Below are 56,253 nucleotides of genomic sequence, written 5' to 3' on the forward strand. Positions count from 1 at the left end.
TCATCGGAGAAATGTTGGCGGGCATGTCATTGGCTGGAGCCAGATCCTGATCTAAGTCAAGTTCGAGCCTAGCCTAGCCTAATCGGCTGAATACTCTGTACTTTGCAGCGCAGAAGTTTCTGAGTAACCTGACCTGCCACTTGTGCTCACAGGGAGGAACATGCACATAATCAGCATAATTGCATTGTTCACGGTTGAACTGCAGACAACTTGTTTACAAGGCATTGGAATTGACATTCCCGCCTGCCAATGTACTTGGCACTCTTCCATACCTGCACTACACCCGCCCCACCACCCAGAAATCCCAGTTGACCCACTTGACCTGTGCAAGCCATGTACGGTACGTGCTATGAAGCTTCAGCCATCCGTCTAGGAAGCACTTTGCGAGCGCTGAGAGCAATGAATTAACTCGACCTAGCAGCTTACAGTGCAAAACAGAGGTCTCGGAGATCAGCCCTTACCCAAATCAGGTGCTCAGCTCTAAGTGAGAATTTGTGTCCTCTACCATGGAAGGCTCTTCATTCGTCTCCCGCCAAGAGTTTGTTTTCTTTCCTTATGTACGATGCCTCTCGCTGGGCTGTGCAAGGGCAGATCAGCATGGCCAGGTTTATAGGCTGGAATTGCTTTTAGTATGGAATTATGTTCCCCTGTTAAACTAATAAAGTGCAGTGTTTGAGAGGCCCCGCTTCACAACAAAGAGCCAGATTGAAAACAGCTGGGGAGTTCAAGCTGGAGTTCACAAACTTTACAAACCAATTTCCCTTGGAGATTTTTAAGGCTCAAGGCAGCTATTGCATTCCAATGAGCTTCAATCATTCCTAGCTGCCTGGAAAACAGGTACAAGAGCTGAACTGGACTCAAACCTGAAACCCTACACAAATCCCTAGTGGAGTCCCTAAGGTGGTTGGATGGTATCTTGTATGCCCCCTTCCAGCAACTCCTGCAGCCAAGCTGGTGCCAAATGTATTGCTGTCCTTTCCTTTGGACCACATCAGAAAGGCCAAGATGGGGGTTCTGTGATCTGGGCAGCCCAGGACCTCCATACACTCTGCCCAGGCTTGCACCCCGGAGAGCTCTGCAAACATGCACAGAAAGTGCCAACAGAGAGTTTCAAAACTGTTAGGTTAAACCAAAGACCTCGCTTTGCCCTCTCAGTTATGTTCCATAACAAATATAAAGCATGACACCAAAAGTAGGAACTTCTTGGTTTCATCTGCTCCTATAAATGACTCCCTTAGAGATCTTAAGCCTTTTAAACAGTTCTGTTTTGATTGCTGTATCGCTCCGACAAGGACATGGCTGGGCTTGTTCAACAGAGCCCACTAACCTACCCAAAAGCAACTGGCCCTTTGCCTTGTGTCTAATAACAACACACCAACATGTATGATTACTGGAAAGGAACATGCACGAGTCATGTTAGTGAAATTATTGTTAATGGCTACTGCTGTGAGGGAGCTTTTTATATGCATCTCTTTATCCTATTGCCATAGCTACTGAACAAATAAGTCACCAGAATGATGGGTGCCCATTTCACAGATGAAAAACTGGTGGTGCTCAGAGCTCCTCCTCCTTAAAAAAAAAAGCCCATGCAAAACTTTTACATGCATTGCAGAACAAATAAAACACAGATGAAAACCAAACAACCCTCCCCACAAAAAGTCCTCACTTTAAAAATAATAATTTTAAAATGGTAGAGGCAGGGAGTCAAGGCTGGTGCACAGGTGATGTCTGAGGGTGCCTGCTCACATTGGGGAGCATAGACCTAAGGCTGGGAGGGTATCAGACTAGGGTAGTGCAGTGAGCTAAGGGTAGAGATGCTTCAGTATTTGGGAGAGGAGAGAGGGGTGGAGGTGGGAATGAGTTATACTTTTCCTTCCTTACTCTGTCTTAGGGAGGTGGGTTCTTGGTGTCAGTGCGAACCCATAAAGGAGAGGCAGAAAAAGGAGTTCTTGTTGCCCGTGGCAATGCTTTATTGGCACAGGGTCCGTAGGAAAGCACAAGAGATGGCCACCCAAAGCCATTCTGAGTTACATTCTGTTCAAATGATATTTGAAAGTGTTGTACGATGTCGCATCAGCAAATGTCTGCATCATCTCCTTTGACTCTCGCTAGCATTCATCAGCTCCATTCACCCACCCGCTTTACAGGTGCCACAAACCCCAGCTGGAAAGTGTACCAGTCAACTGGTACCCATTCAACGACTGGCATTCAAATTGGTGCCTGAAGGTTTGAGCAACCCTCTGGAGCAGAGTGGCGGGGTGGGAGCTGCAGGACAAGTGATGAGCTGCCAAAGATGATCACTTTCCATCAGCAAAGTGGCACCAATTGGATGCAATCTGCTGCACAAAAGTTACTGGGCAGGGGGAACTGTCCTGTCAAAGCACACCCAGCAATCCCATTCAGTGGTTTGTGTGAACCACTGGACAGCACCATCTTTTTGCATTTTGATACATTTTTTATGAATGCAAAATTGCAACTTATTGATACTATTAAATGCTATTTATTTATTTGCTGTTGTTTATTGTTTATTTGTTGAATACCCACCTTTTCAAGGAAGCCCGGGGGAGCGAACTGATCCACAATTTAAAAACAAAAACAAATGTTCAGAAACATCTAAAACAGTTAAAACATTCCAAGAGCAATTACAGTTTAAAATATCTAAAAGCAGTTATAGCAGGCACCCCCAACCTTCGGCCCTCCAGATGTTTTGGACTACAGTTCCCATCATCCCTGACCATTGGTCCTGTTAGCTAGGGATCATGGGAGTTGTAGGCCAAAACATCTGGAGGGCCGCGAGTTATAGTTTTAAAAACATTCTTCCATCCTTGCAACTGATCTTGCAACTGCCGGGAACAGTGTTATTCAGCCACCAAATGCCCGGATAAACAAGGTTGTCAAATTCCCTCTGAAAGTGAATAATGGCAGAGACAGGGGTGTACCTCACTAGGGAGGACTTTCCAAAACCAGGGAACCACCACTGAAGAGGCCCTGTCACAGATCAATGCCAATGGGGCAGCCCATAAATGACTGTTTTCTCTAAGCCAATTCTCTAATGCTGATTCAAGAGGCAACAGAAAGTGAGTATAGGATGGAACACACAGAGATAACACAACCTTTGACAGCCATCCATTTGAGAAATAGTGTGAATGAATTGATTTTTAAAATGTATGTCCTCCTTATCCTTAGCAAGAAGCTCAATCACTGCACTACCTCCGCCCTTAAATACAATTGCAGAATCTTTTGTATAGAATGAGGTTATTTCCTGAACGTTTCTTTGCTGACGTCCAATTTTTAACATTCAGAAAAAGTATATTATTAACAAATATTTTTTTTAAAAAAATGTTACCTTAAGAAGTATATTTCTGGGTTATAACCTTTTCATCACAGCTGTAACTTATACGGAGTGATTTGTACATAAAAAGACACCTTGTCCTTTTGCTAAAAAGAAAGGAAGCTTTAAGATCAGAATCATTTGCTAAACCCTCAGCCGTTTTGTACACAGTCGCAAGCGGTTGGCTTGCTGACTCCCTTTGCAGAAACAATGTCAGCGCAACCTTTCTGAGTTACGGTATAATATAATCCCAGTGGCACAGCTTCACTTTTACCCTGACTCATATTATTGCAAGCTCAGCGATTCTGTCTATAATTGCAAGGCTCTCAGGCAACTGTACAACTGTTCACTGAGCAAAAAAAAACTGACCTGGGGCCACAATTTGCATCGTTGCCATGTTTATTCTCTTAACCACATCCAAAACGGCTTTCATGAGGTCAGCTGTATCATTCAAGGCCAGCCTGCGGCCACTATTATGAAGGCGGCAGATGCACAGCAGTGAGACGGAATTTTCACCTGCATTTGGCACCAGCTGGAATCTTGTTGACAAACTACGCTTGGTGGAAGACTCCAGTCTCTCCTGATACCCAAACATCTGAAAAGCAACAGAAAGATGGTGTGATTTGTAGAAGAGTGGTAGGTGGGGAAGAAGTATTTACAACACTTCTCCCACTCTGTGGGCCCCTCCAGACTCATGGGTTGTTGTTGTTTTTCTGCATGGGTATTCTGCAGCATGCAATAATAGTGTATTAGTGGTGAATTCATATTGCACACAAAAGGGACGCGGGTGGCGCTGTGGGTTAAACCACAGAGCCTAGGACTTGCCGATCAGAAGGTCAGCAGCTCGAATCCCCGCAACGGGGTGAGCTCCCGTTGCTCAGTCCCTGCTCCTGCCAACCTAGTAGTTCGAAAGCACGTCAAAGTGCAGGTAGATAAATAGGTACCGCTCTGGCGGGAAGGTAAACGGCATTTCCGTGCACTGCTCTGGGTTGCCAGAAGCGGCTTAGGCATGCTGGCCACATGACCTGGAAGCTGTACGCTGGCTCCCTTGGCCGATAAAGCGAGATGAGCACCGCAACCCCAGAGTTGGCCATGACTGGACCTAATGGTCAGGGGTCCCTGTACCTTTACATACTGCACACAGCATTCTGCTTTATTTGCTGGTCTGCAATGCTTCCCCAATATTATTGAGTTATTAATATGCATCCGGAAGGGCAATCTTATACTACAGTGCAATGAAAAACTGGGAAAAAGTAAACTGGAAGGTTTATGGTACAAGAAGGATTTCAGCAGGAGTTATACGGCATGCACTGATTGGAAATGCAGCAGGGTGTCTGCCCCAAAACTTTTGCAGTTGCCAACAGTATTGAGAGCATAGAAGCGCCCTGATATTGTTCTCATCCTTTTGTGCTGCATTCCTAGGCACAGCCTGGAAAGCCTTGGGTGAGAGTTGTCTGCTTGAAGCAGGGTTGCAACCCAGCTGAAATTTAGCTCCTGCTTGACAGATGGTGATGAAGAGCTGGGGACAGTGCATTACAAAGAATTACTGGAGGAGAAAATTACTTCCAGTTCAAGAAGATTGGTCTAATAGCCGGTTTGTTTCTAAAGATATAATTATAATAGTGGGAGCTTTCTGAGTGAGTGGTTACCAAGGCACTAACCAACAGAAAAAGTGGTTGTATCCAGGAAACAGCACTGGCTGGCGAAGAATCACCCAGATAACTGTTCAGGTTTTCCTCTGGAAATGCTTGTTTAATCTATAAAACTGTTTCTATTTTGGGATGGGGTTCAGACACATGTTGGCAAATTCAGGTTGCACAGTTAAAGATGATTTTGAGGAACAGACCACCCACCAACAGAGGAAGGAATCCTGGAAAGTTATTCTAACTGAGCTGGCATAACAAAGGAATGTTCTCCACCTGTGTGAGAATCTTGGGAAGGGAAATGTTGGGAAAGTTTCATTTTCAACTTTCTGCATGGGATTCGATTGTGCGGTGGTACAAAGGCAGCAGTTTCTGCTGAACGCTGCATTTCTCAGGATTATTTTGTGAAGGGCTGCATGCCAGTGGTGGGTGGGGACAGAGTCGATGATGGGGCAGAGCCAGAGACGGAAATGTTCTACATGAGAGATGAAAGAATGGGGCAACTTCAGAAGACACTAGGACCAACCTTAAATGAGGCCCCCATGTAGCACATTGCCTACCTCTACTCGAAGCAGTGCCGGATTTATGTATAGGCTAAATAGGCTGAAGCCTAGGGCCTCTAAATCTAGGGGGCCTCGCCAACCTGCCCGCTCCCCAGCAGGCAGTCTCCCCTCTCTCAAAATTCCCAGTGCCCAAAATTCCCAAGACTCCCCAGTGCCGCAGTCTCCCCTCTCCCAAAATTGTAAACGCAAGATTTCATGCAAGGGCAGGGCAACTCAGGCCCAGCAACTATGAGACTCAGGGCTAGCCAGTGGGGCGCAACTTGAATTTTTTTTGTAGGGCACCAGTTCACAGCCAAAGTCTGCAAAATCTTATAGATATAAATAAAATCCATCTAGATTGCCCTGGTGTGGGGAGCCCCTTAGGAGCAGCAAGCAGGGCCCAATTTAGCTAAATTGCTCCAACTGCCTTAAGGTCAGCCCTGATGAGACTGTGCAGGGGTTGGACTGACAAGCCCTGCACCTTCTAGGTCCCTGGTGTCACTATTCAGAGTACAGACTCAAGGACTTGTTATGGAAATAAAGGAGAGGGGCACTTATTGGAAATCAATTTTGTCACCTCTTCTCCCCCCCCCCCACAAACCCTGAGAAAAATGAGCCCAGACATCTTTTATTCACAGTCACATAAGCACTACACTGCAGCATGGCCATAAACCTGTACATTCAACCACTGAAATATACACCCAATATGTAGCAATGGAGATTTATGTTACTGCTTTATGAATGAACACTGTGTTTTATGAATGGACTCTGTATTTTGTGAATTACCTAAGAGCCATCAATAGGGAGCTCTAGAATCTGTCAGCTAACCAATTGGGTACTACCAAACAGCGATCCCTATTGCTGAAAGCAGGTAACCAGCATGGAATGCTTCAGCTCAGCCTTTGCACTGTTTACTAAACACCCCCTGCTGTGCAGATAATGGAGAAAGCTCGTAAATTGTATACCTTCTGGCATCCTGGCCAACTCTATTACACTAGTGTAAACCCTGGTGCACCAGAAGCCCAGAATAGCAGCAAATAAAATCCGCTCATATGTCAGCGACTGATAAGACTTGTCAACCAGTTCTTCTAAAGTCTTCCTAAATTATAAAGCTCCAAAATACAGACCAACAGAGAGCAGGTCTGGGAAGAGTGATGCATCCAATGGGCACCACCAGTGAAAAGGCCCTGCTCCATGTAGCTCCTGCCCTGTCATTAGATAGGGTGCCCACTTGCCCTCCTTCTTGACCTGGAATGCTCTCTATTGGAGTCTCCAGGTTCAGTACAAAGACCATAAGAAGGGAAAGCAGGGACATTGATGTTTCCAACAGCTGTTAAGCAAGCAAGCACACAGGTCACCTTTGTCACATTCCTGGCCAGGCCTGCACCCAGTCTTGTTTTTGTACAATCTTGTTTGTCCTCAGTAACCAAAATTATGTTATCAATATATACAAGCAGAAAAGTTGTTTTCCTTCATTTTCAAGGAATTGTACAAAACAAAGTGGCACTAATAAAGAAAAGTTCCAGGCTGGCAACAGAAAGCAAACTAAAAATGCTTTTGCAGATCATCAAAACTATCCAGCAATATCAAGTTATAGGAAAACTGGTGCTATTAACAGTAATCCTTCTAGTTAGTTAATTGCAAGTGTGTTACAGGTAGAAATGCTGTTTGTAATGAAGTGAGAGCAGTAGTTTACTTGCTCAAATTAACAAATAAGAAAGTTTTGAGAATTTAAATTCTAGATTAAAATTGATTACTTAATTGAGAAAGGGATTGTAACAAACACACTGGGGCCTAATTTGAATGGTAGAGTGCCTGGTATCTGGTGGGCAATCTCATCCTTTATTTCCACACTGTGGCTGCAGACCAAAGCACTCATCAGGAGAGCTATGAGATTCAGTTGAGGGTCAGATGCCTTGTCAATCTCAGCAGGTATATAACAGGAAGACCTGGCCTGCCCAGGTTTATAAAGTTCAAAGTTATTGCCAAAACGAAACCAAAAAAAAACAAAAAAAACCCAGTGTTAATTTTATGCATTTTTTAAAATCACCAAGGTATTTAACAATAATATCTTATGTCCTTTAGAGGGGAAACTGTGAATTTCAGAATTTCAAATACCCATCATCATCCTTGGCTTCACTCAATTTTGTTTATAACACTCTTCCATTTTCTTCTAGTTGTGAGGGTGGGGAGGCTTCTCACAAGTGGAGTAGCCTAGGGCCTCTCTTCATCTAAATGCAGCCCTGACTCTAAGGGGGTGGCCCCCCTGCAACTGAAAGGGTTTTATAGCTCCCAAGCCATAATTGCTGTCCCCAGTCACAAAAGAATACCTATTGTTTTAGAATCTCTTCAGCTTACATTTGGGGCAATATTGTCATCAGCGCTACAGGTAATGTTAGGGACGTGGGTGGGGCTGTGGTCTAAACCACTGAGCCTCTTGGGCTTGCCGATCGGAAGGTCAGCAGTTCAAAACCACTTGATGGTGGTGAGCTCCTGTTGCTTTGTTCTAGCTCCTGCCAACCTGGCAGTTTGAAAGCATGCCAGTGCTTGTAAATAAATAGGTACCACTATGGCAGGAAGGTAAATGGCTTTTCCATGCACTCTGGCTTCCATCATGGTGTCCTGTTGCACCAGAAGCAGTTAAGTCATGCTGGCCACATGATCCGGAAATCTGTCTGTGAACAAACGTCGGCTCCTTTGGCCTGAAAGCGAGATGAGTGCCACAACCCCATAGTCGCCTTTGACTGGACTTAACCATTCAGGGGTCCTTTACCTTTCTTACCTTAGATACTTTTTAAATGACTATTCCTGTTAAATACAGCAGGAACAGCTCACAACCAGCTAATACAAATGCCATCCTGGAGTTCCCTTTCTCCATTTAACGGCTTCAATAAATAACAGCTCTCTGAATGCCTTGTAAAGTTTAGGTACTGCAAGTCATCCACCAGGTCATATGAGGACACAAGCCTATGGATTTTCCTCTGGTTTGTTTTCAAAGGTGACCTTACACAGGCCATTCCTTTCACTATACATCTTGCTGGCACTAAAACCCATATTTAACCTGACAGAATGTGACAAGATGATGATTGCCAACTAACCCACGGCTGCAATTCTACCCACATCTACTTGGGAGGAAGACCTGTGGAGCTCCATGGGATATGCTTCTAAGTAACAATAGTTAGGACAGAACTATCAGCAAGAGATAAACTACGAGCTCAGTAGTAAACAAACCTGGGGGATAAAAATGAATGCTTAAATATCAACATCAGTCTATCTTTTTCCATTTATACTTTTAACATGCATAATATTATTATTAGCATTCAAACCATAATAATAAGATTCTCCTAGCCACCATCCAGGGACGCGGGTGGCGCTGTGGTCTAAACCACAGAGCCTAGGGCTTGCGGATCAGAAGATCAGCAGTTCGAGTCCCCACAACGGGGTGAGCTCCCGTTGCTCGGTCCCTGCTCCAGCCCACCTAGCAGTTCGAAAGCATGTCAAAGTGCAAGTAGATAAATAGGTACCGCTCCGGCAGGAAGGTAAACGGCATTTCCGGGTGCTGCTCTGGTTCGCCATGTGCTGCTGGTCACATGACCTGGAAGCTGTATGCCGGCTCCCTCGGCCAATAAAGCGAGATGAGCACCGCAACCCCAGAGTCGGCCACGACTGGACCTAATGGTCTGGGGTCCCTTTACCTTTAGCCACCATCTACTGTGTGTCAGGAACCTGCCCACGTTCTGTGATAAGTTTTATATATAAGCTAAGCCTTCCAGAAAGCCCTTGCTAAGCTCCCCTCTGCGTGCATATCAAGGTGACACCATATGAAGAGCCTTACATAATGTCTTCCTAGAAATACTGTATTTCCTTTTTTCTGCAAAAGCCCTGTAACGTCCTCCTCTGCCGCAGTAATCTATATGATGCCGATTTCAAACTATGATGCAGTGCTCCACCAAAGCTTGAAACAGCACGAGCCACTTAATTTCTTCCAGGAATAAATGGGTAAGAGACATCGCTATATTAAGTGTTGGTCAGAACCCAAAACGTGTTGAATGAAAGTCCACATTCATGTGTCAAGTTAGTCGTCTGAGGTAAATGTTGTGAACGGCCAAAAGGTAAAGCTGCCCTGAGCAGTGTTGACACAGCTAGAAACTCAGATATATAAGCTAGACACCAAATGGCTCCTTGAACCAGGATTACTGTGGCCAAAATTGAATGCCTAGTTGCCATTTTGGGGCCACATGGCTCGAAAGTTGTATTTTTCAATACAACTTTTCAGTTCCTGAAATTCGTTCTGATTGTGCAGAAAAAATATAACGGACAGAGTTCCATAGGTTGTATTGCTAGTGTGTGAAAACAGTCAAGATCCAAGGATCCCTAGGCATGCACCTCTAGATGGTGGAGACGTCAGGCGCCATCTTAGTGCCCGTGCATCTTCACTTTGTCACAAGCCAAGTGCAAAATGTGCCTGGTGCACAGCAAATTTTGAAAGCTGGTGGAGGCTGACCCATAGGGCAAATGGGGCACTATGCCATCAGCCTTAGCCCTGCCCTAGCTCAGCCTTTCGTTGACAGCATTGGGTCTCCCTGCCTTGGAATCTACCAGCCCCGAAGAGCACCAGGCACCACTGGGACACAAGGACCTCCAACATAAATGTCAGCATTCACTGACCTGCATGTCTAAAACTTGGGAAGGAGAGTGATAGATTAATATATGCACACTTCTTGGAGATTATGTTGTGCATCAATATATGCACGCTTCTTGGAGATTATCTTATTGCATTCTTCATGTTGTTTTGAGCCGCTTTGAGCATGGCTGCACCATGGGGAGAGAGAGTACAAATAACGGTGGCCACACTCTTGTATGAATGTCAACATTTCTGAACGTCCGGGGTGATTTTATTGATCCGGCGAATTTCATTTCTTCCCCTCCCTGGCTCTCCACTGCCAGGTCCCTCACCTCACCTCGCCTGCCTCCGCCCCGCGGCACGGAGCTGCCCTGCCGCTCAAAACCAGACGAGAAACCTGGGCATGGCAAGGACAAGGCCACGCGGTGGCGAAGCCGATGCCTCTCGTGACATGGCCGCTGGCGGGGAAGGCCCCTCCCCTCCCCCGCCTCCCTCTTTCTATGGTCCGGGGTCCTTCCAGAGCGGCCGAGCACGCCAGAGAAACACAGACACAGAGAGACAGAGCGCCTAGCAGCGCTGCCCCGCGCGCGGTGCATGCTGGGCCACCCCTCCCTCCCCGCCAGTCCTCCGAAGCTGCGCCGCGCTTGACACCCGTGCCTCTGGTCTTTTCTTTTCCCCCCTTCTTCTTTCCCCACTCCTCCTCCCTGCCCCCGCCCGGCCGCTCTCTCTCTCTCTCTCTCTCGTAATTCCCTCCCTCCCAACATGGTGGTGCTGGGCTCCGGGTGACCCCGAGCGGGGGGAGAGGGCGGAGGCGCAGCGCGGAGGCCCCTGTTCAGCCATCGCCGGCCATCTCGACAGCCGCGCGCACGCCTAGAGCGCCTAGGCGGCCTTCCCCTTTTCCCACTCAGCTCTCAGGCAGGCCTAGCCGGGCCGGGCCGGGCCTAGCGCCTTCCCCTTCCTTCACAGCCCTCAGTGGCGGCGGCGGCGGCTGCTACCACCACCACCCTGCGCGCTCCGGCACAGCGGCCTAGGCTAGGCGGCGGAGGCCAGAAGGCGACGCGGAAGAGGAGGGGCGGCAGCGGCGCGTCTCGCTGTCAGGGGGCAGCCCGGCCTGCTTGCAAGCGGCGCCTGCTGGGCCCAAGGCGGGAAGCGGCAGCGCCAGGTGAGTATCGGGGAGGAGGAAGGGCGGCCTCTCCCCGCTCCGGGCACTTGGTTCCCCTTCACAGCCCCCCGGGTGGGGGGGGGGGGTCCTGGGATTGAGGAGGCCGCCCCTTCCCTTCCCCGGCCGCACTTTTCGCCCTTGTGCGGGGAAGCGAGGGAGGAGAGGCGGGCGGGGAAGCGCCGTTCACAGCTTCTCCAAGGGCTGGTTCTCTCTGTTTTTATTTTTTGCCCAGGTGTGTTTTTTCTGCAATAGTGTGAGGAGAGGCAGCGGGTTTTTTTTAGGGGGGAGCGCTAAAGTACCGGGTGCTCCGTGTTTGCAGCCCCCGGGCGCGCGTATCGGGAGCCGGGCCTGGCTGCGCATCGTAAGTGCCGCCGCCGCCGCTCGCCCGCCCGCCCCAGATAAAACATGCTTATCAAGGCCTTAAGACGGGAAAGTTGCCTCCTCGAGTGGGGCCAAAGGTCTGATAAGCCCGCAGCCTTGTTTTCCCAGCAGTGGACTCTGCTATTATTTTATATTACATACATATATTAATATATGATATTATATAGGTGGGATGTGTGTTATTCCGTTGCTGCTGCTGGCCTGATCTAACCTGCTTTTTCCTTTGTTCATCCTCCTGCGAGCAGGCTTCCGTCAAACGTTTGCATGCAACATTTATCCCTAAGAGTTAGGAGCGGGACTCCCGGTCCACGTGGGTAGCATGTCTGTTGGCTCTTCTGGTTGTGTGTAGTTGCCATCGAACTGAATTTTGTGGCGGCTGTTGTGTAGCTTGACGGTTTCAGAGTAGAATTAGAAATCAGAAATTTGCACACTTTCCCCACAAGGTTTTGTTTCGTTTTTTAAATTGGGTGACTAGAAGGCACATTTCTGTCCCTTAGTTTAATCGGATAATTGATGCTGTCCGTTTCGCCTCTTCGGGTGCCTAAACTGAAATTGGTGTAAAACATTGTAGCTGTTCCTCATGTAGCATTATAAACAACTATTCCATAACAAATGTTTACATTTAACTATGTTCTTTAAAGAAATTGCAAACTCTAGATAGATTTGTTTGGATTCAGATTTGGGCTTCTGCAGTGGCAGTTCTGTTACTTCTGAAAATTTCTCAGCTAGAAAGTAGGACCTTAGCTCAGGTATATATATGCAATAATAATAATAATAAATTTTATTTATATCCCGCCCTCCCCAGGCGAAGCCGGGCTCAGGGCGGCTAACAACAATCAAATAATCCAACATTCTAAAAACATTTCATTATAAAAATTAATTAAAATCAAATTAATGGCAACCGTTAAGCCAAATTCTGTGCAGGTTGCCAGAGGAGGGAGTCAGGCTGGGCACTGACCAAAGGCCTGGTGGAACAACTCTGTCTTGCAGAGTTGTCTTACTGACCATATATACTGCAAGGCAGTATATATGGTCAGTAAAGGGACTTATTTTCCATTTTCTGTAAAAATGATGATCAGAAGTAAGAGGATGACTGACTTTTAAAATACATCTCTTCTAAAGATGTGGAAAATGTGAACACAATTTTAGAGCATGTTCAAGCATCGCAAAATCAACCTCAGGTTAACTCTAGCACCACTTTGCTGCTGTGTGCTAGACGAGTGGCTGGGAGCCTCCAGTCCATGGATCTGATAGGCCCACTGAGCCTCAAAATGTTGGCCCACCAGGCTATTTTTGGTGAGCCACATCCACCTTTCCCATGTCTGACTCTTCTTTCTTTCCCATGTCTGACAGATTCTTTCTTTGCAGTTCTTGCCACAACTACTTCTTCCTTTGCAGCTGTAGCTTGAATTCAGTCTGATGCAGGAAGAATTGGGAGCACAAGAGTGTGCACCATTTTCTCCTTTGCTGCTGTGGATTGAAGGTACAATCACCTGACACCATATGACAGCTGACTGACAGGTGGGCAGTCCCGCCCACTTGTCAAAGTGGCTCATGAAGGGCTGGATATGTATGCATCCAGCTGTCTGATCCAGTTGCATGCCCCTGTACTAGTTTTTTAAAGTCCAAATGCACTTAGTAAAACTCTACAAGTTAGGTTGAGGAACAAGTCTGACAGGGAAATAAACCCATACTAGATATTTATTTGACTGAAGGAAGTAGAAAAAGTACACCAAGCTGGTGCTAGTGATGTCTGTAAGATATTATAGTTAACTTAAAGCTAAAGAAATTTTCTTCTCACAGTTTTTATACCATGAATGTGTCACAGGTGTGGATTTTAGTGGCAGTGTTTGCTGAATCTGATGACTGCAACCCCTAAACATAGTCCAGGATTTTTGATTAAGGGACGGAAATTCTTACAGCCAGATCTATGCCACTTCTTTTCCTTCAGCTGTTTCAGTGTAGGCATGCCAATCTCAACTATTGAGATATTCTTGGGAGGTTGAGGGTGACAAATGTTCACTCTTTGTTACTTCTGGTTACTTCTGAGTTTTGGTGGTTGTGCATGCACAGAAGCGCCAAATCGCACCCCGCATGTGCTCAGACGCGCTGCTGCGGGTTGCGAACGTGCATCCCGCACGGATCACGTTCGCAACCTGAGCGTCCACTGTATTCTTCACTAAGGATAGAATCTCCACTACCATCATTGGATGTTGTAATTTAGCTTGTATGACCCCTCCATTGCAGCAAAAAGGATTACAGTGGTGCCTCGCAAGACGAAATTAATTCGTTCTGCGAGTTTTTTCGTCTTGTAAATTTTTTGTCTTGCGAAGCACGGGTTCCCATAGGAAATGTATTGACGGTTTCCCATAGGAATGCATTGACAGTTTTAAGAAAAAGGCGCAAGACGTTTTCGTCTTGCGAAGCAAGCCCATAGGGAAATTCGTCTTGCGAAGCAACTCAAAAAACAAAAAACTCTTTCGTCTTGCGAGTTTTTCGTCTTGTGAGGCATTCGTCTTGCGAGGTACCACTGTAACTGTATGATCAGGAGGGGTTCTGAAGTAGGAGGGAGTTTAAGCCTGGTCCATAGTCCATTTGGTGACCAGTTTTCATCTTGTATGTATTTCCCTGATTCTGGCAGACTTCAAAATAGTAATACCCAAGTGGGACCTTAAAGCAGAGAACACTTGCTAAAGTGAAAGCAGTTTTTTCCAGCAAAGGAGATATGTGTGCATAAGTGGATGCAAGTACTTGTTGAAAGTATAAAATGCATGGGATATGTATTCTGATTCAGGGGTCGCTACTACATGCGACACAAGCAACTAGAGCTGGATTGGGGATATAATATTATCTTCACAATTCAAAATACTTAAGGCAATATATATTATATTTGTGGGCGTTATTCTAAGCACAGCAACTATAAAGGAAATGGTTCTATAGTCTGATATCCACATGTTAGAAAAAAAATCTAGTGCAACTAGTTCCTTTGCTGTGAAAGATCCCTAAATGCCTTTTCAGATGCCTTTGTTGTAAGGCTTTTCTCCATTCCCATCATATCTCTCCCCTCCTTTTTATTGTTGGCTCATCATCCCTGGCTTGCTGGAGCTGATGGGAGCTTAAGTTAAGCAACAACCTGAGAGCTAAATGTTCCCGACTCTTGATATACAAGATAGAGCCATACATGAGCATGAGATGATCAGTGATTTGAAGTGGGGAGCCTCTGTGAATAGAGGATGCCTGCTGCTTTAGATCATCATGCTCTCACACATGTAGGGTCCCAAACTGTTTACAAACGATATACACACCCCCTTCTTGTGTGTGCTTTTACATATTAGGCAATCAAAACACCTGAAAAGGGTTTATCACAGTCAAATTCTGTTAAACTTTCCTGACTGTGGCTGTGATCGCATATAACACTAAAACAAGCCACACATTTTCTAGCAGATGAGCAAACAAGCCATGGCTTCTTTCTTCATAACTTGGTTTGTTTTCCAGCTGCTCTTGCCTCTTGCCTTTGTAGCTTGGAAAGCAGCTAGTTACGACAGCCAAACAAATCATGGTTAAGCAACTCTGTTGGCCTTTGAGAGGATGACAAACCATAGTTAAAACAAGTCATAGTTTGCTGGGCTGGTTTCATATATTAAAACAAAACCACAGTTAGAGTAAACAAACAATGGTGTAGCATTATGTGCAAACTAGGCTGTTACTGGAAGCTGCAGAAACATAAAGGCTTGGTTTTGTTTTTGTATAGGAAAATTGAGATTGGTACAAAATGTTAGACAATTTCTGAACTCCTGTGTTTCCTTAATAAGTTTGTGTGGCATAGGGTTTATTTGTTTTCTCTGCTTGTTTTTTTTAAAAAAACATAGTTGGATTTTAACTTTATTTTCAGGGGTAAAGTATCCAGTATGCCATTTTTATTTAGAAAAGTTTATCTGGTTTTATCTTAGATGCAAAGCAGTTTAGAGTAAATATGCAGAATAATGCAAATAATATTTCTGTTGTAAATTAAGTTCTTCAGTCTCCTCCTGGTGTTTTGTGTATCTACGTGCAGTTTTGCCCACGAATGTGCTGTCTGCTTCATTTGCTGATGTTTGAGTGTTCTAGAGAAACTCCATTAGGCAGTTACCCACTAGAATGAATGTTCTGCTTATAGGAACATAATCCATGCGAACATAATCCATGCGGGAGGCACGTTCGCAACCCGCAGCGCCGTGTCTGCGCACATGCGGGTTGCGATTCAGCGCTTCTGCGCAAAGCACGATTTAGTGTTTTTGCGCATGCGCGAGCGCCAAACCCCAGAAGTAGCCCGTTCCAGTACTTCTGGGTTTCGGTGCGTCTGTAACTCGAAAACGTGCAACCTGAAGCGTCTGTAACCCGAGGTATGACTGTATAAGCCAAATGGCTCCTTAAATCAGGGTTATACTTGCCAAAACGGTATGTATAGTTGCCATTTTGGGGGCCAGCCAACTCAGAAGTTGTATTTTTCAATACGACTTTTTGGTTCCTGAAATTCACCCTAATTGTGCAGATAAAATGTCATGGATAGAATTCTACAAGGATGTTTTGTTAGTGTGTGAAAACGGACAAGATCCAAAATCTCTCTGGCCTGTCCTCAGATGTCTATAATCAATTTAATTCTAAACTGAACAATTTGCCTATTACTCTCCCTTCTCTTCTGCTGACCACCAGGAGAAATCTCCTAGGTGGTGACATGGTAGTACCCTGTTTGTGGGATGTCCTTCCCTTAGACATGTGACAGGTGCCAATAACAAGTCAAAACATGCCTATATGCCCGGGCATTTTAGGGTTTTTTGTTCCTGAGTGATCAACTTGCTGGGTTTCCTCCTGTGTGAATTTCATTACTCTTACGCTTTATTTCTAAAGTTTGTAAAACTGCAACTTACTCTTCCAGATAGCTTTCAGGTATAATACTTCAGGGTTGCAGTGGGATCATTGAAGAGTTAAATCTAATCCCTCATTGACAATATTTTTCCTAAACTGTGCTATATACCAGGCTTCCTCAACCTCGGCCCTCCAGATGTTTTTGGCCTACAACTCCCATGATCCTTCCCTAGCTAGAAGGATCAGTGGTCAGGGATGATGGGAATTGTAGTCCCAAAAGATCTGGAAGGCCAAGGTTGAAGAAGCCTGCTGTATACTAATTGGCTAATGTAGTTGCTTAGTCATATTTGCTGTAAATGAATAGAGCACTATATGGAAGGTTAGACTTTGTATCCAGGTTGCTTCTTTCTGTTTTACTTCCACTCCTTCTCTATATTGCCTAACTCTATTGCCTTGTTAACCCCAGAAACATAAAGCAGCGAACAACCCCAAACTCGTGCTCACTCTTTTTAGAATTGTAATTTTCCCTGGGGTCTTGTGATGAAGCCTGTGATATACATTTTCTAAATAGATATGGACATTGTGGCCCATATGTCTTTGGCCACATTTGCACATCAGGCTAAACCACGAAATGCAAAAACTAAAGCAAGCCCAACCAATCCTTAGATGTTCGTGTCCTGTCCTCTCATACATCTGGAAGGAGAAGCTTTTACTTTCATTTCCTCTTAAGCTGTGCTTGTCATTTTGTCTGAACCTGGGACCATATTTTATCACTAACTGTGGTCATTTTCTATATAAGCTGACTTAATAACTAATGGTTTGAAATTGGCTTACTTTGAAACTGACCATAGTTGGTGTTAAACCACAATCCTGGGTTCAACCAGAATGACAAGTTGAGTTTAGTGGAAAGTGAAAGTAAATGCCTCTGAAGTTGTTGTTCTGGTTACACAAGGGAGCGTGGAACAACCACGTGATTTGAAACATACACGGGGTTATTCCTATTCATGCATATTGTGGCGAGCCTTAGTTTAGTGTGACATGAGAATGTGGCCTTTGTTTAAAAAGCTAAGCCCTCCAAACTTCCCAGAAGCTGGTGTTGGTTAGGGCAGAGCAATTTATTTTTCTAAAAGGAAATGTACTTCCAGCAGTGACCAGTGTGGTGTGGCAGAGCCCCTCTCCCAACATCTAGGCTGGACTGAGCAAGGCATTGGTGAGCCTGGGGCTGCACAGATACACCAGCAGAGCCAATCCAGCATTCCTGCTCATGCATCTGTACAGCTCCAACCTCCCTCCCGGTAGGCCACAGAGATGCCCTAGCCGGTATTGTGTACTTGTTTATAAATGTTCATAATGAGATCTGAGCGAAATCGCAGTGTTCAGATACAGAGCTTTAAAAATAGGAAAATGCAAGTTCACTCAGTTAGGTATACAGTGGTACCTCAGGTTAAGTACTTAATTCGTTCCGGAGGTCCATACTTAACCTGAAACTGTTCTTAACCAGAAGCACCTTTTTAGCTAATGGGGCCTCCTGCTGCTGCCACGCCGCTGGAACACGATTTCTGTTCTCATCCTGAAGCAAAGTACTTAACCCGAGGTAATATTTCTGGGTTAGCGGAGTCTGTAACCTGAAGCGTATGTAACCTGAAGCGTAAGTAACCTGAGGTACCACTGTACATGACGATCTAGTGAGGAAGAAGATAGTATTTTCTCTTTTAACAAGGTCTCATTTGTCATTTGCATAACAAACATAATCAAAAAGAAAACTCAACCTCAAAATCAGACAAGTTTTATAAAACATTGTTCACCTTTATTTCATACAAAAGAACTTGGCTATGAATTAGAGTCAGATCATTGGTCCATCTGACTCAATATAGTCTCCTGGCTCTGCAAGGTTTCAGAGAGGGATCTCTCACAGCCATACCAAGAGATACTGGGATTGAACCTGGAATCTTTTGAATGCAAAGCATGTGCTCTGCAACCACCGAGCTATAACCCTTTGTTGTAGTTACTTTAAGCTATGGTTTAATGTGAACAAGCAGCTTGCTGGTACAAGCTGCTGAAATTGCAGGCAGTTTCCTTCTCTCCCACTCCTGCTACTGTCAGGAAGCAAAGCATGGTCTGACTTGTTGTATCATCCGAATCTGAGCTCATGGTTTGTTTCTGTTCAAACAAACCATTAACAGAAGCATGCCGGTTCTTCACAGGAAACCAGATCATTTTGTCTATGTTTTAATGTGACATGTGAACCAGGCCAGTGTTCATGACGTGACCATTTTTCTTGTTTTAAGAAATTATAAACACCGGCGTAACATTCTTGGATCTACATTTAATTTTAAGTGGGCTGTTTTTAGAAAATAAGAAACTTTCAGTACTTAAAAACCATTTACAAGAGTAAAAATCCAATTCATTTTTTTAGATGTGTGGGGTTTTTTACAATCATTTTTATTCATCCTGAGTGCAGTAAATAGTACAGCACAAATGAACTTCTAAAAGAGCATCATGTCGATTTTATGCATTAGATGATCTTAATCTTTATATAACTGATTAAAAAACTGAAGTAAGATATTGTATTCTAGGTCCGCAGCCAATTGAAGGCCGTTTGGCAACGTGCAAGAGCAACCTGCTGAAGTACTGGAAGAACATGGTATGTAGAATAGTTGTATCTTAGATATTGTGTTCTTATCAGCAGAAATAATTTCTCTTAATAAAACTGCCTTACGGAGAACAAATTTATGAAAGAAAACATTGTTTATGAAGGTATTATAAAGCGCTGAATATTTAAGTACTTGATTGCCATATCATGTGCTATGGTCTTTTGAAAATTTGCAGTTTCCATTAATTAGCAGGCTAACCATATGAATGATGTAGCCTGCAAGTTGCTCCACAAACCTAGAATAACTTGTCTACTGTATGCTAGTTGCTTGTGGACAGAATATAAATTGGATCAGCTTTTGTTTTACCTTAACTGCTGGATGAACTTTTAGAATGCATAATGAATGGCATACCTTTTGTTAGTGTGAACACTTTTGACGGCTCATCTGGTATTATTCTGTTCCAGTATCACCTTTTTGTCAATTGGCTAAATGTCAAAAATCTCATGTTGCTACCACGTTCCTGGAAACAGTCCTAATTCACTTTATTTTAACATCTTATATTAAGTAACCAGTTTTAGTCTGGTTTCAGGTGGAGAAGGATCACAGGAAAACCACAAAGCAAGCTAGTTTTAACTGCACTCTGATTTTATTCTTGCATGATGAAATACATGCTGAAATTCAGACATGCTGCTTGCTGTTGGTGGGGTTTTAAAATATCCAGCACAACCGCAGCTTTTAATTTGGTATAGTAGGAATCGTGAAGTCTTACCAAATTATTTCCTTTGTGCACTAGTTTGTGAACAAGAGAAATAAGATAAGACACCTAAGTAGAGAGCAAGACAGTTATATCTCCTTTACAGGGTTGCATTCTCCATATTGAAAGCCTGTTTGTAGGTGCCCCTTCCAGCCCACTCCCAACCGAAATGAATAGGCAGCCTTTGCAAGCCAATGCTGTTTGCAGACAGTAAATTACTGGTGGTTTTAACTGTGAAAATTGTACTTTGCGCCCAATATCAGCTATTATGTGAAAGGAAAATTACGTTGGAATGACGCTGATTATGAAAGCTGACTTCTAGCTGAATTTACTTTTAAACTGTTCTTTGTCTGTTATGCTGCTTTCACATGCATAATCTGTCAGTTCTTGGGTGATTTCTGAGATTGGAACCTCGGGTGGCAGCCAGTGACTGCTCAGCTGCACTTGCACTCACAGCATCTCTGGGTCAGCCCACCTGCTTTGCTGTCCAGAAAGTTGCTCCCAACTTTAATAAGATGGGCAGGGTTGATCACTATTGACCATGCATTCATTCCTTGCACAATTTCATTCTGAACACTCAGCTTGAGATTTGGAGGTGTGTGTTGCATGCCTCTTATTTTAGGTCCCTAGTTGACTTTTTGTGTTATGTAAACTGAAACTCATATAACAATAGGGCCAGCTGTATCCAGATGATAGAATATAGGGCACAAGGCTTATGCGAGCACCATGTTCTCAAGCATAAATTCACCTCTTGGAAAATGTGTTCTTCTGTAGAATAAAATAAGAGATGATGAAATTTGGCCTTTGGCCAAGGGATTCTGGCAGTTTTAAGTTTCATTAGTATATTTCCTTGGGCCCCAAAGGCATCACATTTTATACATAGAGAGCAGTCACTTAACAGGGATTGCAAATTGGTAATAGCTATGAAGAAATAAACAGAAGTGTTTCTATTCTAGGATACTATAAGCAAAGAATAAATATGTTCCGGGGCTAGGTCAGCTCAGCCACTCAACACTAGTACAGGGTTTCCCGAACTTGGGTCTCCAGCTGTTTTTAGACTACAACCAAAAGTAAAGTAAAGGTAAAGGGACCCCTGACCATTAGGTCCAGTCGTGGCCGACTGGGGTTGCAGTGCTCATCTCGCTTTATTGGCCGAGGGAGCAGGCGTACAGCTTCTGAGTCATGTGGCCAGCATGACTAAGCTGCTTCTGGCGAACCAGAGCAGCGCACGGAAACACTGTTTACCTTCCCGCCAGAGCGGTACCTATTTATCTACTTGCACTTTGATGTGCTTTCGAACTGCTAGGTTGGCAGGAGCAGGGAGCAATGGGAGCTCACCCCGTCACGGGGATTCGAACCACCGACCTTCTGATCAGCAAGTCCTAGGCTCTGTGGTTTAACCCACAGCGCCACCCGCACTATGGCAAAATGTCCTCCATAACAGGGACAGTATTGCTTTATCAATTAGGAGCATAGGAATCTGCCTTATACTGAGTCACACCCTTAGCCCATCTAGCTTAGTACTGTCTTCACTGACTGGCAGCAGCTTTCTAGGGTTTCAGCCACGGGACATTGCCAGCTTCTCCCGAGCTGGGAAGTGGATGGCAATTTTAAGTGTTTTGTCTATCCTCTATTTTACACTACCTCTAAGACAGTGTCTCCCAAACTTGGGTCTCCAGCTGTTTTCGGACTACAGTTCCCATCATCCTTGACCACTGGTCTTGCTACCTAGGGAAACACTGCTCTCTATCCATCTGATCCTCTCTGTAAACGGGGTTCTGTTGTGCATGGCTATCCTAAACCTGGGTGCAGACAGTGCTTCAGATTTCTGCAAAAAAATGTTTATAGGGAGAGATCCAGTGCTGCACCAGTAGATGCAACAGAATTTCCTAGTCCTCTCCTCCCCATTCCTGCCCCCCCCCCATCCTTATAAAGCAAATTAGGGACTGCTGGGGAAAAGAAAGAGAGTCTTAAGTCCAGTTTACACAAGAAGATGTCTGTTGTGCAAGCAGGACACTGCATTTGGATATCGCTCATACTTCAGAATATTCTTATTTGCCAAATGCTTTGTAGTCAGATTTGGAAAGAGTGAGTTGAGAAAATTTAGTGATTTTTTTTTCCAGGTTAAGGGTTTAAAATTTTGTACGTAAGAACAGATAAGATCAGCTTATAGAATTAGGTAAGACATTAATTGGTTCCGTTTCAGCAATGGAAGTCTTCAGCTGGAGAGCAAAAAGCCAGTGGGTGGCCTCGGGGTGCTGTGGGTACGAGTGTTGCTGAATAATCACTGGCTGACAGCGACATGACAGAGTAGAAGATCAGCCTTACATCTTATACCAGAGAAGCCAGATCACAGGAGACAGTTGACAGGTAAAATTTTGAAATGGAAATGTCCACTACAAATGGGTTGCTGAAAAGAAGAGTCCAACCATTGTAAACTGCATTATTTTCATCCTGTGTTTTTCATTAGTTTGCATTGTGGGAAATTTTTAGAACAGCAGCTGTTAAACCTTGTCAAGGTCAACAGAAGCCATTCGAAGGCCGCTGCAAATCTCATGGAATTAAACCCCACGTTTCCACCAAGTAAACACTCAGCAGGGAAGTTCAGCCAGTCTCAGGTCTCTTGATACATACATTTGCAAGCACGTGTTTGTTGCACTCATAATTCACATTTTTTAAGGCATATATCTAAGATGCTTGATGTATACACTTAAAAATGTGATGTCTGAAGTGGTCCTAGAAGACTAGGACATTGGTGTGATAGGTGTTTCCTGTGAGAGGACTACTGGGATTCAAAAGTACATTCTAAAAAATAGGCAGTTACTCATTAATCACCCCATGTCATGGGGGGACAGGGTCCATACAGCTGTTCTTGCTGTAATTAGAAAGGAGTGGGTCAGCATTCTACCCACTAGCTGCCTCGTGATGTCTGCAAAAACAGGTCTGAGAAGGGGTGAGAGGTTCTTGTATATAAGGAGCCATGGATGTAATAGGCTGTATTTTTTTCTTTGAGGTTTTGGTGCTGAATCTAGTGGTGAAGTACCTTGTGGTGGAATTACTAATTAATTGTAATAAAATTGTGACTGGTGTCCGTATTAAGTTTTACAAAGAAATGTGTTATATAGCGGCCTCATCTCATAGGCTGAAGTGGGTGATGCCAGAAATACAACCTTTACCAATATTAAAATAGACATTTTGGCCATTCTATCCTGGGCCATCAAAGGCCAACCTATATAAAAGATAATATGCACTTCTAGGAAATGTATGGATTTGTCTTAGTGAGTCTCAAGGGCAAACCTGTAACCTGTAATTACAGGTTAGCCACCTCTGTACACTTCCTTACATTCCTAAGGTGACACATGAATAATGAAAGAGGGCACTCTTAAAATTTCATAGTAATGCACAAGGCTGGAGATGGCCTCTGGGTATATTGGGGCATATCCTATTGTAGATCTTTTTTATCATGAACCACACCTTGAATTGATCCTGGAGGTCAATAGGGAACAAATGCAATCTCTAGTTCTTTATTGTAACGTGTTTTCTTATGACCTACGTCAGAAAGCAGTTTTCGGAATTAACCTTAAACCAGCTTAATATTTTGAGCCATCATTGAGGGTGGCTCTTTCTAAAGTAATGCAGGCTAGTGGAATTGGTAGAAAGCTCTTCTAGGCACAGTTGCAATGCATAGCTCCAGGCATGACTATAAGCCTGAGTGAAAGTGCATGGCTAAACACTACCAGTAGTGGAAGTAAAAATATATTCTCCTTTCCACAAGGTTTTCTGGCCATCATCATTTCTGTCTTTCATGGATTTCATTCCAATAGCCTGACTTTAATGAACTGCCCAACTACTACTGGGCTCTGGGAAATGTCTTGCATTGAATCTAGACAAATTCAAAAGTTGATTTGTAAAGGCTGGAACTTAGTTTTGGCAGCAGAATTATTATATATATTTGTGTTAAGATTTCTTGCAACACAGAGTGTGTGTTGGCTAATGATCACAATTGTTTGCTTAATTGCCTAATTTGAAACATGAACTTGAAGATGTTTAACTAAGCATAACTTTATTCATTTAGCACTATTAAGCCTATGCTTGGCCCAGCACAAGAGGACCAGCGACAACCTGTTTTTAATCAACAACACAAAATTGTGATCACCCCAATGTCACCGAATGGCCACAGCTTGTAAAAGGTAAAATGTCATTAACTTTTTTTAAAAATGGTGTTTCAAATGAAAATAATGCTTTTTATCCTTCCATAACAGCTTAATTATTAGCAAGTAGTCTTTAGGAGGACACCATTGAGCCAAATACTTTTGAAGTGTCTATCCCTTTATATTGCTCTGAATATCAGTGTTAATATTCTATAAAATGTTGTGCCCCCCCGAGTATAGTGGAGACTGTCTCTGGTTCAGTAATTGCCAGAAGCAGTCCACCACAGTCCGACCTTAGAAGAAAATGAAACAATGCACAGATTTGGGGAGAGATCTTAATGGTATCTTGCTGACAATGGGTGCTCAATTTGGCTAAAACAATGATTTTGTTCCAGAGACTTGGTGAAATTGCCAAGTGCAGCAGACTTGCATGCCTTTGCTTTTTCTATCCTAGGAGTTACAGTGGAGGCAACTTCTTGCAGAATGGAGAAGTTCCTTTGAGTGGCATTGGAATTGAGCCACCATATAAAATTGCTAGCTCATGCTGCAGTGTTCAGATTAGTGGGTGGGTGTGTTGCGATCATGCTTTCTGCAGTGCTATTCGGGGCTGAAAACTAAGCACTTGTAACGAAATTTATTAAACAAAAGCAAACCTTTTGTTTTTGGCAGGGGTGAGCTAAATAATGATAACTTTGATGTTTTCTAAACTTCTTCAGCATGTTATATTTAATTTTAAAACACTTTTGTTCAAATAAACAAATACATTCTACACTGTATTTCTTTAATGGCTGTTAACCCACCTTTCAGAGAATCTGTCCTCCACAAGGCAATTTTCAGCATCATGTAACAACACTGATAGACTGAAATTCCATAATATTTATTTTTTTGAAAAGCAAACAATAAAATAACATTTAAAAGATAGCAGATAAAACAATTCTTAAAAAACAGTGCCATAATTTTTTTCAAATGCTGGCTAGAATAAAGAAGAGGTAAAAATATTTTCCTGGGGAGGGTATTCTACAAATGAAGAATCATCACAGAAAGGCCTGTGTCCTTGTAGAAAACCAGCACTGTGGTAGAATAAAGTTTTAAGTAGCACAGAACTTTGGATATCTGAACAACATAAAAAGCTGCTTTATACTTACTAATAATACAACACTGTCAGCTGAGCTTCTGGAAATCTTAGAAACATAGGCTTGTTGGAATCTCAAAACATACCAAGGCCACTTTTTAATATAGCACAAGGATTAATATAGCTCAGCTGAGCTGGTACTGGCAAAATAATGATAATAAGAAAGTGGCAAATTATTGGGACAGCTAAAAATGCGGAAGTATTGTAAACAATGGTTTTTATGAAGCATTTGATGTGAGAATAGAAAGTGCTATGTAAAAGCGGTGTACAGTTTGTAAAAGTTGATAATTGCAAAAGTAGACAACTGTGAGTGTATGATGAACCGCTTATATCTGTGCTTGTATCGTTTAAGCAGCCTTAACCTATAGGTAACTTTGATTTGAAATCACTAGGACTGACTTCCAAGAGAATATGTTACTGGTATTAATGAATCACGTAATATGCTAGTTGTATTTCTTTTCCTCTTAGCTGCATACGAAATGCTCACGTTTTTATTTAAACCTTTACAGATCACCAGGAGAACCTCACTCTGAAAATATTGAAGCTAGCCGAATGTAAGTATAACTAGCATATCAAAAGAGTGCATTTGGTATACAGTGGTACCTCGGGTTAAGTACTTAATTCGTTCCGGAGGTCCATACTTAACCTGAAACTGTTCTTAACCTGAAGCACCACTTTAGCTAATGGGGCCTCCTGCTGCTGCTGCGCCGCTGGAGCACGATTTCTGTTCTCATCCTGAAGCAAAGTTCTTAACCTGAAGCACTATTTCTGGGTTAGCGGAGTCTGTAACCTGAAGCGTATGTAACCTGAAGCGTATGTAACCTGAAGCGTATGTAACCCGAGGTACCACTGTCTTTTGTGTGAAACCCAGATGCAATATCAGAGTTGCATTACCTTCATTCTTCAACAGCTACCTTTAAGTTGTACTTTAGAAAAATTGTTCATTGTTCACTTCTTCAACATTTGCCCAGATCAGGTACATTGAGAACACAAACATTTGCCTAGATTAGGTAATGTTGAAATCAATGGGAAATCACATTAGTCATGACTTGACTTTTGCCACTGATTTCAGTGGAATCTAAGTGCAGCTAACTTGGCAAGGATCCAATCCATAGATCTCTTTGATGTTTTTGCTATGACAGTTCCTAGAGCCAATAACGCAAGCTGCTCCTAAAGGTGAATTACAGCTCGCTGCCTTGGCAGGTAAACTGTGCTAGTGAAAAATGTCACATCACCCACCATGTGCTCATTCTGTATGGGAATATAAATGACTGCTCTGGATCACAACCAGAGGCTTCTTCAACTTTTATTATCTACAACTAAAATTAAGCAGTGTCCAATTGTTTAGTGATACAGAAAATACTAGGTCAGGCTCATGAGTAGAAAAGGTACTGGTCTAACTACCAGACTTTGAAATTTCTGCTTCTTGTTATTTCAGTGTTTCTGGTTTATGATACCTGGTTTATATTCTGTGTGGTTTTTTTGTGGTGATTTACATATTTTATGTTTTGTAATGGACCACATTGGAAATCTTTGGGTTGAAAGGCAGGCTATACATTGTCATACTACTATTAATAACTGTAAATAATTTGCTTCATTATACTTGTGCTTTTCATATTATTGTAACTTGAAATAATCTAAATTTTGAAGCTACAGCTGCAATTTAATTCCATCTTATTTATTAGATCAAAATAATTTAACTCAGATTCTTTTATTTGTCAACGGCTCAACTAACTGCTAATATGGAGTTAAACTGTTTGTAAGTGGGCAAAATCCATTCATTAGTCTAGATAATACTTAAAAGAAGAAAGCAATTAACGCTCTTCCTGCTCTAACAGATTTGATAGGGTGGAAACAACTGATGACAAATATTGTTGATGTGTAACTTAGTTAGAAAGAGGACCGAGGGGGAAATGAGTCAAAATATCAGGCATTTTTAACCAGCTTCCTCTGAGAACCTTACTTTGCTTTTCTGTTAACTGTGACGTTCAGAGCTAAAGGGAGTACCCAAGCTGGTTTGCATGTAACACTAAACCATGGTTATGTATGTACAGAAGCAGGAAAGATCCCTAGTGAGGCTACAAGTTTGTCTACTCTCTCCTCCCTCACTAGTGTTTACCTTGTTACTTCGAATTCCGGCTTGTGTATGAACCAGAGATCCAGGATTATAACTATTCAGTTATACAAGCCAGTTTCATAATCCATGATTTGAAGCTGGCTTGCTCTATAACTGACCAAAGTTCGTTTAAACCACAATCTCTGATTCTCACATAACAACAAGGTAGTATTGGGGAAATGGGAAAAAAGTGCTGGCAAAGTCCTTCTCCTGACTTCATGAGATGTGTATGAGTCCAAGGCTTTGCTTTGGGCTCATTGACACAACACTAAACCATGGTTTAGTATTAATATGTAAGTAAACTCATGATGATTGTGACACTTAACTCTGTCTAACACTGGGTGATTAGTTAGATTTCAGTAATTCCCAATTTCTGCATTTGAAGAATGATAATAAAATACTTGCCAAGCCTAAGAATACTGATGCTAGTAAAAGAATTGTCAGGCCCGTAGTATATTGTATTTAATTGCCAGTGCGTGCAGTCCCATAAAATTTGACAACATATTTGTTTCCTTTGCTGTCTTCCGAAAACGGTTCTTCCAGTATATAGAGTAGTGTCTGTTCCTTTTACATTAAAACAAGATATTTTTTTAAAAAACCAAGAAGCAGATCCAGCAACCACAAACAAAACCACAAAATAAGTTTCTGTCATGTGCCACCAAAAGCTGGAGACAAAATTATTGTTTTGCTTGGCACCTAAAAAGTTACAACTCGGCACCTCATTGGTATACCATGGAGTGATATTCCAAAAGTTGTGGGCCCTGTTCTCATGATGGGAACACTCAGTAGCATAGCTCGATATATAGGTAAATTCAAACAAGACTGGGCAGTCTTTCAGATAATTAGTCCCAGGCCCTTTAGGGTTTTCAAGATCATAACTGTCCCAGTGAAAACTACTCAGAAGCAAACAGCCATAATGTAATTGTGCAGTAATGATAGTTGTGCTGAGTATTCCAGTTGCAGTAGATGTGTGGGATATAAATCATCTCAAGAATGTTGTTGTTGTTGTTTAGTCGTTCAGTCGTGTCCGACTCTTCGTGACCCCATGGACCAGAGCACGCCAGGCACTTCTGTCCTCCACTGCCACCCGCAGTTTGGTCAGATTCATGTTTGTAGCTTCGAGAACACTGTCTAACCATCTCGTCCTCTGTCGTCCTCTTCTCCTTGTGCCCTCCATCTTTCCCAACATCAGGGTCTTTTCCAGGGAGTCTTCTCTTCTCATGAGGTGGCCAAAGTATTGGAGCCTCAGCTTCACGATCTGTCCTTCCAGTGAGCACTCAGGGCTGATTTCCTTAAGAATGGATGCGTTTGATCTTCTTGCAGTCCATGGGACTCTCAAGAGTCTCCTCCAGCACCATAATTCAAAAGCGTCAATTCTTCGGCGATCCGCCTTCTTTATGGTCCAGCTCTCACTTCCATACATCACTACTGGGAAAACCATAGCTTTTACTATACGGACCTTTGTTGGCAAGGTGATGTCTCTACTTTTTAAAATGCTATCTAGGTTTGCCATTGCTTTCCTCCCAAGAAGCAGGCGTCTCTTAATTTCGTGGCTGCTGTCACCATCTGCAGTGATCATGGAGCCCAAGAAAGTAAAATCTCTCACTGCCTCCATTTCCTCCCCTTCTATTTGCCAGGAGGTGATGGGACCAGTGGCCATGATCTTCGTTTTTTTGATGTTGAGCTTCAGACCATATTTTGTGCTCTCCTCTTTCACCCTCAATAAAAGGTTTTTTAATTCCTCCTCACTTTCTGCCATCAAGGTTGTGTCATCTGCATATCTGAGGTTGTTGATATTTCTTCCAGCAATCTTAATTCCGGCTAGGGATTCATCCAGCCCAGCCTTTCGCATGATGAATTCTGCATATAAGTTAAATAAGCAGGGAGACAAAATACAGCCTTGTCGTACTCCTTTCCCAATTTTGAACCAATCAGTTGTTCCATATCCAGTTCTAACTGTAGCTTCTTGTCCCACATAGAGATTTCTCAGGAGACAGATGAGGTGATCAGGCACTCCCATTTCTTTAAGAACTTGCCATAGTTTGCTGTGATCGACACAGTCAAAGGCTTTTGCATAGTCAATGAAGCAGAAGTAGATGTCTTTCTGGAACTCTCTAGCTTTCTCCATAATCCAGCGCATGTTTGCAATTTGGTCTCTGGTTCCCCTGCCTCTTCTAAATCCAGCTTGCACTTCTGGGAGTTCTCGGTCCACATACTGCTTGAGCCTTCCTTGAAGAATTTTAAGCATAACCTTGCTGGTGTGTGAAATGAGTGCAATTGTGCGGTAGTTGGAGCATTCTTTAGCGCTGCCCTTCTTTGGGATTGGGATGTAGACTGACCTTCTCCAATCTTCTGGCCACTGCTGAGTTTTCCAAACTTGCTGGCATATTGAGTGTAGCACCTTAACAGCATCATCTTTTAAAATTTTAAATAGTTCAGCTGGAATACCATCACTTCCACTGGCCTTGTTATTTGCAATGCTTTCTAAGGCCCATTTGACTTCACTCTCCAGGATGTCTGGCTCAAGGTCAGCAACCACACTACCTGGGGTGTACGAGACATCCATATCTTTCTGGTATAGTTCCTCTGTGTATTCTTGCCACCTCAAGAATATCTGTACGTAATTACACATTCTATTTCACTTAGTTTATTTCCTTGTTTGTATGAAATTGTTAAAATAAATCTGTATAGCAGCCATCATTTGAAACAGAGGGCTTAGGCTAGTATTTCTTAGAACACAAACCCCCAATTCATCTAGAAAAAAATTACTTCATGAATTTTGTGAGGATTCATACACTTAAAGGTTTGTTTTAAACTGCAAATACTTACAGCATGGCTAATATCAAATAATATTCTCTCCTTGGAATGTCCTTTGCATGCAAAGTCTTGTTGTTAGGTCCATATCATAAAGATCTGCATGGAGTAGTTTTGGAAGGTTTTATTTGGAATTAAAATAATTCCAAATAAAATGGAGAGTTTGTGTTTTGGAGGTCACTTATATATTCTCAGCCTAGTGAGCACTATATTTTGAGACATTAGTTTTCGTTAAATAATTTATCCAGGTGTGTTCTATGTAAGAGATTTACAATTCCTGTAGTCTTGACCGATGGTGAATTGGAATGATCCCAATAATATTTTAACAATTTCATTTGAGACATAACTTCAAGTTTTTGCTCAGACTAGCAGAAATATAGAGCATTTCTGTGCAGTGTACTACCCAGCAAAACTGAAGCATTAAGAGATCAGCTATAGGAAACTCATCATTGAGTTCTTTAATCATCAGTTCTCATCATTGAGTCTCTAATTAACCATTGTTCCCTGTTTCATCCAAAGCAGGAAACTATGGTCACCAGCTTAAGAGCAAGCCAGGATCTTAAACCTTGATTTGAACTTGGCTTGACAATTAAATATCCCTGTTAAAAACTGACAACGGGGGGGGGGGGGATGTTTTAGTATAGTATGGCAGCATGGAATTACAATGCAGACAGATGTATTTGCATATGAGGCATGGAAGCCCCAGCAGCATCGCCAATAATGAGAGATGATGAGACTCATAGTCCATATCATTTGGAGAAGCCAGGTTCTAGTCATACACTTACTGTACTAAATTTCTACATTATTATGGAATTCAATATACAGTCATACCTCGGGTTACAGACGCTTTGGGTTGCATGATTTCGGGTTGCACACCGTGCCGAACCCAGAAGTACTGGAACTGGTTACTTCCAGGTTTCGGCACATGCACAGAAGTGCCGAATCGCAACCCGTGCAGACACGACGCTGTAGGTTGCGGACGCTGCGGGTTGCAGGCGAGCTTCCCACACGAATCACATTCACAACCCAAGCGTCCACTGTAATGAGAAGGAGTGCATATATATACGAGGAGCTTAGTAATTCTTGTAACTGAATGATTTGTTGGAACCAAACTATGACAATTATTGACCATAGCCCTGTCCTAATTAAGTACTTTTGAAAGTTCTGTTACTTAAATCTTTCCAGTTGAAAGTAATCACATTGAAATGCTGAGCTTGGGGAGGGTCTTTGCCCCAGACTTCGATAATCTACATTTTTTAAAGAAGCAGCAGACTAGTTTACACATTCACAAACTATACTGTGCATCAGACCTATTATTATTATTATTATTATTATTATTATTATTATTATTATTTAGCAGGTGCATCTTGCCTTTCAGGATCTCTTGATGTGCAATATCTCTTAAATTGAGAGAGATTACTTCAGAGCCTCACTAATCTGTGCTTTGCCGACCATTTGAATGAGCTTGTATATGAAAGCCATACTAATCCTTGTGCTTACTGTTTGGATGTTTGGTACAGGAAGCGAGCAGCTGCAAAGCATCTAATAGAACGCTACTACCATCAGTTAACTGAGGGCTGTGGAAATGAAGCCTGCACGAATGAATTTTGTGCTTCCTGCCCAACTTTCCTCCGTATGGATAACAATGCAGCAGCCATTAAAGCCCTCGAGCTTTATAAGATTAATGCAAAACTCTGTGATCCTCATCCCTCCAAGAAAGGAACAAGCTCAGCTTACCTAGAAAACAATTCCAAAGGTGCCCACAACAACTCCTGCACTGACAGAAAAATGAACAAAAAGGAAATGCAAGGCCCAAGAGATGACTTTAAAGGTAAGGCATTACCTTTAACACTGGCTGCCAATTTGCTTCAGGTCCAGTTTCAAGGTGTTAGCGGTAAGTCTTAAACAAGTGGAGACCTCGGCACTTGAAGGAGCATCTCTCTATACTAACCTGTCCGTGCATTAAGAGTAGCCAGTGAGACTTTCCTTTGCCTCCCAGTTTTAGAGGCTGTATATTATGTGGAGATGGGGAAGAGGGTCATTTCTTTGCTGGTGCCCAGTGATGGAAAACCCTCCCTTCAGAAACAGGCACCTTGCTTTGTTGTCTGATAAAGAACCGATTATTCAGTCGGGCATGTCTGTTGCTTTATACTGTGTTCCATTTTGTGTTTTAAGATGAGTGCTGTTGGTTTAGTTTACGTACCTTATTTTTATTTGATGAATCCTTGTTTTAAATGAATTACTTACACTGCCCTGAGATCAAGAAGTATAGGGCAGGCTATAAATATTTGAATAAATAAAATAACAATGAGGCGGCTTGTTTCAACAAGCCATGGTTAAGATTAACCACCATTTTGAATTCTGACACGGTGTTAACCTGGTTAATTGAAATCAAAAGTGAAAACTTTGCAGCTCCCCCTAACAGCTGTGCTAGAGCAGAGTGGGAAGCTGTGAGACCAGGGGAATGGTTTATTGTGACGCTGAACACAGCCCTAGTTTCCAATTCAATCTTCTTTTGTCATAATAAATTGCCAAAGTTGTTGTATCCCTGCTGAAGTTGGTAAATAGTGGGTCTCTGCTTAACACATACTTCTGCTTAATACATAGATTTTAACCTAAGTTCAACAGTTTAACCTAAGTTTAAGCTAAGTTCAACAGAGGTTTTCTGCTTTGTGTTTAACATTGTAGATGTGACATTCTTAACAGAAGACAAAGTCTATGAAATCCTTGAGCTATGTAGAGAAAAAGAGGACTATTCACCTTTAATCCGTGTCATCGGGAGAGTATTTTCTAGTGCTGAAGCTTTGGTACAGAGCTTTCGAAAAGCCAAGCAGCATACTAAGGAAGAACTGAAATCTCTTCAAGGAAAGGATGAAGATAAGGATGAAGATGAAAAGGAAAAAGCTGCCTGTTCTTCTGCCATGGAAGAAGATTCAGTTGCACCATCATCATCATCATCCAGAACAGGCGATGCCGCCCAGGGGGATAACAACCTACAAAAATTAGGCCCAGAAGAAGTGTCTGTAGACATTGATGCAGTCAGACGGGTCTACAATAGATTGCTTTCTAATGAAAAAATAGAATCTGCCTTTTTAAATGCACTTGTGTACTTGTCGCCCAATGTGGAATGTGACTTGACTTACCATAATGTGTACTCTCGAGATCCTAACTATCTCAACTTGTTTATTATCGTTATGGAAAATGGTAATCTTCACAGTCCTGAGTACCTGGAAATGGCACTGCCATTGTTTTGCAAAGCAATGAGTAAGCTACCCCTGGCAGCTCAAGCGAAGCTGGTCAGATTGTGGTCAAAGTATAGCGCAGACCAGATCCGACGGATGATGGAAACGTTTCAACAACTTATAACCTACAAGGTCATAAGCAACGAGTTCAACAGCCGCAACTTAGTGAATGACGACGATGCCATTGTCGCTGCTTCAAAGTGCTTAAAAATGGTTTACTATGCAAATGTAGTGGGAGGGGATGTGGACACGGATCACAACGAGGAGGAAGACGAAGAGCCAATCCCAGAATCCAGCGAGCTAACGCTTCAGGAACTGCTGGGCGAGGAGAGAAGAAATAAAAAAGGACCCCGAGTAGACCCACTGGAAACGGAACTTGGTGTAAAAACTATAGATTGCCGAAAACCACTTATCCCCTTTGAAGAGTTTATCAATGAGCCACTGAATGACGTTCTAGAAATGGACAAAGATTACACCTTCTTCAAGGTAGAAACGGAAAACAAATTCTCCTTTATGACATGCCCCTTTATATTGAATGCTGTTACGAAAAACCTGGGATTGTATTATGACAACAGAATCCGTATGTACAGTGAAAGGCGCATCACCGTACTCTACAGTTTAGTTCAAGGACAGCAGTTAAATCCGTATTTGCGACTCAAAGTGAGACGGGATCACATCATAGATGATGCTCTTGTCCGGGTAAGTGGCGTATTGGTGTAAAAAGGTGTTTGACTGCCCATGTTTGAAAATAAAATAGCTAGAAGCCAGATTGTTACTATGTTATCGACTCAGGTTTCCTGGTGTCTGAAGTATTATAAGCACTAGTTGAGGTTACCATTTCTTTGGGGGACTGATGTGTGGAGGAGGAACCTGCCATGTGCACATGTGTCATATCGTTCCCAGAATTACTCCTGGAAAAAACATTTGAACCTATGTAAAACGTGTATGGCTTTTCTTTTGCTAAAACCAAAAAGCCATCACGTTAGAATTTTAATCTCTGCACAAATGTTCCTGGAATATTTTGATTTGGCACACTATGGCTTTTATCCACAGATGACCATTCAGAAAGAGACTTGAGGTTCTTGGAAGTTCATTGATGGATAATGGTACATTCCATGTTGTGACAGTGGTGGGGGGAAATTACACTGCTTTATTTCAGGTGTGCATTTGATGGGGTGTATTGTTTGGCAATTTGATGGGGTGTATTGTTTAACTATCCGTTTCAGAGTGTCCCCATAATCCAGCCACATCATGGGCAATTGTCATGTGAAACAGTTTGTGGTATAAAGCAGCAGTCAGGTACTCCAGCGTGTGAGCCTAATTAAGCCCAGTAGGCCTCCCTCTTTGTCCTGTGAAGCCATTTTGACCAAACCACACCTACCTTCTACACCCCTGTTGCAGGTAAAAAGATTCAGATCCCTGCCAAAAGTGGAATTTTCAGGCACTGTCAATTCAGCTAGCTGCTGCTGCTTGCAAAACCATGTTCCCGTACGAGCACCGTCGATAATCACATTTCCCCCTGTAAAGGCACAGGGCTTCACAAGCACTGGCGATCAGTGGAGGCATCCACACCTACAAAGCACTGTGCCTTGACCTGTGCAGTTTGATTTCAAACAACACAAGCAAAATAAAGCACTTCACCCATCCTGCCTTTCAGAATGGCACGCAGAGCTATGGGGACCTAGGCATCCAGCCCGCCAGCTGGAAACTGTCCCCCATCCCCGTCCCCCACAATTTAAAAAGAAGATAAAAATGAAAACGCCACCTTCTGTAAAACTTATTAAAGCCTTTCCCTCCCTGTGTGTGAACTGATTGTTGTTGTTCCTTCCCAAAGACATCTCCCGCCTCCACGACATGCATACACATGTAGAATCATAGAATCGTAGAGTTGAAAGGGACCCCAGTGGTCGGTCAGTCCAACCCCCTGCAATGTAGGAATCTCAGCTAAAGCATCCATGACAGATGGGCATCCAATCTCTGCTTAGAAACCACCAGTGAAGGAGTGTCCACAACCGAGGGAGACGGTTCCACTGTCGAAGAGCTCTTAACTGTCATAAAGTTCTTCCTGATGTTCAGTCAGAATTCCCTTTCTTGTAGAGAAGAGGCAATTTGCCCCACGGAACTAGTGGTATAAACCCCTAGCCCCTTCATCGCAAGCCTTTCTGTGTTTCGTCTTAACTGTTTGAAGCTCAACCTGCCCTTCACAAAGCCGTAACTGGAACCATTAAAAAATCTCCCATTCAGTCTTAATAAAGCTAGTCTTCAAACCAGTGGTCTACATAGCACCAAGAGGTGTTAGTAAGCAAATGTGTCGTCTGAACACATGTCTTGAGTTAACAACCTGACATCTGGGGAACAAAAGCTTCCTGGAGTACTGTACAGAACTTTGCATCTCTGTTGTGTAGGTTACTAAAGTTTCACAGTAGCTTTCCAGCAGTGACCTCTTGAGTTTGGTTAGAGAAATAGAAAATCTGGTTCGTGCTTTTTTCCTAGAATGCAGGTTCTTCAGTTTGTGATAGGAAAGATGAGCAGTCCCTGATAGGGGAAGGAGCCGTGAATCAAGTCTCCCGAGACCTGTGTCACTTAGGTTAAAGAGTTTAATTGCAATTCTGGTGCTGGTGCTAGCATCTAGCGTGTAAGAATAATGTGCAATTGCATTAACATTGAGTGGTATCAAGTGGTCCTGTTCCACTAGTGAAAAAGAGCTTTCTCCTTCTCTCTTCTCTCCTGCAGCCCCCCACTGGTAGACCCTCTAGGGAAGATTTTGAAGGGTATACAGGGGAGAGGAAGTTGCATTGTGCAAGTGGTCTTCCACTCACACTGGATGCAACCCACTGCCTTCTAATTACATTCATCTGACTTGACTTTATTTAAACTAGGTTATATTTATTTTGCTGCATAGAAATAGAATATAAAACATAATATAGATAATTAAACAGTATTAAATCATAAAAGCATCACGAATTAAAACTGCAGAAATAGACTAATTTGAAAAGGCTTGGGAGAAAAGATTTTCAGCAAACATAAAAAAGTTAACATTTTATGCAGCGGTGATAAGAGTCTCCTTATTTAGACCTAATAACTTGATCAAGTCATAAATACTGCAAAGCTTTGGGCTGGTTTGAAGACTTTGGTGTTGACAGGAGAATCCTGAGTGAAGCTGAGAAAGCCAGCTGCTGTTTACCTCAGATAATTTTTCATGCATGTGAGGGGAAAACACGAATCTGCAGCTTTGCACTGGAAGTTTGAGATTTTAAATTTGTTGCATGTGCTATTTCATTAAGAGTGAAAAGGCTCCTTCATATGCCCCTGTGAGTGGGATAGTTTGATCCCTCTTTGGTGGTTGAATTCCAGAAGTATTGGTAGGAAGTGCTGCATCAGGAATGGCAAGCCTTTTTCTGTCCAAGGGATGTGTTGATCCTTGGCCAATCCTCCATGCCTGCAGTGGTTGTGGCCACTCCACACACATTCACACTATCTGTACACACATCCCAGAACTAAGTTTCTTTACTGGCAGTCACAGAATTTGGAATTGCAGTAAAACTTGTATTTGCCTTGGCAACAATCCTGCAATTGCGCTTTGATTGCCAGTGGCAGAAGGGATAACCTTGGTCACAACTTGTTTTGATTCCAGCATTCTGTTCCACAATGGTGGGGGTGCACTGATCCAGTGTAGCTGCAGGAGAAAGCTGCATTACAGCTCACATTCAGCTCTTGCAAATCTATAATTCACTTAGTAAGTTTCCAAACTCTTAGGACAGAATTCTCGCCAGAACCTGTTTACATTGATCCTGCAAATAAAATGGAACATTGTGTTCTATAAAACCTAGTTTAAGGCTGCTATATTTAATGTGTGTGTTTATCTAGTTTGACTCAGCTCTATTCTAAGCTGGATGTCTTTCTGTTTTTCATTTGCTCAGCAGTGCAGTTGGATTTATAGTATCAGAAATCCTATTCCTGTTCTGCAAGTAAATTTTTCCTTGGCCTTGGATATTGGCTGCCTTTTGTTAGCCTTTCCTTTTTATGTACAACACACATTGTGACTGAGTACCACCCTTAAATTGTCAAGAATGTATCGTGTACCTTACTACACCCAAGATGCATCCTGAAACAATAAACTTTCCTAATTACCGGGCAACTACCTTCCTACTCTGAATGCTGACAAAGTGCCCTTATAAACTGTTAATTCTTGTGCATTCATAGACTGGGTCTATTATCTATTTGAAAATTTGGTTTCACATATGTTTAAGAAATAACTGATTTGCTTCTGTTCTGCAAGGCCTTGTAACCATCACAGAGTAACCTTTCTCTAAACTATAGATTCAAAACAGATGTTCGATTAAAGCAGCCTTTGGCAACCTGGTGCCTTTCAGGTGGAAGGCACCAGGTTAGTGAAGATTGACTTAAAACTTGTAGCTCAAGGCAGTGGGAACTGCCAGGTTCTCCACTAAACACCTGATATCAAGTAATTTGACATTTGTAAGTGCTCACCCAGTTGTTTCTTTGCAGTTGTGGCTTAAATTCAAGCCAAGGCTGCAAAGACTCCTGGTGGAAGTGTGGCTTGCATTCAACAGGGATTGGCTCCATTCAGGAGCTCTGATCGGGAGCTCGTAAGTGCTTGCATTTGGTACCAAATTTAAAAGCCTCTGGATGCAAGCCCCATCTGCAGAAGAAGAATTGGGGGTGCATTCTAAGATTCCCGGTTGCTTTTGTGTAGCTGTGGCTTTACTTGCCCTTCATCTGATGTCATATGATGTAAGGTGTGGGGCAGGTGGGGAAATTGCCTTGTGGGCCTTGTTTTGCCCATGATCTGAAGTTTCTTCCTCCATGACATAGAATATATTAGCCCAATTCACATGTCTTTGGAAACTAGGTAATAATTTGGTATGAATGTGCCTATCTGGACAATATGACTCTCACCTGCTGGCACACAGGGGATATAAACCAGGATTCGTGACTTCACATTATGTCAAAACCAGGAGACACAGACTGTTTTGCTCCCAACAAGCAAGACAAAAACAAACCTTGGTTACACATCCTGATTAGGGAGTGAAACAAACTACAATCCCGGCTTTAAATGGTAACACTAAGGCAGTAGTTCAGTTTTGTTTCCTCCCAGCATAAGCTGCAGAGAAGCAAAGTGGCCAAGATCAGTGTGTTCACAATAAACCAGTGGTTTTCTACCACTGTGCTGTGGCATCCTGGGGTGCCTTATATGATGGTAGGGGTGCCACGGGCAACACTGGCCTCTGTCCCTCTTTCCTTTCCTCCCTCCCTCTGATGCCTTCTCGAGTCCCTGCCTCCCAAAGATGTGCACAGCTGTTTGTTGCAGCTCCTCAGGCGAATGTTGTCTCTGCGAGGCACCTCTCTTTGGGGCGGGGAGGGGGCAGCTCAGAGACCAGGGACTGCTGCAGCAGCTGCCCAGAGGACTCCGAAGGAGAGAAGAGGAGGCTAAGGGAACACTCCACACAGGAGGGTGTTCGAAAAATGGTGAGAGGCTGCCAGCTCTGCAGGCAATAATGGGATGCTTAGCCCTGCAGGGGTACTGCAAAAAGAATGTGGTTGGTCAAGGCAGCCGAGGACTCAAAAAGGTTGAAAACCGCTGCCATAAACCATTAACTATGGTTTACTGGGATGTGAGAACAAGGCCATTGTCAGCTGAAACGTTTTGCCTAACTGATTGATTTGCATACAGCTTCACTCCATAAAACTCTTCTTGCATATCTCGTGTCAGTAAAAATTTCTACTCATAAAGCAAAGTTCTTTATCGCCTTTTTATATTTAATTGCTCCAATCATATTCTAATGACCTTGTTCCAAGTGGCTGGATTAAATGAGATACCTTTCCGTAGTACAAAAGTAAAACGTTGCCCCAATTTCAATGATGGTGCACATTTTATGTGTTACGTTTCCTTCTTAGAGGAGTCGAGAAAGTTTGCGTTAACCCAGTAATGGCATTAATTGTGTCCCATGAGGGTCAGAAGATCATTGTCTACAGTTCTTTCCCCTGTAAGGCTTCAGAAAACTTAGCAGTGAGAAACTGGGCAGTACAAAGTGTTGTGCAATAGAAAGAGAACTTTCCCTTGATAATCTTAGTGGTTTTTTATTATCTCTGCAGTATGGTGGGTGATGGAGTGTTTTGGAACCAAATTTGCTCCTGGCTGGATTAGCTGGTGGCTTTTTCCCATCATCTGTATGAAGGAGCAGCATGGTTCTCTTGGGTTTGAACCAGTTGTCAGTTTTCTTAATCATATTGAAGTGTTAACGGTGTCAGTTTGGATTCAGTAGGCCTTGTTGTATAAATAGATATTTTAAGCCTTCTACTTTGAAGGCTACATATAGATATCCAATCTAGTGGTGCAGAAGAAAAGTTTCAAGAAACTGGGATAAATGCAAAAATATGGGCATGAGTTATATTAAATGAAACTCTACAGAATTTTGCTCACACATGCTAAACTATAGTTTAGTGCCACATGAAGAAGCCACCTTGAGCCTCGTGTGTTGCCTTCTTGTGCTCAACAGAGAGATGCCAATTCAGGCCTGAAGCAGTTTGTGTTTGTTCACTCTCACCTGCACACAATGCTTGGCTTAATCAATGACACATGGAGCAGCAGCTGGCTAACAAACCAGCAAGCTTCCTGGTCTACTCCTTCCTTTTACAGCTGGATTGGATTTTAAGTATTTTCCATCTATAAGACGCCCCCCACACCCATGTATAAGACTCAGATTTAAGAAAATAGGGAAACATGGCCCAGAGTATAAGGCACCCCCTAATTTTTGACATTTTTCAGGGAAAACCCTAGTCTTATACACGGGAAAATACGGTACTGGTTAACTCACCTTCGGTAGCACATGAGACTATTCATCTCCAGGTTGTGGGTTTGAGTCCCACTTGGGAAAAGATTCCTGTATTGCAGGAGGTTGGACAAGATAGCCCTCATGGTCCCTCCCAACTCTACAATTCTAGGATAGAAATTAAGGAATCTTGCAGAAGAAACATTTTTCTTCCCCTATGGACCCTTATGCACCCCAAAATGCCTCTCTAGAGGGATGGATGGGAGGGCTCCAGAAGATTTTGTGATAAGCAGCTGGGGTGGAGGGAAGGAGAAGCATCTATTCTGTGAAGTTCTTTGTCTAAGGATTCAAGCCACTGTGTAGATCGCGGCTTCTGATCCTTCATGGATACTGTCATGTCTATCTTCAAGGCTCCTTTTAAGGCTTATGCAGAATATGAACTTGTAAGATGTACTCTAGGATCCTGTGGGCTATTTTTAAGTTTGAATCTAAAAGTTAAAGCTGTTGTGCATTCTAAAGGAAAGAATTGGGGAGGGGAAGAGAGATCTCTGTAGGGTTTGTGCAAGGCTTTGAGGCAATGGGAGTCATCCTCAGCTATTGCTGCGGGAACGGTACTAGTCGCTGGAGATGACCGTAATCCCCTCGAACTCTGAGCCAAAAGGTCAAATTCTGAAGCAGCAACTAGAGGGAGGACGGTGTGGTTCCTACTTGGGGATACTTCCAAGAGCACTTTGGGAAGCCCGTTTCCTCTTTTTATTACCTTTCCCTGTTTAGGGAAGTATTTAATGACAGATGTTTAAATGTATTTTTAATCTTTTATTGGAAGTCACCCAGAGTGGTGGTGGTGGTGGTGTGGTTGTTGTTGTTATATTCCTCCATCCCGGTCTAGCAGATCCATCCAAAACATTCTCCAGGCATGTGCACAGTGCTTGCAAGCCTTCTCAGTCAACTTCATCCCCTCCTTTTTTTTTCTTAGACACCACAATGAGATGAGCCCAAAGTGGGTCATATTGTCCACCCCCCTCACTGTGAACCTCATTATGTCCCCTGCTGTTCTGTATAACAGACTATAAATATTTTCTATGGCAAGTATTTATTGTGACCGTTACCCTGAATCACTTGTAACAAACTGCTTCGTTTTCTGAGTCTCGCTATTCTTTACGTTCGTTAAAATGTATTTCTAAGATAAAACAACAGCTTTCATTTTTGCTTGTGCATGTTGTAGTGAAGCGGCAGAGGGAGGTGGGGCTGTTTAGTATACCCATGGCATGGTGACCTATAAAATAGGATGTACTAAAGGAACGTTTTGTTTCTTATTCAATAGTTAGAAATGATTGCCATGGAAAATCCAGCAGATTTGAAAAAGCAATTGTATGTGGAATTTGAAGGAGAACAAGGGGTTGATGAAGGAGGAGTTTCCAAAGAGTTTTTCCAGCTAGTTGTAGAGGAAATCTTCAACCCAGATATTGGTACGTAATTAACTTCGTATTTATTTAATATGCAAGATGGCTTGTGTTTAGTCTTCTTAATAGTTACCTGCTCTTTCCTGAGCCATATGAAAACCCATCTTGCTAGGTTTTTTGTTTTTACTTGTAGCTTTGTACCCCAGCCTTAGACACCATCTTGTGACAAGTCAGCAAAATCACGTCACAGCCCTTCTAGGGGATAGCACACCATTTTCACATGCAAGTGTGCCTTGGTTTTGAGTGCTCACCTGCCCACCGGAAGCCTGCTGTAGCTAGCAGCCTTCTCCCTAAAATGTTAGCTCTTCTTGTGCAGGTAGTGTGGATGTCATGGAATGTTCAAGCATCCATTTCCAACACACACACACACACACACACACACACACACAGTTTCAGTGGATTTTGGATTTTGGAATATTATGGTAGCTTTATTATACATGGGGACTTTTGATGATGCTGTGAACTAAGCTGTGACTAAATAACAGGTGGATTTCTTCATGTGCCTCCTCCACAAGAGGCTCAGAAGGCGACAACATGAAAACGGGCCTTTTCTACAATGGCTCCCCATTTGTGGAATGCTCTCCCTCCAGGTTTATACATCTTTAGGCGCCCGGTGAAAATATTCTTCTTCCACCAGGCCTTTCACTTATTGACATCCAATTCCCTTTTAAATGTGTTCTGGGAGGGGAAATTATTGATTGGTATGTTCTTATTTTTATTATGCATTTTTTGTGTTTTTTATATTGTTACATTGTAAACTGCCCTGCAATCTTCGGATACAAATTTATTAAGTAACGATAATAATAAAAATTAAGCTTTCATGTTTTTTTCTTAGAAAAAAGTATTGCTATTCAATTCATCAGTATTAATTTTGACGTGCTTTTTTATAGGAATGTTCACTTATGATGAGTCTACAAAATTGTTTTGGTTTAACCCATCGTCTTTTGAAACTGAGGGACAGTTTACACTGATTGGAATTGTGCTGGGCCTGGCCATTTACAATAACTGCATTCTGGACGTCCATTTCCCAATGGTTGTCTACAGGAAACTAATGGGCAAAAAAGGAACTTTCCGTGACCTGGCAGACTCTCACCCTGTAAGTTGATAATTACGTTTGGAAATCTGTACTTACATTCTGAGTTGTTGTTGTTGTTGGCGGCAGTGTGACACTCTGAGTGTTCTCTTGCATGAAACGTCAGTGGCCATTGTCTCAAAATTGCATAATAGGGACCAAAGTTGAGAGTGTTGCTTGCTTAGTAGTTCATGACAGAGGCAGTGTTTAAACTGGTGACTTCACAGCTCCCACTGTTTGCCGCTTCACTACACATATCCACACCAGCTCTTAGTCCTGCGGAAGTTTGCTTAATGGGCATTTTAGAAAAGTCAGCATTTAGCAACACTTCTAGTCACCTGTTATTACAGAACATGATGTCAGGTGCTCAAGGAAAAGGCTGCACAATGTGCAGTGTCAAGAGACCTGTACTGTCAACACAAATATGCTTTGCCAGTACTGGAGAAGAGGGGAGCGTGTGTGTGGAAGGGAGGGTGACTGGGTCACTTAACCTGTTTGTCTTATCTAAGCAGCTGAGATCTTGAATGTATAGGGTGGCGGCAAGCCATATCGGCAGCTGAGTTATAAGGACGATCACAACAGTTTCGAAACTAGCTTTCTGAAACTTCACAATGCAGTTGTGAAAGCAAACGATGCCAGTGATGTTCTCGGTGTTATTTCATTCCAAAACAGAAACTTGCATCTGTTCCAAAGTTTCCTTTAGCTGAAAATCTATTGGAAATTATGGATGGTAAAAATAGGACAACTTCTTCTCCAAATGCAAAAGGAGGTGTGTGTCCCCGTGTTCCCCGCTCTTTATCAGACTCCACTTACAGCCATTGTTAAGCTTTGGTTACCACACACACACAAAAAACACACACACTTGCCTGAAACAGTATCTTACTGTGTGCATTATTTTTTTTAATGAAAGGCAGCTCTGGGAAGCCACAACCTTGATCAGAACAGTAGGCAAGGGGTTGTAAAGATCTTTTTCCATTCAAAATTGTCCTCCCCTTGCTGCTTTTCCACCTACTGAGATGTGGGGATCTCTTCCCTGCCTGTGGAAAAACAGCCCATGAAGGTGATTTGGATAGGAAGAGCAGCCTTTGAATAAAGGATTAAAGAGCGCTCTCCCCCTCCACAGTTGCTGTGATCTGATTCACAGTATCCTATAGCTGCTTTTCATTTAAATCTGGAAACTGACATGGGTGTAAGTAGAAACATACAGTTTGACCCATAACGTTCATGCACACTGCATAATTACCAGGTCTGTTGCTGGGGCTTTAAAGCCTTATGAAATATGTCTTGTTTCATTTTAGGTTCTCTATCAAAGCTTAAGAGACTTGTTGCAGTATGAGGGAAGCGTGGAAGATGATATGATGATAACCTTCCAGATATCTCATACGGATCTCTTTGGTAATCCGATGATGCACGATTTAAAGGAAAATGGAGATAAAATCCCTATTACAAATGAAAACAGAAAGGTAATTTGAATGGGCCACCAGTTGCTGAGTGATTACCTGATCAATATTCCAGGAGAACAGATAGAAACACACCTTGTATGCTTTTATATAAATTAAGCTCATTTGCATGATCCCTGCTCAGGCTGTCAGAAAGTTGTATTTTCTCATTTGCTTAATTTGTACAACAACAAATAGTGCTCAAGGTAACTAACCTCAATAAAATACAAAGCAAAATAAATCAAAAGCGTGAAAATAAATTGAGTGAAACATACCAACAAAACTGAAAGAAATGCCACCAGTTCAACTAATTTCAGCAGACTTACAATTGCTATAACAAGTCAACTTGTAAGGCCAAAAGGCCATATGAATGAAAGCATCTCTGCCTGCTAGCAAAAGATAATGAGAGAGGGAGTATAGGATGAACCACAGAGAAGGGGATTCTGATAAAATGTGATTCTGAGAAGTGATTTTGGGGAAATTATTGCGGTACTGCCCTCCCTGTGGAATACCCTACCATCAGATGTCAAGGAGATAAAGAACTACGCAATTTTTAGAAGACATCTGAAGGCAGCCCTGTATTGAGAAGTTTTTAACGTTTGATGTTTTATTATGTTTTTATATTCTGCTCGAAGCCGCCCAGAGTGGCTGGGAAAATGCAGCAAGAGTGACGGAGTATAAATTGTTGTTATTGTTATTATTTATTAGATTTTTAAATACCTTTATTAGAAGTAGATGATGTGAAACATTCTCTGGCTTGTTTATAAACCACTTGATTTCGTGGATGGAGTGAAAAGAAATAGGATTTATTTGGGGAAAGCTCAAAATTATTAGCAGCCCAAATGATTTAAATAGGGGGATGACTGTTCTGATTTTCAGCAGCAGTTCTTCCTATTTCTCACCTGTAGCCACTTGTTAGTTGAAACAAAGATTCGCACTTGACCACTGAGGAAACCTTGCATTATTTGTCTTTTTATTAAACAGGAATTTGTGAATCTGTATTCTGACTACATTCTCAACAAATCAGTAGAGAAGCAGTTTAAGGCCTTTCGAAGAGGATTCCACATGGTAACCAACGAATCTCCCCTAAAATATTTATTTAGACCCGAAGAGATTGAATTGCTCATTTGCGGAAGTAGGGTAAGGCACTTGAAACGTGCAAAAGACAATAACTTGCTCTCTGCTGAATATCTAAAGTCTGAGGTGGTGATATGATGTCTTGTATTTATAGAATCTAGACTTTCAAGCTCTAGAAGAAACTACGGAGTATGATGGCGGCTATACCAGAGACTCTCTAATTATTAGGTAGGAGGTTTAAGTTTTTCTGTGGGTGAATGGAGAAGACTCTGCCTGTTAGCAAGTGGTGTGAATAGCTAAATTACGACACAAATGTACCAGATAATGCACAGTTTAAAAAACAAAAGAGAGATGTGTTTAAGGCTTCCAGTTTTGAAATATATTAGATCTTTTTTTCTTGTCCATTCTGTGGTTAAACCAGAAGATCTTATGTCTTAGACATAGGTCAAAAAATCTCATGTAGAAGGATGACTTCAAGAGTAGCAAAGGGGAGGCGATGCTCCCCCCCCCCCAAAAAAAAAATTATTGTCCCCTCCCAGCTTTCAGGGCCTATGTTGCATGGATTGCATCCTTGTTCGCCCAATAATGGTCTTTGAACTTTCTGGGCTCCCCCAAATAGCTTTTCCTAGAGCCTCGTCTGGTCATATAGTAGCAACTTCTGTTTTGTAATCAAAGTGGCTATTTGGAAAAGTTTTGTACTTACCAAAAACAGTGGAGGACCCGCCAGTTTTCCCATTCTCAAATTTTGCATCACATGGTAGTATGTGCATGCTAGCGCTCTCAACAGCTAAGGATAGTAATGAGAAAGGGGGAGCGTTAGGTAACTTAGGCAGTGTGGGAAATGAGAAGGTAGACTGCCATCCACTGTCCTCATCCCCATCCATAGCCCTAAAACAGACCACTGCAGCTGAGTAGAAGTCTGTAGGTGTTTGAGTAAATGTGAATGCAGTTCTTCAGTCAGGTAGGAATATACATTCAGAAGCACCATATTCCCCTACCTGGATTGAGATATATGTGTGCCTCTTTATATAGTGTTTTTGCATTTGAAAACACCCTTAAACAATACAGTGGTACCTTGGGTTACATACGCTTCAGGTTACATACACTTCAGGTTACAGACTCCGCTAACCCAGAAATAGTACCTTGGGTTAAGAACTTTGCTTCAGGATGATAAAAGAAATGGCGCGGTGGCAGCAGCGGGAGGCCCCATTAGCTAAAGTGGTGCTTCAGGTTAAGAACAGTTTCAGGTTAAGAACGGACCTCCAGAATGAATTAAGTACGTAACCAGAGGTACCACTGTATATTGATACAGTACGCTTGCATTTGCTACTTGTAAGGTTAAGGGCAAGATATAAGCAGCACAAGACGTTTTGCCTTGCCCAGAATATTTATTTATTTTCATTTTTGCTTCAACAGAGAATTTTGGGAAATAGTCCATTCATTTACAGACGAGCAAAAAAGACTATTCCTCCAGTTTACAACAGGCACAGACAGAGCCCCAGTAGGAGGACTCGGAAAACTAAAGATGATTATAGCCAAAAATGGCCCCGACACAGAAAGGTAAACTCATTTGACATAAATCTTACTTTAAAATTCAGAAATTTAAGTGTATCATGCAGCAAGTGTAAAAAAAAAATACGTTTTAAGCCTCTTTCTGAGTTGAGTTCCCCCTCAGTCCCCACTACAGTCATACCTTGGAAGTCAAATCCCTTGCAAGTCGAACATTTTGGCTCCCAAACACCCCAAACCCGGAAGTGAGTGTTCCGGTTTGTGAAGGTTCTTTGGAACCTGAATGTCTGATGCAGCTTCCGATTGGTTGCAGGAGCTTCCTGCAGCCAATCGGAATCCGCGCCTTGGTTTCCGAATGTTTTGGAAGTCGAACGGACTTCCGTCACGGATTCCGTTCGACTTCCGAGGTACGACTGTACTAGTTGTTGATTTGAGAAAAGCGACAGTAATGGCTTGTGCGTTTTGTGTTCCGCCTCTCCCGTGAGCTGATCGTTTTCTCCTCTTCCCTTTCTCCGTAGGTTACCGACGTCTCACACATGCTTTAATGTCCTTCTGCTTCCGGAGTACTCCAGCAAAGAAAAACTTAAAGAGAGATTGTTGAAGGCCATCACATATGCCAAAGGATTTGGCATGCTGTAACGAAAATAAATAAAATAACAAAAGGGATTAAAAAGATTTGGTGGTGATGGTGTCCCTGTCCAAAATAAATAAATAAAATAACCCCCACCCCACCCCACCCCCACAAAAAGGCCATAAGATATAGAGAGCTACAGTAGTCCCTCGTGTCTGTGCCCCCTTCTTCACTTGGGGACATTGGGCTGGAACAGCAGATTTCAGCTGCTTCTTTGAACAAATTATTTTTCTTTTAGCGTGAAAGTGTTACATATTCTTTCACTTGTATGTACAGAGAGGTTTTCCTGAATATTTATTTTAAAGGGTTAAATCACTTTTGCTTGTGTTTATTACTGCTTGAAGTTGAGCCTTTTTCTTTTTTTTTCTTTTTTCTTTTTTGAGTATTTACAAGAAAACGAAACTGTACTCTCCCGAGGAAAAATATTGCCATCATTTGTAGATTGTGTAACCTTTTTAAGTATGTGCTACATTTTTCGTCCCAGTTTAATCAAATCGAAAATCAAGAACTGTACTTTTTTGGACAGTTTTGCTTTTGAAACTTGAAGTCTTGGAAAGCGAAATGGTGTGATGCAATGACTGCTGTTCTAGCCCCCAAAGAAATGTGTGGAAAAATATTTAGACTCAATAAAAAAATGGAAGGGAGAACTTTGGAATGTTTAACTGCAGCCTTTGAGAACTTTTACTTTAGTCACAGCACAACGATTAAAAAAAAAAAATCTCATTTCAATATATATGTTGTCTTTCACATGTCTTGTCTTGTAGCATACAGTGTTTTTAATTAGCAAGGTTTCTAGCTGTATGAAAGCGTAAACATAGTTAGGTTGGGTTTTGTCTTTTCTTTTTTTAAAAGAAAAAAAAGTTGTTTACTGGGAAAAGTGCATTTTCAGCCAAACAGCATTAGAGTAGGATGAAATGTGTTGTTGGAGAAATCGGAACGTTGGGTCTATAATCAAAAGCATGTGAAGTGCACTTAAAACAAAATTTTAATTGCCTATTATGTTGACATTTTAAATAGACAATCCAGTCTTCCCTGCAAGTTATTTTAATGAATTGTTGTTCCTTTTTCAAGTCGTATGATCAGTGGTGCAGCCAAGGGATTATTCTTCACCTCCCCACCCCAGTTTAGCAATGGTGGGGGAATAATTAAACATCTTAAGGGCAAGTTTGCATTGTAATACTCCCAATTATTCATTGTATGTCTCGGAAATAAACCCTCAGCTCACGTCCATCTCTTACATAACATGCCATAGGTTTGGAGTGTTTTAAGTCTGCATCCGACATCAGAGGGACGGAGCCCTTACCTTTCTACAGATTGTCCCTGCACGCTGGTGATCGCCGCTGTAACAATATAAAATAAAGGGACTGTACATTTTTAACCAAGACAATGTAATTGGCATACCTCGTCTTAACTGCAAGTGACAACTGATGTTCAGATCTGAGCTTGTGCCTTGGTGATTGCTATGCCTGACTACTACACACAACAAATCAGCTTGATTTGTGCAGAATTGGTATTATTTCATTTGAGGGAGAGGAAAAAAATGTGTCTTTCAGGATTATTTTATTAATTTTTTTTAGTAATAGATACAGGCAACTGTTATGTACCAATAATGCTAAATAAAACAGTGATGTTTTCCACCATGGTCCAGTGACAAAGAAGAAAAGTGATTTTCTTAGTTTCGTAAGTTAACCCTGGTATCGTTGGAGTGACTTGGATTTAAACTGCCATGTTTATTGACTCCCTTTGGTATAAAGCTGTCCTTAACAATTCACTTGAAACTGACGGCCTTTACCACTCTCAAATGTGTCTTGACATTAGTGGGGCTTTTTACTCATCTTGTAGGTGAGAGGTGCTAAGCATATAATTTCTGTGGTTATTTGTATATGCCTCAATTAACGGGCAGTTTTAAAATAGGCACCTAAAGGGATGAAATTCTGATGGCTGAAACAATTTCCTATGTTATTAGATAAATGATGAGCTTTTCCGGGGGCTCCTAAGAAGGCACTAGATGTTGTATTGATCTATTTCCTCTTAACAGTGCTGTTATGCAGGCCAACTCAGAAAAGAGTCCCATTTGTTCAGCATGACTAACGCTGTGTTGTAATTATGCGTGTTGAAGTCACCTCCTACATTTAATTGGTTTTTAAGTTCTTACACTAGGCCGCCTTCCAATACCACAAAGCTCTGGAGAGGAGCACTCCTGTTAGGAGGGAGGATACACTGCAACATTTTGTTGTGGGTCTCTTTTGTATAGTAATAGTTTCTGTAGCATGAGCACCTAGTCTGTTTACCTGTACAGTGGTACCTTGGTTCTCGGACTTTATGTGTTCCAGGAGTCTGTTTGACTCTCAAAATGGTTCGAAAACCAAGGCGCAGCTTCCAGTTGGCTGCAGAAGCTTCCTGCACACAAGTGGAAGACACGTCGGATGTTCGGCTTCCGAAAACCGTTCACAAACCGGAACACTCACTTCTGGGTTTGCGGCATTAGGGAGCCGATTTTTTCAGGAGCCAGGCCATTCAACTACCAAGGTACCACTGTACTTCTGTGTCTCCTTTTTAAAGAATACAACACTGTGTATTAGTAGCACTGATGAGAGATAGCGGACTGTGCTTTTTATCTAGGACTGTGTACAGTAAATGGTCATTTGTAATACTATATATAAACATTACTTTCTGTTTGTTAAATTTCTGTCTTGGCCTTTCACCAAAGGAGTCCAGGGCAGCAAAGTAGCAAAGAGAAAGGAACTTTTAAAAAACAAATTTTAAAGAATCTTGTATTCTCACAGCTAAACAAGTCCCTGGCAATCTTGAACAATATATTTTAGCCATCAAACACCTGGGAAGACATGGATTCTGTAAAGTTCTGTCCAGGTGTAACTAATGAGGGAGATAAAAGTAGCTCATCAGGGAGAGCATTCCGTAAGAAGGGAGCTGCTACTGAGGAGACTCTGTTCCAAATCAGCACCAGCCAGATATTACCCAGCGGTGGCCTTGCTAACTGTGCCAATTATAAGATAGTTGAAACTGAGGGGAAGGGTTAGACTAGATGACTCTTGGTGTCCCAACTCTACAATTCTATGACTCATGCTGTGTCTTGTACTGTATCCTGATCTGATGTAAGGCAGGCGTGCAGAACCTTTTTGGCTCCGAGGGTTACATTTGACAAGTTAGGCAAGGCTTCCCACCTGTAATTCGCTTGAGTTCACAAATGAAGTCATGTCCCAAAAAGGCCTGGCAGGCCACTTTTGGCTGATGGGGTGCAGATTCTCCATCCCTGGTTGTAAGGCAACTTCACATGAACACTTACAGTGGGGCAGAGAGATTCCCTTCTGTGAGGAGCTTTCTGTGTAGAATTCCAGGTTGCAAATCCAATTTCTCTAGACAACATGACTCAATAAAAGGATGGATCTAGGGCAGCCAACTCTATTAGATTTTCTATACCTATACATATCAAGGATTTTGGTCTGTTTAACTCCCATACCCAATAACCTGTCCTTTTAAGAGGGAGCAGTTTCCACTCAGGTGGCTCAGGAGAGGACTGTTATACATTTTAGCATGTTGCTCTAGCATAAACTGGGCTGAAGACAACCAATACAAGGATTAATTGGGATTGGAGTCCTTGATTCTTCCACCAGTGTAAGTAAAGGCCAGAAGGAAGACTTATCATTCTCCCTGATACTGCTGCATTAATTAACAACCGTTAATACAACAAATAGCAACAACCTCAGTGGCAGCAGGAAAAGAGCCCTGGATTCTGCCAGGTGGATTCTGAAAGGTGACAAGTTGAGCCACATCATCCCTTATGGAAAAGAGGCAGAAGGGAATCTGGAAGAAGGCACAGTTCCATGGCGGTATAAGGTTAGTAAAGTGGCACATTGGAAGAGAGATTCTGGCCTATGTGCCAAAGTTCCTCTCCTTTGGTGGAAGAACTGGGTCATATCCAGTACAGTGGTACCTCGGGTTAAGTACTTAATTCGTTCCGGAGTTCCGTTCTTAACCTGAAACTGTTCTTAACCTGAAGCACCACTTTAGCTAATGGGGCCTCCTGCTGCCACCGGAGCACAATTTCTGTTCTCATCCTGAAGCAAAGTTCTTAACCCGAGGTACTATTTCTGGGTTAGCGGAGTCTGTAACCTGAAGCATCTGTAACCTGAAGCGTCTGTAACCCGAGGTATCACTGTATTGGATGAGTGGAGTTCTGCTTGTACAACAGGACTTCCCCTCTCTCTGTCCCTTGCAGATACCAGTTCTATATGGCCTGCCAACTCTTGAGTGGGGCTTGGGGGTCTATCAGGGGGAGGAGAGAAAGGAAATCCTGATGCACAAACAAATCTGATTCCACCTATCGTCTTTACCCTAATACATTTAATAAATCAGACTGTAAACATCTTGATAATTATTAGGAAGAATTTTATTATCAGGACATGACACATTTGTCCATTTGTAAGCTGCTTGTAGGTCTCCAGTCCCAACTGAAGTATTTTCTTCAATTACATTAAATTACCCTACTTAAGCAGATCTTCATATGCATATGTTTGCTCGTTTTTTCAATCTACACTGGGATTAAAAATTATCTCCCCTTGACAAACTGTCAAAAGATATGTTGGGCCTAACAGAGTAACTGTAGATCACTGAGCACTTAATGCAAGTATTGGGAGTGCATGTAATTAGAAATATTAAGTAAATCCTATCCCTTCAGGTAAGGCTCTTTCTGGTTTTAAGCAACAGTTACCAGCGCATATTTTCTCTTGAAATCATATGGGCTAAATACTGTAGGGTGTGTGTGAAAGATTATTGAAAACTCCAAACCTTAGTTTACGATCAGTTGATAAGGATTATTGTTCAACCACTTTCTTTCAATGAGGTTCTCTTTAGTAATAATCTCATTATAATATTCCCATATCAGAATTTCTAAAGGACTTTCCTTTCTCATAAAATCCCTGTCCAAATTCTTTATTGTAATGCTTCGGTGATTGGTTTCCGGACCTACTGGATTCCATTTTGCCTGCTCCTGTTGAGTATCCCATAGAAAATCCTGTTTTACCTGACTCCCTAAATTTTCTACCAGTCGCTCAGAATAATAATCTTGTAAAGTAGAGTCTGCCTCCTTTTTTAAAGCTGTGATCTTCTGGACAAAAAGCTTGACTTTGTTATTTAAACTGCCATGATTGTTTACCATCACATGATTTCCCATGCTGGAGTATCTTCCCTGTGGTGTGATGTCTAATCCCAAGAAAAGATTTCTAGAGTTAGGTCTCCATTTTTTATTTCTTCCCCCCTTGCTACTTTTTTTTTGCTCCAGAAAGCCTTCCTTCTGTCCTTTATTTACAAGGCCTTCAGGGCACAAAGACATGTTAGGATCTGTAGCCTCACCTTGTGGATGCTGTAGCTGTGAATAAATTCTCTCCGAAATCCCTTGATATCTGTAATTCACATCGGACAGCCTGTCGTGTTTCTGATGATAGGCAGTGAAGGGCCTTTTGTATCCAAGAATGCCAATAGGCTCACTTAAGTCAGTTTGCCTTTTGCAAATGGAAACATTTTTAGCAGCTGATACATCCTTCCTGTGATATCCTCTTTGTGCATCAATTTCCTTAATAGCTCCAAGGTAGCTCTGTGGATCCTTAATCTCTGCTTCCTTACCTTGCAAGTCTTGGCAGCTCTGATTCTTGGCAACTGAGACTGGAGCCAGATGAGTCTGGATTCTGCACGGAGCTGAAACAGCCCGGGAGGCTTGTCACAACCGTATGCAGATTTGGAAAGAGGCTCTGGGAAAGCTGTTTGGCAAGGTCTCTGTTGCCGTGCAGCTTGGCATGAGCCGCTTCTGACCTTCTGAGCTTGAGGCTGAATCTGTTGTACAAGATTCTTTGATCAAGAGTGAAGGAGGTTTCTGCCTGCTTCTTCATGGACTCCAAGATCCTAAGCTTCCTGTTTAACAGGATCTCCTCCTTGGCATTGCAAAACAAAGCCAGCTGCAATTTCTCTCCATCTTTGAACTCACGCCTTTCAACCATTGTGGAAGCGGAGGTTGAAATTTTATATATGAAACCAGACAACTGCTTGGATTTAATTCTTTTCTGGCTGCTTTTTCTCCTTTCCACAGCGGATCATATTTAGCCTTTTGCGGTTTTCTGTTGCCGGGAGTGTGGAAGAAGCCTTTGAATTTACTCCAAGGGTGTTCTTAAATCTCAAGACGTATCGAAGTGCGACACCAACAATCAAGGGTTTGTTGATGAGATCGAGTTCCTAATCTGCGTTGTTAAGGAAGCAAAAAACGAAAGCCTTCTTTTCAAAGATGGGAATCAGCGTGGATGGTAGCTTTATTAGTTTGGTTCTTCCCACGAATGGACACCTTAAGCTGAGTAAATATTTATTGCAGGACAATGCTACAGTTTCTATAAACACTAGAGTCTTTTCACTCAGAGGAGGGAAGTCAAATGCCTTGTGAACAGAAACCATTTTGTTGGCATCAGCACAGTCAGACCATGTCAAACAGAGTGCCAACCTTTTTAGACCTGTGGGCACATTTGCAAACCAGAGAAACTGGGCACAGCACACAACCTGCTCTATGGTAGGGTTGCCATAAATCATTATTTTCCTGGACATTACCTGGATTTCAATGGTGGAAGTGACATCTGCGGGGCGAGGGGTGGATTTCTGAAAAGCAACAGTTTGTCCTGGATTTTTGTCAACATAACCAAAAAACACGTTTGGAAAACTCGTTTCTCAACAACTTTGGATTTTTTCTAAAATAATAATAATAATGCTCTGAAACTTTGGGAATTTTCTTTTAAAAGGTGGAGGCTAGACATGACCTGTGCATACGTGTAGAAACTAGCCTACTGGACAAACATAACATTTGCATGCATTGCTCCGCCCACTTTTGCCTCCGCTCACACCGACTGCTGGCGTTTGGCCCTAGAAGGAAATGCCTCCCTCAGGCGAAAAGGTTCCCCGTACCTGCTATTGGCTATCACAGATGACTTCTTTCAGCAGAGGGAGAGGACCCTGTAGATGGCAGTGAAGACCTCTGCAAGCCCAATGGCACCACACTGGCGACTCATGAAGCCAAACAATGGATATAAATTTGAAGCACCTGCATTTCCCCTAAATTTTTTCCACTATCACCACACTGCATATGGTGGTGCTTTAGATACCAATGAGGATGCAATGACGGCAGCAGATGATGCCTCCTCTTCCACCTTCGCTGCCACTGAGTAGCCTTGATTATGAGCATGCACCAACTTCCTCTGAAGTTTTTCTCCGCTTGCATTCAAGCACGTTGTTTCATTGCCCTGAGGTCCAGGGTACACCAGGGAGCCAAGCAGACTCTACGAAATGGGAGAGGGCACTCAGGGGCAGTTGTGTAAATGGTCCGAGTCGTGTGATCCTTCTGCAAGTGCAACTGAGCTCAAGGCAGCTAGTGATACATGAAAACAAAATCAAAGAACAACAGAATGCTAAAGGCAGAATATTAAAATGATTTTTAAAATACAAAGAGTCTTATGCATAATTTAAACAACTGTAGAATGGCGTCCACATGATCGTTGCTATTATTGTATTATGCTGTTAGTTTATTAATTGTATATGGCACCATCAGCATGCAAAGCATTTTCCAGAGAGGTCCCTTTTCCTGAGTAGCTTCCAGTCTAATATTCACCATGGAGGAAGGAGTGTCGGAGGAAACAGGTAAGTGACATGTAGTTGTTTCTATTGCACTTGCTCAGGGCAGATAAGAAGTTATGTATGATAAGAGAATTAGGCAATAATAAGGAACCACAATACAGAGATGCTGGTTTGCATCCAACAGGGTGCTTGGGAGTCAGTCTGGGGCAGTTGCAAGGGGGAGAGAGAGAGAGGTAGTTTTACATGACATGGTACAACCCACACAGTTTTTGTTATTCAGTATTGAACATGTCCAAAATTTAATTTAATGCTGCAATTTGACTGTGTGTGTGTGTATGCGTCCCCCACTTATGCGTGACTGCATATATGCACAGCCCTGGGAAATAAATAAATCATTCCAAGCTGGAAATCACAGGAGAGAGCTGCAGTGTCCTCTTGGCTCATGGAGGAGACCCTCCCCAGAGTCCAAAGAGGATGTCGAAAGGGACGGGAGGTGCAGCAGGGCTTGTTGAGCTTGCTCAGCCACAGGGTAGCACAGCAGCTGCTTCCCTGCACATCCTCCACTCTCCCACCAGCCCCAGAGCTTCCATTTTAGTTGTGGGTTTTTTATAGTATTTCTGAACTGGATTGGTGAGAGAGCAGAGAGGGGTTTAGAGGGTGCTCCCCAGTTATGCACTTCTCGCTTATGCATGCGGGGGCACAGAACATAACCCCCACATGAGCATAGCTGTCAAACTTCCCTTTTTTTTGCGGGAAATTCCCTTATTCCAGCGCCGTTTCCTGCTGCTTCCCGCTGCTATCCCGGATTGTTAGATATCCCGTAGACTGTCCCTGGGACAGGTGAGGCTGCTGATCCCTCATTTTCGAGGCTGCTGATTCCTTATTTTCAAATCTGAAAGTTGACAGCTATGCACATGAGTGCTGGGTCACCTGCTTATATATTCTATTACTCCTGCAGCATAGTCCCTGTGCAGACGATGAAAACTCAGCAATGACCCTTGTGCCCTGACAAATGACACATATGCACTACATTCCATCTGCACCAGTGTTTCCCAAACTTTTCTTGGTTTTGGACCACACTTCCCATCATCCCTGACCACTGGTCCTGCTAGCTAGGGATGATGGGAGTTGTAGTCCAAAAACAGCTGAAGACCCAAGTTTGGGGAACTCTGCCATGATGTGTCCAATGTTTCAGCAGCACAGGGGTATTAAAGGGGGCGAGTTTTAATTCAGAAGCCTTGCCATCTGCCTCTCATTGTCGGTGTCAAGAACATCTGATAGGCTAGGAAGAAAAAGCAAATTGCTGCACTG

General features: G+C 42.5%; 1 protein-coding gene across 6 annotated transcripts; it reads left to right on the forward strand.

The window, feature by feature from the left end:
• Positions 1-10,705: 10,705 nt before the first annotated feature.
• Positions 10,706-48,958, forward strand: UBE3A (ubiquitin protein ligase E3A). 6 transcript variants are annotated; one of them, XM_083437743.1, is made up of 15 exons: positions 10,750-11,302; positions 13,052-13,166; positions 19,105-19,172; positions 22,083-22,246; positions 23,952-24,066; positions 25,669-25,713; positions 31,610-31,920; positions 32,778-34,030; positions 41,450-41,594; positions 42,479-42,684; positions 43,959-44,123; positions 45,084-45,239; positions 45,331-45,404; positions 46,593-46,736; positions 47,204-48,958. In XM_083437743.1, the coding sequence occupies exons 5-15, from the start codon at positions 24,047-24,049 to the stop codon at positions 47,322-47,324; spliced, it is 2,640 nt and encodes an 879-aa protein (XP_083293869.1). In that variant the 5' UTR covers positions 10,750-11,302; positions 13,052-13,166; positions 19,105-19,172; positions 22,083-22,246; positions 23,952-24,046; the 3' UTR covers positions 47,325-48,958. The 6 variants fall into 6 exon arrangements, with proteins under 6 accessions (XP_083293870.1, XP_083293873.1, XP_083293868.1 ...); XM_083437742.1 differs by lacking the exon at positions 13,052-13,166 and having other exon boundaries at positions 10,731-11,302; XM_083437745.1 differs by lacking the exon at positions 22,083-22,246.
• Positions 48,959-56,253: the final 7,295 nt, after the last annotated feature.

Source organism: Podarcis tiliguerta (genome assembly GCF_965153285.1).
Source record: "Podarcis tiliguerta genome assembly, chromosome: 4".
In the NCBI taxonomy this organism is placed as follows: Eukaryota; Metazoa; Chordata; class Lepidosauria; order Squamata; family Lacertidae; genus Podarcis; species Podarcis tiliguerta.

Excerpts from the sequence above, each read along its gene's own strand:
- UBE3A (XM_083437744.1), top strand. The coding sequence starts at position 24,047 with ATGGCCACAGCTTGTAAAAG. Across the intron at positions 24,067-25,668 it reads ATGGCCACAGCTTGTAAAAG|ATCACCAGGAGAACCTCACT; the intron begins GTAAAATGTCAT and ends AAACCTTTACAG. Across the intron at positions 34,031-41,449 it reads TAGATGATGCTCTTGTCCGG|TTAGAAATGATTGCCATGGA; the intron begins GTAAGTGGCGTA and ends CTTATTCAATAG.